Raw genomic sequence first — 60,882 nt, forward strand, 5'->3', positions numbered from 1 at the left:
GTTTAGAGGCGCTTTAGTTTATTTTCAATCTTTGCTTTCTTTAATGTTCAATGTAAGCGCATGTCTTTATTATAATAATTTTGGCTCATTGGTGTTTACCCCAATGGAAGCCATTTATTTCTAGGATATTCAATAAAGTTTAGGTTCAAAAATAAGTGTGGCGGTGATACTTCGGACTCCTAACGTGCAAAATCTGAAAATAATGCATATCTCTAAACTTCTGACAATCACTGAACTTCCCTGAAAATTACAGAGAGAATGGGCGTCAGAGGGGTTTGGCCGAACCCCTGGTTCGGCTGAACCCATCGTGGCTCCAATCTCTCTTAATTTTGTCAGGTGTACAGGTAAGCACGTCCACTTCCTCATACTCTCCTTTTTTGTTCAGTACATGAGCAGTGATTAAATGAAAATTCAACTCAAGGCCAAATTGAAAAGGATAAACTCTCAACTAATGAAATTTTCCTGTGATTCAACTATAGTTGTCACTTGTGAACAACTACCATTTTAGGGAACCTAATTGCTCTAAGTAATTGTTACATGAGAGATGGTTAAGATGAAGGAAAGTTTTATGATCTTTGTCATGACACTTGGGATTTTTGTTTTCAAAACTAAAATTTTGGATTCTTACTCCTCAAATGACTTCATCACTATGTACCAAGGTCATACACAACTATATCAATGTTAAAACATATACATGCGTTGCCAAATTATTGTGACTCATGTTAGATGTCTCTCATACTTTCATGATCAAGGGTACTCATCCACCATTGATGCACAAATAAGCTAAGCTTCTACACTGGAAGTTGGTATCATCTATTTCCACACATTTCCATCCAAATAAATACTCCAATTCCAATTATGCCTTCTTCTCCTAAAAATCATTTGTAAAAGAAAAAGAGAAAAGCAGGGAAAGGCTTAGCAATAAAAAAAACATCCTCTTCCAAAATATGGAGCATGATAAAAAAAACAGAGAGAAAAAGAAATAGTCATGCCCTCTCCATATTTATGCAAGGAAAAGAAATTGGGGGAGAAGGTAAAGAAGCAGTAGCATTCTCTTTATTTCCATTTTTCCAGAAAAATGACATTGTTAACGAAAAATCCGCGCTCGGCCGATGGTGCCAAAACTTTACAAGCGCGGACTAAGTCAATGAACACAACGGCCTGGGAGATCTACTTAGCTCCAGTGCAGGTCCAAAGGTTGATGAGATACGGGCGTGCCAGTCAGTTTGATCTGACAAATGACAAGCGATATAAATAGCAGATCAAAGAGCCGATCGGCTGACAAACCGATGGAGTAATTCAAGCCGATGCCGATGCTAGCCGATAGTGATAGGGTTTTGAGCAATATATCCAATATATATTCTGACACTTGAGTAAATTACAATAAAGGCAATCAGCTAATGATAATGTAAAAAACAACAATATAATCCAATAGAAATTAGTCGGCTAACAATGATATAATAGAATAAGCGATCCGATGGTTAAAGCATACATCAGCTGGAAGTGAAACCTTTGTTGCAATAGGCTAAACCCAACCTGTATGTAATCCTTATAAGCCGATGCAACATCTAGATAACTCATCGGCTGAAACCCCGATGAATCCCTTATTGGCAATCAAAAGCAGCCTAGAGATCATGGTTCTAAACACGACTTAGTAGGTCGAATGTACTGATGCAGCACTAAGTATGAAAAGAAGCACAATATCTAGACAATGAAGCCCTTGACTTATTTTCAGGGGTGGTAGATACCTTAGCTAATCTAATCTAGTAAAGCGATTTAGCCGATACCGGCATAAATCCTAAAGCAAGAATTAGTTGATATGACCAAATCGATATACTGAAACTAGATTAACTAAGATATATGATAAATAGGTAGGCAAATATATCAACCAAAACAGAGCGATCGAAGGGTCGAAGCGATGCATCCTTCAACAACACCAATGTAGCCAATACAATTGCCAAGTCCGGCGGAACATAGGACTTACCTGTCACACCCAGAAATTCCCGAATAGAATTCCAAGTAGAATGTGCAATAAAACCCCTGTCCAGGACCGGCCAGGGTATACAAATGACAAAGTTGACATACAGATCCGCGTCTTACAAACATTATAAAAGTCTTACACAAATGCAACGGAAATTAAAGGATAACTAGAGCTAAGCCTTGACTTGGATAGTAGCGGAGAACACCACTCCACAGGCATCCTCGATGGCACGGACGAAGCCTACTCCTCGGAGAAACCACCATCGGACGCATACTCAAACTCTGAGGGATTGGGAGATAGAGCAAGACTGAGTACTATCCACTGTACTCAGCAAGTCATACCGGAACGGAGGGTATGATGCAGGATATAACCAAAGAAGGCTAAAAGGGGTTTCATTTACATAAAGCTAGCATTTATAAATAGTAGTTGAAAGCAGTAAAACAGTTGTAGTAATTAACCAATATTAAAACAATCACTGCTCAACACTACACCACGTTGAGACAGGCCCAACCCACCACCTGAACTAATCAGTTCCATCGAGCTAAACTAGGGTGAGACTAATCACAGTGAATCTGGTTGACCACCCATAACCGTGGGCATGGCTATTCGAATAGTTTTACTCTGATAAAAGGTATACAACTGTACCACAAGACACAACCCCACGACACGTTCCCGTGCGCCGGCATGCCACCACGACATACCGGAAAGAGGCCGTGAAAGGACCCTTCACATAAGCCCCTCTAACCAAGCACACCACACCTCAGGTTTCACCCCCACTCCTCGCAAGGCAGCGGGCAATCCCCTCTCGTGCCTAGGTGAATCCGGAAGCGACAAAGGCCGTCGCAGGGCCCATCCCGCTCCATCACGCCCACCCTTGCCTGGATGCGTCAGCTAGAGAAAAGCCACACTACAAGCCCAGCCGTTGCCTACGCTGGCTTGTGGTAAGTACGATAAATTCTTCCAGGGAATCCCGCGAACCGGTCCTTAATTGCCATGGGCGCGACCATCAAAACCATGCACCCATAGCCCACCATTTAATATATTTTAATTAGCCAACACCAAAGCAGTGGCACTAATCCAACATCAATACTAGAATCTGAAGTCTATGCATTAATGTAGTTCCTCCATTGTGTACTAGTTGAACTAAGCATGGCTAAGCAATCCCTAATCCAACATCTAGTCATGTTACGACCCAAGCTAGCAAGGAACAGGATAACAAATAGTATGGCTGAGACAGTAGGTAATCATCCGATAGTAACATTATAAAACAATGCAATATTTAAAGGAAAATAGTAGAGCATTTGCAATATGAGATCAATATGTTCAAGAGAAAAGCATTACTAGCCTTGCTCTGTGGCTGGAGGAACTTCGGCGACTATTTCGAAGTACACCGGAGCGTCGGGAGACACGAAATCTATGCGACATACAAGGAAAACAATGCAAACAGGCTATAAGACTACTGAAACAGAGAACAAAACAATTTTTAATGGATTCTTTACATTTTTCTCGATTTACTGAGACTTGAATGGGCTTAAACGGGGCACGGATGAATTTTCTATGAATTTTAGAAGATTCACTGTGTTTTTACTATAAAAAGAAAAGTCTTAATTGATTTATTGTGCAATTATTAACCCTGGTGACGTCAGCAAAGGGGGGGGCGCGGCGCCAACATACGAGCCCCACATGTCATCGGCTCAATGCCGCCGGTCCATGGTGGGCCGAGTCCACGGGACCGGGGAAGAGAGCGCCATGTGGCGCACACGTGGCGCTGACGTGGCGGCCACGTGGGCTGCCACACGGGTGGCGATGAACAGCCCCGGACGGCAGAGGCGGCGCGCGGCCGGGCGCGTGCGGGCGGCTGAAGCCGACCCGGCGGCCCTGGCGCGTGGCGGCGCGGTGCTACGCAGCGACGGCGCAAGGCGTCGACCGGCAGTGAGCGGCCGACGGCTAAGTGGCCCGAGAGAGAGAGGAAGGGGAGGAGGAGGCCTCACTGACGACGATTGACGATGGCGACAAGCGGAAAGCAATGGCGACGGCGGGACGGACTGCGGGGCAACCTAAAGAAGCAAATGAGAGGGACTTGAGGGGGAGAGGGGGAGCAAAACGAGCGGAGACGCCGGCCGAAGGTGGTGGCAATGGCAAGCTCACCGGTGCGCGGTGGGAGGCAAGTTCCGGCGGCAGATTCGGCCAACGGAGGGGTGGACGGTGTGGCGCTTGAGGCGGCGAACGCGACGGCGAGGCTCGGCGGCGACTCTAACGGCGGCGAGCAGCAGCCGGAGGTGGCTAAAGCGGCAGTGGCGGGTGGTGCGCGGCGCTAGGACGATGGAGGGCACGGGAGAGCTCGGCGAGAACGGGAAAAAGGTGGAGGAGGGGGCGGGTGTGCTTTATATAGGGCCGGGGAGGCTAGATGTGGCCGGGGGAGGCGGGGAGTGGCCGGTGAAGTGGGGGAGGTGGGGGAGGAGAGAGAGGCGGGATTCGATTTTTGAATCCCGGCCATCTCGGGCGCGGCGCGGGGGGCGGGGGAAAGTGGGGCGGCGGTTGCGGCACGTGCGGGAGAGGGCGTAGGAGCAGGCAACATGCACGTGCGGGAGAGGCAGGCGGCAACGGTTGCAGGCGCGGCGCGGGCGCCGGCCGGAGGTTGGGGACGGGCCCGACAGGTGGGCCCCACTTGTCGGTGTCCTGGAGCGAGGAGGGGGCGCGGGGCGGCTGGGCCGGCCCAATGGAGGGGGCGCGCGGGAGGGGAGGAGGGAAATGGGCCAGTGGCCCAAGAAGGAAAAGGAGGGGGCCAAAAGGAAAGGAAAAAGGAAAAAGAATTTCTAGGGATTTAATAATTGCTTGTGCTAAGTTTTAATTGGTTAAAATTATTTCTAGAGCTCTGAAAATTCCATTAAAAATCCTGTTAGCATATTTTGACATGTAGAACCCAAGAAAAATTCCATATGCCAATTTCGATTTTTATTTGCATTTATTAAATTAGGGTTTCTCTCTTGCCATTACACAGACAATTTCTTGAGATCATTTATTAATTTAATTTCGGCTTGGGAGAAGAACTTCAGGGTGTGACATTACCCCTTCGCTGAAAATCGAAAGCCAATGCAGCCCCGCGTCAGGTGCCAAGTTCCACCGGATGATAAGTAAAAACCTCAGTAGAGATGGTGGCAATGCGACGAGGGTAGTTGTATTGATTTGAGAGATAGTTTACAATGGCCCCGGGTATACATATTTACACCCATTTGTAGATACTAGTCCTGGTTGGACAAGAAAGAAACTTTCTAAAGATAAAAGGAAAACATAAAGTCCGAATCAGACACTAAACACAAACTGAATATAGCAAGAATCCGACTATTGGCGACTTGATAATTCCCGTCGGCCAATTCCAGGACTCTGAAGCCAATACTGACTCTAGGCCGATGATGACTTCGGGGCTTACCAAATTTCACCGTTAACACATGCCCCCCAATTTTGGAGTATGAGAACTCATGCTTCAAAATTCTGGTCTTGATAACTCCAGAACTGATCTTGATAATTCCCGTCGGCTAATTCCAGGACTCTGAAGCTCTGATGTTGACTTCGGGGCTTACCAAACTTCACTGTTAACACATGCCCCCCAATTTTGGAGTATGAGAACTCATGCTTCAAAATTATTTCTGTCTGATCTTGATAACTCCAAAACTAGAGCCGATGCTGTTTGCATTAGATGAGCCAGACTGTCAAACTCGTGGCAAAAAAATCTCTCTGATAGGTGCTGACAATCCTTGTAATGCAAGATCTACTAACTGCTCATCACTTAGGCTCAAATCATAACATTGGCTGCGAATATTACGAAATCTCTGAATATATTCCATAGCCGATTCTCCTTCTTGCTGCTCAACCGATATTAAGTCTAAAAGTTTTAACTCATTGATTCCAGCAAAGAAGTAATCATGAAATTGCTTCTTAAGATCGGCCCATCCTCGGATAGAATTTGATGGTAATGATGAAAACCATGTGAAAGCCAATCCAGTCAAAGATGATGGAAAAAAAATCTAACTTTCAGAGCCTCCTCAACCGATGCTTCACCACATTGAGCTAAGAATCGGCTGATGTGTTCCATTGTAGATATATCATCTTGCCCTAAAAACTTGGAGAAGTCTGGAACCTTGTATCGGTGTGGCAATAGGACCCCACTAAAACAAAACACCCCCAAAGAAGACATTTTTATAAAGAATAGAGACGTTTTGTTTCATCTCTAGTAGATAGTTGAGGCATTTTTATAAAGCGTTATAGGAACACCTCCCCCAGGACCGTCTCAAAAATATAGAGACATTTTACAAAACACCTCTACAAAATCTGAGACGTTCACTGGACACGCTTGAAGCACGTCTCCATAAACACATATAGTCGTTTTAGCTGTTTCTCTATAAATAAATAATCATTTTTAGAACAAACATTTGCGCCATAACTGAATTAACGTGGAGACGCTCTTAGAGGCGCTTTATAACATCTCAATATTATGTTTGCATGTATTTGGATGCCCCAGTCTAATACATATTTTTATTTTTGTTAATATGTTGTACTAAAGACACATATATGTCTTCGGATAAATACTTGTACATATTTAATTTTGTTAACTGTATATGCAACAATTTTATGGGAACATGCACTTTTTTGGAGTTCTCAAGTATACTATAAAGAGAGAATCAGTGATTGTTGTTGACGGTCGTTATCGATCAGTTTCGACCGTCAATATTAACAAAATAAAAGAGAACTAGTAAGGCTTGCAATGCATATATATGTTAGAATAATAATATTCCACTAGTATTAGGTATACTAACCTTTTTGCAGAGAATGACCATAAAGTGGAGAAGAATCGATATCAACACAAACAATAAATCAATCGGGCGATGTCGAGAATCAGTCTTATGTATGAATGGGCCAAAAACTCAGAAATGACACGATTAATTGGGCCAAAATTCACAAGTCTATGGAGAGGAGAAGTCCAGGAGGCCACCAGCCAACTTGTGGGCTAGTTGGGCCAGCCCAGGGTTCGGCCGAACCAATGCCAGCGCCAATGGATGCAGGGTTTTGAGGGAACGGTGGAGATTCACCCCCTATGGCGGTTGGAGGGTATTACCGACCATTCCAACCGCCATAACCGTCATTACCTGCCTATTTAAGGAGCTCTTCTCCTTACTTCACACACACACCTCAAGCAAAGCTCTCTCATATTCTCTCAAGTTTATTTTAGTAGTATCAAGCTAGTGGAATAGGAACAGAATAGAAATCAGGAGTCCGAAAGCCTTTGGAAGAGTTCGGGCATGACTCTACTAGCTCTTCTCTTCTCTTCTATAAGCCTTCGGGTATGGCTTTGTAATATTATTAGAATACTCTTCTATATACATTTATGGTATTGAAATACTTTCCGAGTATATGAATGCCTACTTTACATTATGTTCTTGTTATACTGAATATACTACTAGCTTATCTGGGAGATGCTTTAGTGCGGGTATAATGTTTGCTTATGCAATTACTCTATGTCATGACGATGATATTAGAGTAGTATCTGGTAGTTTATACATGGTGTCTAGGTTACGGGATATCATTATTTGGGGTTATATGCTGCGGATGAGAGGTGGGCCGCTGATGGTGACAGCTCAGTACGGGTATTCCTCCACATGTGTATATAATCCTAAGTTAATTCCCTGGGAGGGTATTCCTCCGTATTTAGCCCTGGTTGTATGGTCATGACGGGCTGTCGTAAGGAACTCGGCAGTCAGGGGTGGCTTCTCGAAGTACCAGGAGGGCATCGGATAGAGGGTATTAGCTAGTATATCAAATAACTAGAATGTATGTATACTATGTATACTAGAAGTATAGGAATATATTTCCTTTACTAATTTCTTTCCACTTAGCTTAGATAATATATTATATGAGTAGCTACTGCTTGTGTGTCACTCTACCCTTGGATTATCTTAACTCCTGCTTAGGCTATGATTATCACAAGTAACATATAAATTATTAATCAAGTTCTCTCTACATGATCTTCCCACAGGATAAAATTAATACGATACCCTTGGAATACTCTCGGGTGAAATGTTACAATGGTATATCCGTGCGCTTGCGGATGAACTCTGTAACCATAATATACCAGAAGTATTTCTGTGGCATTGCTGAGAATTATATTTCTGTAATGTCGTTAAGAAATACCAACAATTGTAAAATAGCAACGCTCTGTATACAATAAAAAAATGTAGTTAAAATTAAACCATCCAGCACGGTGAAAAAAAAAAAACAGAATTGCTAAACTTCAGTCGACAGAAAACCTACCTCCAAACCTTGCAAATTTTGGTTCACTGGATGTGCTTCGCAATTCGTGCTCCAACTGCTTCTTCTCCAACTCCGACGAACTCCTCTTCTTTCTCCGGCGCCAGCGACAACCCAAACTCTAGCGAAGGGCCGACGAATTAGGGTCCTGGGGGTGGGTGGGGTGGGAAGGGTGGGAGGGGGAGGGGAAAGAAGGGGGAGTTCGCCGGGCTTAGAGGGATGCCCGGCAGTGGGTGGCGGATCGGGTGGGTGGCGAGGCGCTGACGGTGGCACTAGAGCCGTTGGGCTGGAGGACACCAGTGGGCCAGCGTTGGTGGCAGGGGCATCACGCTGCCGACGGCTCGAGGAGGAAGGAGGGGGAAGGGGGAGGAGGCTGGCCGGGGGGCATCGCCAGCGCCGTTGACGCCCTCCATCCAGCCGGCGAGGCAGGCGGCGGCGCGGTGGGGCGGTGGTGACGGGGGATCGTGCAAGGGACGGTAGGAGCAGTGGCGGTGCGATCTGGATGGGGGAGGAGGAGAGGAGTTAGAGTTAAGGGGTCTGAACGAATCTTGAAGCAGATCCAATTGTCCAAAATTAATTTGAAAGATAGGAGGTAGGATTTTCTGTCAACAGATACGTAGACAGCCAAAAAAAAAAGATCCACAAAACAGCCGAGTTCACAATTGAATGGAAAACTAAAGTTCAACGAAAATTCCTGAACATAAGACTAAGGCATGTCTTCTAAATTGATGGAAATCAATCTAAATAAGTTCTTCAGCTAGAAAGTGTATCACATCTTTCATCTTCCTTCTATTTTTTTTAAGGGGGCATCATTTCTTCAATTATTTTCAAATTTTTGGGCGTGACAGGTAAGCATACTAACCCACTGCTACCATAGTTGCCGTTATATACCTTGTGATAAAATGTCAATCTTGACTTGTAGCCCATAAAGCCAAAAACCTAGGCACAATTTGATGTCTTCGCTAAAAGGGTAGAAAGGGCTGAGCCTGTGCGGGATGAAATAGCTAGTGCACCGACCCCAGTCCTTAATGCCATATTTCAAAATAGCTTGGGCTCCAACTCGGAAGATGGCATAGAAATCTTTGACAAGTTAAGAAGTTCTCCAAGCAAATATTTCAAGAGTATCAAAGAGGATGCCACCAGGGGAGCTAGCCAGGCCTTGGCGATGACAAAATCTTTGTATCCCCGAGTGGATATAACTGCCGCTAGGATGGCTTCGCCGATGGGACGTCAGAAGAGCACGCACTTGAGCTAATTGATGAAGCCTAGGAGTTTGCTCGGGAAATAGCTGTAGATGTACTTGAGAACTTCCGGGGATGAGAACTTTAATATAAACATACGTATGCATTAACTTGTTTATGCTAGTGTTGAAAATGAACCCTCCGTTTAACGTTTAAATCCTGAAAAAATTTCTCCCAACGTATACTAAGCCTAAAACTTAGTTTAGTGATCGAAAAAAAATTCCAATCTTTAGCAACAGTAAACAATTCAACACAAAATCAATGACAAGTTAAACGTAAAGAAAAATATATTGAAGATATAACAACTTATTTAATAAAAAATATTTACAAATAGGTTCTCAGCACAAGAGTAGTTGGTGCTGACAACCTATTTATAAGAAAAAAATATTTACATTTTAGTTTTTTTAAAAACTATTTTTCATAAACAAGTGATTGGTGTCACTGACAACAACCCTTTCTCAACCGTAATTTAGGTTATGTGGAAGGCAAGGGGGACGATGCAATATCAATGGCAGCGTCGACCATGGCCATAATGATGTTTGTGCCATGAAAATAGTTTAGTTATTGAATAGGTATTTTTAATAATTTATTTGTAAAATAAGTTTTTAAAAAGGGAGAAACTATAATCCATCCATACAAGGATAACGTTTCTCTGGCTAACGCGACGGTCGTGGGTTTGTGGGCACAGGCACGCAGCCCCGGCAAGAAGCCACTGTTCAGCCACACCAGGAAGCGGTAGCGGAAACTTGTGTCCGGTGCTCTCCGCAATCCGGTCGACGCCGGTCGTTTCTGGCGCTCGCGGCTCGCCAATGGCCAAACCAACGTCGTCGTCCCAATAGTCCCCTTGGCGTTGTTGCCACCGCCTCCTCCCGCACCGCGATGCCACTCCTCGACACCCCCTACCTCGCCCTCCGCGTTCGCCTCCCCCGCTTCCCGACCCCCCACAATCCCAGACCCGCCGTTGCCATCGAAGCCCAGCACTCCTTTCCCCACGGCCTGCTCGCCCGTGCCGCGTGCCAGCCGCTCCGTCACGTCGCGGCTCCAGCGGAGGGGGAGGGGGAAGAGGTAGAGGACCTCGGCACGCCGTCGGCTGCGGCCGTGGCGGAGGCCATCCGGCGTGCTTCGAGCGCGTCGCCGGTGCGTTTCAGGAGGGTGCACCGGGAGGAGAATGAGAAGCTGCGAGGAGAGGGAGGCTTCACGGAGCCCAGCACCGACTTCCGGCGACTGTGCGGGGAGCAGCTCGAGATGTTCCGGGTGGTCATCTCCCGCGACGCCGTCCTCTCTGTAAGCTATATTTTTCCCTATGTATTGATAGCACTATATAGGTTTGCTTGCTACTCCTACAGTCTTGTTCTGCTCAAAATAAGTCACCTATGAGCAATATAGTTATTAGATGAGAATAGGTACTACCATCTTATGTTATTTTAAGGAACAAAAAGTACATCGAAACATTGGAGAACATATAATAAGGTAAGGATGACAACAAAATGATATCAGGAGTCCAGGATGGTAATATCCAGGTCCAATTGTGCTTATGTGCACAACATTTGTTCATGAACAGTTGATGATTAAATTTAACTGAATAATAATTATAGTAAAATTCAGAAAACCACAAGTTTTATAGTTTAAGTTGCAGAAAACCACATGTATATTCTGACTTGTGGCATATAACCACAGGTTTTATGGTCCTTATGTTTCATAAAACCCACCTTTAGACAGATCTCGATTAATTTCAATATATCTGAAACGATATTTTGCAAATTAGTGAAGAGTTAAACTATCAACCTTAGTCAAGAACGCAATAATTATAAAAAATTATATGCACTCTATATTTTAAAATTTTAAGTAATTAAATCCATAGTCAACATGCATCGAGGTTTTGTGAAACTTTAGAACCATGATGGCTGGGGTTATGTGCCACCAGTCAAAATACCAAGGATTTTATGTAAGTTTCACCGTAAAATATGTGGTTTCGTGAAATTTACTCTAATAATTAATAAGGAGTGTAGAAGTTTGTTTTCTTCTAGACTACGTAGAAAAGGTTTTGAAGTGCATCCCCTTCTTCTTTCAAAAGGAAATGTAACTGCTATATTTTCATTTGTGGAAATTTTCTATTAGCCCCTGCAAATGACACTAGGATTCCTCAGCCCACAAAAATGGAGTAGCAAAGTGTTTGTGAGTGCCAACAGTTTTCATGTTTTTTGTAGCAAATTCTGAATTTCATCCTTTGGAGGTGTAAAGTATGAGAGCAAATAACTAGTTCCGCGATTAATCTGAAACAATCATGTCACCATTTGTTTCGTTTTTAGCTTATCTGCCATTTAGATGAATAAATTCTTTTCTTGTTAGGAATTTATTAGGTGCTTATTTCAACCTATGTGGTCATAAATTAATAAAGAAAATGTTTTTATCTATTTATTTTGAAGGTGTATGTAAGACCTGCTGGCAGTTATATTATGGATCAGCTTGAATTACGTCGAGTTGCTTTATATCCTGAAACTAATGTTTCTAAAGGAGATACAGTGATTCTAGTTGGTAATTTCACCATATCTGCTGGACTAAGAGCAGCGGAAGCTTTTCTTGTAAAACACCAGGTAAATTATTCATTGCCTTTTAATCCACATGGTACTTTTCATAGTTGTAATACTGCCAATGAAGCACCTTATTTCGTTTAAGAATTGTATTGATTGGACAAAAGGTTAACGAACACCTGACCTCATTCTTGTCACCACATGTGCGGATGTGCCTATGAACCAATGCAGAGTTCACTTGTGCATACAGCGGGAACAACATTATTTACCATTTATGTGGGTTAAAACTTAGTGTATAAACTTGTTTTAGTAAATTATTTATTTTTTAATCAACTGAACATGCAACTGGCAAATAGTAGGGCAATGTTAGCGTTAAAGAGATTGTCAGGCCACACCTGCTCATCCAGTTTTAGTTACAGCAGCTATTGAGCTTTCAAGTTTAATCATGTCAGTTCTTCCTATTTGTTTTAATTTCATTGATTACTATATCTCATATGCTGCAGATGGAAATCATAACTGAATTTGGAGCTGTAGTCCTTCCAATGGTGAAACACCCATTTGTTGTTGGTTTCCTTGTTGCGGAGCTCCCAGAACTAGTTGGATGTACAAAGAACTCCGAGACTTCTGATATTCAGATACCATCACACTCATTCTTAGACAAGTCATCAGATATAACTCCATATACTAAAGGGGAAACTTGGGATTTTCAAACTTCTGGAGACCAAGCTAATAGTTATGCTCAGTTAGTTACTGAATGGAAAAATAGTGCACTTATGATTTCTCGAACTTTAGCAATGGCTTATGTCATGGACCAGGTAGTTTGTTCATGACCATTAGATAATTTTTATTCAAAATAAAATCATTCATTAACTGTTTTTGACTGGAATCATTAACTGTTGCCAGCCAATGCCTATAACCTTTCTTGTAGACACATATTATTTTGGAATTTGGGAAAACATGCAATTAGGAATGCAGTTTTGAGGCATCCCCTTTGATATACAGCAGGCATATGTGAAATATTTCCTGATGTTTTATTCATAAAACATGGGCATGTGTAACAGATATGCTCTTGATAAACTGAAGAAAATATTCCATAACTGAATTCCTCGCCTGCTCTAGTTTACATTGCTAGTTATATATTTTGGTTATTCACATAAGTGCATTCCTCGCAGAAAGCATATTTGCTTCAGCAAGCTTCCTGGCAAAACAATATTAGAATGAGTGGCTTAGTAGAACAGGCAAGTTTTTAACTTCAAAGTACCAACTGAAAAACATCATAGTATTCATCTTACAAGAATCCCTTTGGCAGATTCGAGGACCCCTCGCTAATATAAGAGCTCTTGCAAAGATGTTATCAGTTCATACAAAGAGAAATGAGGTATGTGGATCAATTCTCATTAAGCTGTTCATTGTTTTTCACTTTGTTTAAATGAATCTTGAAGTTGTCTTGGACGCTTTCCTGGTTGGGTATCCTAATTTGATTTTTTGCAGATCTCTTATGATATTGTTGAAGACGTTATGATCCAAGGTGATCATTTGAAAGATGCTTTGCAACAGATTCAAGATGCAGTTTATCTGACTAAGGTAACATTGTAATGACATTTCATAAATCACTGACAAAACTGTGTGCTCTACTTAAATACACCTCTTTCTTATTAGCTTGGAAAATAAAAAAAATAAGAAAGTACTGCTACTAAGCGTTAGGCTGGAAATGGATACCAAGGGTAATGGGGTACATATAGGGATGCAATGGGAAAAGTGCCTACAAATGGGAACAAAATTAAGTGAAAAGTGAACCATCAGTTCAGTGGTGTAGGCCAATGAGCAGACCTATGTACATCCCAAATGATAAAACTTAATTAAGACAATGTTTTAGCATACAAGGATAATTCCATTATCTCTTATGATTTTTCCTCACGTATCCCTAAGTGAATTTTTGTCATGTTATCTGAACAGGTGAACATAGTTAGGTACAATGAGGAAACCTTAAAGAAAATTCAGGGGTCACCTTCTTCAAGAACTCTACCACACTATCAATCAGATCCTAAGAATAGTTCACAGAAAGTTGATTCGTTGTCATCACATGATTCTGACAATGGAGACATGGTGATACCCATGCCACCTCTCTGGCTGGCCCCTCTTCAACCCCAAGACGCTAGGTAACAGTTTGCTTCAATTTGCCATTCCAAGATGTTGAACTCTCAGTTACATAGTAGACTAATTTCATGCGTTGAATGCTTTGTTTACCAAGAAATTGTTGTAGCTGTGATTTACTTGTAGTTCAGTTTTAGTTATTTCAAAATAAGTGTAGTCTATCACAGACCAATAACTATTGATTACCAGTACCCAATGCATAGTGTCACTCCTGTTTTCAGTAAAACTTATTTTTGTCATAGTTTTCATGTGCTTCTAAAGTACTCCCTCTGTCCCAAAATATAACAACTTTTAGCCTTTAGAATTTGCCCCAAATTATAACAACTTCTCCACCAACATTCCCTTCTCAACCAATCACAACCCACCATGCAATTTTCCCACCTACCTCCACTTCTCAACCAATCACAATCTTCCACCATTTAATTCTAAGTAATTCTTAATAACCGTGTCCAACTCTAAAACTCCTTGTATTCAGGGATGGAGGTAGTAGTTGTTTGCACAGATTATTTTATGCTGGACCATTTCTTGTGTAATAACTATTTTATTGTTTACTGAAATAAAAATGCACATAACATTTCAATGGTTTCAAATAAATCTAGCTGTTGGGTTCATGAAACATCATATCCTAGTTATTCTACACTATTCCTAACCATGCTTATATTTCAATATTTGAGAAAACCATAATACTCTAAATTTCATGGTCTGTTTTTCTGTACTAGCAAAAGTTCTATTGTGGTACCATGAATATCAAGTAAATATTACTGTACATTTCAAGTTTATGTTATCTTAATTGCCAGAGTTTCAGACTGACAAAGTTTTGCATTTGAGATCCATTACAAAGGTAGAAGGATATTATGCAAAACATATGTGAAATCTAAATCCATTGTACTATGCAAATATGCAACTAAAAAGGGAACAGGAAAGCATGTAGCATTGAAATTAAGTGGAGAATAAAACCATCATTTTCTTAAAAAAAGATCTACTGATCCAAAGAAAAAACATATTTACATTGACCAAATTTCTGAAAATTTTCATTACATATATCTTGATCAATGCCTATGTATTAAACACTACTATTCGCAATGCTTGTTTTCCGTGCACACGGTTTGTGAACTGCTAAAATCATATTGAGAAGTTGCTTTAAAAATCATATTAATCCATTTTCAAGTTTTTTTAGCTAATACAGTACTGAATTAATCATGCGATAATCCGTCGCTCCATTTTGTGTGCTGGAGGAAGTGGTCCCAGCACTTGCAAAGAACGCGGCCTAAACTGTTCTTTTACCTCAAGCACCAACTCCATGTTTTTGTCCAGAAAAGTTTATTTCTTTTCCCTTACCCAGTTGAATCGATTTAATTTTGGTCTCTCAACTACAAAACCAAACAAAACTCATCTCCTAACTCTTAAAACTAGAAACCAGATAAAAAATGTCCCTCCTACCAACTAGAAGTGGTTTTCACATATGTTGGTGGACAGAAGAAGAAAAACAAAGTCAGAAAAAAGTGGACCATCATCAGTAAAGATTTAAATTTTAAATTCAATTGATGCTAGAAAAGATTTATGTTTTTCTGACATTCTTTGTTCTTTTGTGAACTAATTTTTGTTTCATCTGTCTTCTTGTTTCACAGTGTTGATCAAGACAAAACAATCGTCCATCTTGTCCCTTCCCATAAATCTTTCTTTTTGCATTTGATTTATTGGGGTGTTTGTATGAATAGTGTATATATTGAAAAAAATCACTTTTATCGATTTGGATAGTGTTGGGGTATTTGCTCTTTTGAGGACCTCATGTCGCCCATGTCCCGTGTACTTGTATGTCAGTACTTTATTTGTTTACATCTCAAGTTACCATATTTTTAATTGCTTGAGTAAAAAATAACTTAGATGTTAGTCCCCAACAATTCAATTGTGCATTATTTGTCACTTTATTTGTTGTCAGGCAGACCATGTGATCTCTCTGTTGTACTGGAAGATTTGGTTGGAGCAGCTCAACCGCTTGCTTTTAGGCAGCAACGCACTCTAGATGTAACAGGAATTTCACACCCGCTTCAAGTTGCTGTTGAGGAATCTGCTTTAAGACAAGCGCTGAGTAATCTCATAGAGGGTGCTCTTCTACGCACTCAGCTTGGTGGCCGAGTTCAGATATATGCTGGTGAAGCACCTGCAGGAGGCATTCTCGTTGTCATTGATGATGATGGTCCTGACATGCAATACATGGTAAGTACATTTGTTCTTTCATTTGTAAGGCTCTTTAGTGTTTCATAATGTTTTTTTAGATAATGGAAACTTTATTGGCCTCTGCATAACTAAGATGCACACAGCCAAAACACACACCCACTCTAGTTTTGAAACAAAAGAAAACATAAAACATAGGGAGAATTATGGGACATCAATCCAATGTAATTATGACTTTTCATCAGTGTGCCAAAGAATTCCTTTGGGACAACAATACAAGAGCATCTCATTCAAACTATTGTGCAATGTACTAATAATGAAATATAGTGTCGGTTTTCAATTTTCTAGTGAAACCTAAAGTTAACTGATGGTCACCAGATTGAGATATTTTATTTTAGATGCGATATTTTGGAGGCCTAAATTTGTTTGAACTTTGGTTCACTTGCTTGTATTGCTTCAAGCACTGTAAGAATATTTTCATGTCCAGCAAAGTTTTTATTTATCATTGACAATTGGTTCAAATTTCTGATTTCTATCATTTTACAGACACAGATGCATTGCCTTGCTCCATTCGGGTCAGACCTTGCGGATGGTATGCATGAAGATAATATGACATGGAATTTCATTGCAGGATTAACAGTTGCCCGTGAGATACTTGAGAACTATGGCTGTGTTTTGCGTGTGATATCGCCTCGGAGACCTGATGCAATTATAGGGACTGGAGGTAGTCGTATTGAGATATGGTTGCCAACTTCACAGACAGAACTATCTGAGATCACTGAAGGAGCTTAGCTGAATTTTAGTAATCAACGCATGTTTAGAAGATAAAGGTAATTATGCATTCAAGCTATTATGGTCATTTACTGAAGCTTTATTTGTTGTCATAATCTTACTTTGTCAGATCCATCATGCTATTTAGCAGGTCATGTTTAATTGGCATGATGGAGATCATACCACCTTTTCTGTTTTGGAAATGTTCGAACGACGGCTGCAAAGTGAGCTTATACTTCTGATTAGATCAGTCATCAGTGAAGCACCATATGAACATCTTTACACGCATTCCAGTAAAGCATGTTACCTGTGGAAAAAGCACCATATGAACACCTTTGGACGTTTTTGTAGCATAAGGAACTGTAGCACGGTATACAGTTTGTATGGTAGAGCTAGATACCGCACTTATGAAAAGAAGTACTTTTTTGTTGTTTCGCAGAGCTATGGCCTATGGGAACTTCATGAGTATCATCGATCGCCAGAGGAAAGTTTTGGGGGTTTTAACGATCACTTGATCATTTCAAACCGGCCAATCAGTCCTCTCGAACTGGCCGGATTGAGCAGCAGCGTATCTGAATATGATCGGATCATTAATCAGGTCTCAGCGGGAAAAAAAAAATCTATGGGACAGGGCCTTGAAGCCAACCTCCCGAGGCCCCATCTTGATTCTTGCCAATATTTGCCACGCATTTTAAAGCATGGTCCACTCTAATTTATTCTGGTACTGTCCAAGAGCAAACTTTTTATAGCAGAGGCGACTATTATCTCTATTTTCATACATATTATATATCAACAAATTAAGAGGTAACATATACAATAGATTCATCATCTCTCTACTTATCTCCATCTCATCATCTAATCACCTATGTGGTATTGTTGACAGTTCTTAAGTACCGATTTCGAACATCGACTACTGTAATAAATAAAAGGAGAACTAACATTTCTTACACGTATATCTCAGTTATAAAAAATGTAGTTTCACTTGTATTGGAGAATCTTTACTATTTTAAAAAAGCGTAGTGTTGGTGGTGAGTCCTAAACAATCGAAGGCTAAGATTGCTGGAAGGATCGTCCTGCAGAATCAACGGTCCACGCTCCTCCGCATTTGTTCCTGACTTCCTCTTTCTCTGCATGACCGCATCTATTCCTCCGCAACGCCCCGCGCTCCTCTCGCTCGCCCGCTCTCTCCCGTCGCAGCCCCGTCCGCGCCGCCACCCCGCTGCCGCCGCCCTCGACGCCTCCATCCATCTCCGCCCCGACCTCCGGATTCGTCACCCCCTGGTCCCCGTCGCACGGCGGGCGCTCACGCCACCTCCAGCCTCCGCTGCGACCTAGACGCGGCCTCTGGCGACCCGGGCGCCCTCTCTGCCCCCTCCATCGTGCTCCTGGAGCCTTTTCTACTGCAGCCCCATCGGCCCCCTTTTTTATGATGATTTGGCTTTTTTTGCACACTGTTGGTATTGTCAAAGCGGCCGTTCATCTCTTTCTTTGTCACTGTGAATTACAAGGGGAAGTCAAAGTATGTGTAACCAATCTGATTGAGCAGTCAACAGGTTCCTTAATTTGCTCTTGCTCACTGTTGTTGTAAATGCACCTGTTTATTTCTTTGTTTGCACCTTGAATTATGAGGGGAAATCAAGGTATCTAACCAACCTGAATTGGACATTAGCAGTTTCCCTGAATTTCTTTTACTTATTCTATATAAATGCGTAGAAAGATCCAAGTAGGTAACAGCCTCATGGTACTGAAGAAAGAAGAAAATGCCTGGAAGTGTGGGTTTTTTTTTTTGTGCAACATGCTGCCTGTGAATGCTTTTATGAAACATAATTAATTTTATTATATAACTTCATTCAACAAAAATGCTATGGTTCCTGCTATTCGAATAATTGCCCAAATTTAGGCTAGATTTCCCATGCTTCCATATACTACTGTTAGGCTGATGCTTGATTGTTTCCGGATTTACCAAGTTTCAATTTAAATCTCCATCAAATATTAGAGAGTCACAATCAAGCATAAAAGGTCATTCGCTTGGTGAGTTTTTGATTTTATTATCTCTCTGATTCCTTGACCTGAATTAACATTATTTTTTTTACAAGAAAAGATCATTCTCTAGGTAACATATAAATATTCTCTATGAGTATCTCACATGATCTGAAGTTACAGCTGAAACTAACATTGTCACTGAAACAAAATTGCAGAGTTTTTAAATTGTCATGGATGCTCATGTCTGAGTTTAAGTCGTGTGGTAACAGGTAACCACCTTTATCCCGTGGAATAGCATTTGGCATGGCCATGCTGGTGGGTGGTATAAAAATCACAAATGTCTAAAATTTGAAATAGCCTTTGAGGCTGAATGATTTGTCAAAAGGTTATGCTCAGGTGACAAAATTCTTTCGCATGTCCGATTGGGAATCGGCTTATGAAACGAAGCCCATATGGGTAAGGCAACACCTGATTTGTTTGTTACCTAGAATTGGTGTCTGCATTGCAATTATCACATGAAGCATGCCTTTGATTTTCTCAATCTTCAATAGCCGCATGAAAAAGATTTGTATTCTATTTTTAATCAATTTTTGTTACACAGGTATGCGTTCCTTTACTATTACTCCATGCACAGGTAATTTGCTTTCCAGTTAGCAGCACTAACTTTGGTTGTCCTAATGTCCTCTTTAATAACAATATTCTTCTGTACAAATTGGTTCTTCATTTAGAAGGTTGTTAAACGGGTAAAATCCATGTAAATTCGTGAGAGTAATAATGTTACTCATGTTGGCAGCTGAGCACTCTGCTATATATATTAAATTTGGTACTGCTCAATCTAATCCCATGGTAAGTAGTGAGCACCTGTTTATGAAATTTTTAAGATCCCATGCTCATTTTATTCCAAATTATAAAGCCTGTATATATAATGTGCAAGACAATATCCTGGCCAAGATGATGTTGTTGCAAGAATGGGAGAAGGATGATCGGTTTATATATGTCTGGCTTCTTAGTTTTTTTAACTAAGAGATTCAACAACAGTCTCATCTTATTTTTGGATCACAGTAAGTCATATATCTAACTTCTATCACAATCATTTTGAATATGTATTATGGTACTATAATAACAATGCTTGCATTGTTACAGGTTAGCTGAAACTCTGGTAATGAACATAAAGGTTAAGAGAAAAAAAAAGTATTTTAAGGCAGGTAGAGCCATAGAGCATTCTTTTCAGTAAAAAGAATTATAACAAAAATTCAGCATATTTGGTACAGAACAAGCATGGCTCCTTTGGATCGGATTCACTACAGGTTCCTTTAGCACAGGTGTAGATTTAGCAAGACAATATTTGAAATTTTTGTATAGATGATGGACACCAATTGATCTGACAAGTTTGGTTCTAGGTGATGATTAATCTCTTCTACAGTTTAATTTGCTGCGTTGATTATTTAGTTGATATTTTGTTACTTTGTCATATCCTTGTATGGACAACTGGAAGGGGGCTAGGAGCTGCAGACAATGGCATCTATGGCAGCACATGCATTACTCTAACCATAATAACAGGAAAATGGTTCGAATGGTCATAATGCTTGTGGCTAGCGGCAGCTCAATTGTGACCAGCAACAGTCAGGTATTATTGGAAGGGTCTAGCCACCATGATTACTTAACAATATCACATTTTCTTTTTCACCGTTGCATCGCATGGGCACTCAACTAGTAAAGGGAAAAATACCAATAATAAATAATGTAGTTGTATTAGGATTAGAGAATTAACTTGGATGCAGGAGTTATACATCAAAGTGAAGAAGAAATGAAGCCGACATACAATGAAACATACATCCGACGAATCACGTGCGAGCACACGGATTGAAAAGCCCACAAGTTAGTTCAAACCGGCTCAAAGTAGGGCCAACCACTTGGGAACCGACTGAGAGGCGCACCTTGCAGCCTCTCACCAAAGGCGGTGGAGAGAGACAGTTTGCCTGGTTCGGCCAAACCAGAGGTTCGGTAGAACCCTAGCTGGCACTGACTTCAGGAAAATTAGATGGGTACCTCGTGTGTTACCGTGGGATATTTGTATCCTACCAAAGTGGTATTCTTGCTTTGAGGAAATAATATGGAAAAGAGACATGAATGATTAGTCCAAATGGACTACATGAAACCTTGATAGAAAAAAAAAAAGAGGCACATTCAGAATTGTACATACAGTTGATCTCAAAGAAAAGTGAACAAAATCACCTTTAAGTTAGTGAGATGTCCCGTGGTGTAGCCAATTGTAATTCTGAATTGGAACTTACACAGCATGAAAAAAAGAGATATATGAGGCTAATTTAAAAGGTATTAAGATCAGACATAATTTGAAATAAAGTAGAACGGATTTGTCCTGAGTATAAACTTGGTCGTAGAGCCTCCTATCCGTAAATTTACTGTAATAAAAGACTTTAATCTACACAATCTGGTATTGGTGCAAACTAAGCAAGTTAAAAATACATAATCCAAACAAATTTTCAGCACGAAGCTTGGATGAACAGAAAACTGCGAGGATGAAATACATATATGTTAATTTATTTTGCCTCATAGTCCATCTCCTGGTATGCACCCAAAAGATTGATATCTTGAACTCATAATTATTATCAATAATCCATGCATGAACCCAAAAAAAAAAAGCAGTGAACAGGAGAACCATAGAAATTCAAGAGAAGGGGAAGGGGGAGATCATGTAAATAATTGCATCGGGGACAGGGGATCCGAAAAGGTTGAGGGCAAGACAATGGACTGTGGCAACGGCTGGGCTTCCATGGGCTGAACCATTTCTTCATCTGAGCCTGATCTGAGATAGTTCACATCTAAGATAGCAATTAGCAGTCCAAATAAAATCTGACGGTTAGGATTATTTGGATGACGTGGCTCTTTCTAGATGCAGCTTTATAGTCATAATTGCACTTAGTGGGTACCAACTACTCCCTCCATTCCAAATTAATCTACATATTTCATAGCTACACCAAGACCAAGAAAAGCTAATAACTCTCTCATACTATGTTTACTTTAGCAACAAACTCAATGTATGCACCATCCCCAATATTTTCTAGCCAATAACAAATCAAGATATTGCATATGGGTTATAAATACTTGTGTGCATGGATACATGCATCAATGTCCATTTATTCTAATGCACAAATAACGAATAGACTCTAGTAAATGAACACAAATATGTAGATCATTTAGGAATAACCTCAAAAAAACTATATGTAGATCAATTTGGAATGGAGGGAGTATATAGGAAGAATAAATACATCCGAGGAAAATTGAGCCCAACAAAATTCATAACTGAAGCTAAGTATTAAAAGGATCTCCTGATATTAACTAGCAAATTAAATGATGCATGGCACAAGCTCAATTAAATTAAGAATGGCTAGCATTATGCATGTCTCAAATTACATTTTATGCTTAGTACTAATTGAGTACTCCCTCCATTACAAATTGATCTACATATTTCATAGGTACACCAAGACCAAGAAAGCTAATAACTCTTTCATACTATATTTATTCTAGCAACAAACTCAATGCATGCACCATCTCCAATATTTCCTAGCCAACAGCAAATCAAGATATTGCATGTGGGTTATAAATACTTGTGTGCATAGATACATGCATCAATGTCCATTTACTCCAATACACAAATAACGAATAGACTCAATAAATGAGCACAAATATGTAGATCATTTAGGAATAATCTCAAAAAAACTATATCTAGATCAATTTGGAATGGAGGGAGTATTCTATAAATCTTTAGTAGGGACCTGAGTAGATTTAGCATTAAGAGCCAAAAGGTTGGAATTGCTGAAAATTGAAGGGGTACAATTCCGATTGGCAACAATTAGTAAAATGCAATCGTTTCAATTGCAGTAACCTAAGGAAAACAAATCAATGCCCACAATAAATTATACAAAAAGTTAATACTGCTCGAGTGCTACCAGGTATCCTAAAGAAATGAGCAATCAGTCGTAAAATGCTTTAAAAAAAAACCATGATCGGCACCCCACTGTCACCTCAGGAGACCATTAACCTTTGACTAGTGAGGTGCTCGTTCTCGTTCGTTACACTAGATTGGAGAACACGGGCCAACAGTCGCACCTTGAATGAGGTTAGGACATGAATCCACCGGTTTGTTTTGCACACACCAGGAGTATGTTTTAGCGAGGTAGGCATTGGTACTGCGTGCGATGACACGTCGGCAGATTGGAGGTAAAGTCCCAAAATGACTTGTCAAAAGAATATCCAAAAGAACAGTAGTTTCTGCAGTACACCAGGAAAGCAACTTCTAGTTTCTAGAACTTAAATTTCCAGAACATAGACGAGTGAGAATCATCCACAGCATAGCGCAAGGTATCACATTCATGACCTAAATGGCAATATCTCCCAAGCTCTGCTGTCAACAAAGTCAGCATATCCTTGTAACGTGATTGTTTCTGCTGAAGCACACGAATGTATGCAGTTAAACCAAGCCAAATGGTTTCTTTTCGCCTAAGCTTCAGAACTGGACGCACATTATAGTGCAGCTCCACATCTTGCATCCGTCTGACAATTAGGCTATGCATGTATCTGCTTAACAGCAAAGTATAATTATTAAGAAAGACACATGATTTCCAATATATCGCATGATTTCAAAGCATGTTCTTCTACGCCATACATCTTAAAAGAATAAACCTGATAATTACTTCATAGGTTTTAGTAGGATTAAAAAAAGGGTATAATTCAGGTACCTGAAGGTTCTCTTAATTACTTGCAGCAGTTCTAATTTGCTTACGTTGGCATCGGAAACGCTTCGAATATAACAGTGGAACTTCATTGCACATAACAGGAAGGCTTGATAAATATTTACTCTTATGGTACCAGGTGAATTGATATTGGAGTCATAGAAAATGGGATGGCATTTTGGACGCATATAATGGCATAGCTTGCTGTGGATATACTTTGTTGAAGAATGCATCTTAACAGTGATGGTGGAGATAATGGTGATATCTAAATACCTGTTTAAGAAAAGCACCCATTCGTTACTATTTCTCCACACTTGGTTAGGAAAGTTATTTCTCGCACTCCTCAAACATTAATGCCTAAAACAAGAAAAATGTAACTACGGTTTCTTGCTCACTAAGAAAGCAAGATTCAGAAAGTGGATAGAAACCAGGTTGGTATTAGGCTGCACATATCTAAGGTTAACATTTCAACAACCTTTGAGTCTCCCAAAAAGAAATAAAGACTAAAAGGAAACACATCGTCCAAGTCAATTTTTCACAAATATTTAGCCAATATAATTTTCTGGCGTTTCATTGAATAGTAAAGGAAAAAAACAGTTTGCAGATGTCTTAAGGTCAATTTATGCCTCAGGATTACAAAAGATAACTAGTAATTGATACTATGCCCTTTGATATTTATATTTAACAAATATAGAATGACCAATGAGCTAAAAACAAATTTCAACAGTCATACCTCGTATAATCAGCTTGAATTTCCAAAGTTTCACAATTTATTAGCAAACCACTCCATGGCATGAATGAGACTCCATCATCACCCCTGTAGAGTCTATTAGAGGAAGGCTCACTATTTCCAGCACAGAAATTAAAGCCATATTTGCTGTCGTTCATGTAGCAATTGTAGAACACAAAACCTCTTCTCATCCTATTGAGGAATTTTTGAGCATGCTCCAGTGAGAAAGAGATAAATATGAAATCATCAATGAACCTCATTAACAAATATTCAGGTTCCGAAAAAGCCTCTCCTGCATTAAGCTTGCTATCATGCAGAAATTTTGATAGCACTGAATTTTCCAGGTGGCCATAGTACAGGGAACACAGGTTGGGAGATAACTTGCTTCCTTGAGCAATCCCTACTTGTTGTAAGTAATACTTTTGCCCAATCTTCAAAATATTGCATTTTATTTGCTCATACAGAAGATGATGAAACTGTTCCTTTAGTATTCTACAAATAGTACCCTGATTTGTAAAAACAAAAAGTGTTATCCAGCCTGATTGATGATTGTTTGTAGCAAAATAATAAAAGAGCTGATTGAATTACACGAAATATACAGCTACAGCACAAAAAAGAAATTTCAATTCCTGGTCTCAACTGTACAGCCTAGGATATTTCTGTAGTTCAGTATCCAGGAAAATTCTAAACATACAAAATAACCTTCAAGTTCCTTAACAGAAGTGAACCTTCAAGTTCCTTACTCTCAACTTGTACAATAAAATGAAATTGTGAAAATCAATCATCCACCAACGGAAGAGATGGTTCAGCATGTTCTTCAATGTCCAGCCAGTTTATTAGTTGTAACACCAATTGATGCTTGCTCCATTATTTTTTTTTCTCATCAATAGTATGCAAAGTAAACATTTTAAAACTTTGAAATTTAATAAAAACTTCTCTGGTATGACTATTTTTTTAATAAATTTCCAATACGCTATTAGAATAACAATTAAAATTGTGTTCAATGTCACAATGAGAAGGATAGAAGATCAAATTTTCAATCACATTCGTTAATTAGTCAACCAGGTAAAGAAAGGACATTTGTTAGGATACACTACCTGATCAACAAAAATGCCACCACCTGATGATAGCTGAATTGATAAATCATAGATACTGTTACCATTGCCAATAGAAGCATTTGAATCAAACCGGTACAAGGAATTCTTAGACCTGTTACAAATTACCTTTGAGCATTTCCTCACTGTGTACTCATCACACTTGAAAGCATCGTCTATCATTTTTAGAACCATGTCATGACTGACACAATCAAATGCCTTCGATACATCAGCAACAACAATATATACCTTTAACTTCTTCATCAACTGGCTTCTTTTTGAAGAAATAAATTGGGAAAGATTTTGGTGAACATTATTGTAATCAAAAACCGATGAACCAAACATCTCTGGTTTCTCATCTCTTAGCTTTTTCATAATTAAATGACATTTATTGAGATTGGCATCCTTCGATTTAGCTCTGAGGTCTACTAATGGTCTCATATCTTTTGCTTTTGGAAGAAACCTCACTCTTGACGAACAGTTCAAATGCCTAACTGCTTTCCTAGGTTCACCGCGCAAAATCCTGAAGTTTTTCTTATTTAAGGAAGCAATGGCATTGCTAGTTAAGTCCCTCCATACTGACTTTGGGTAATAAAAAACATCATATCGTTTTGATTCTCTTTCTGTAACATAAAAGTATGTACGGACCACAGGAATCACAATATCAGAAAATAACCAGCTAATCCAGCAATGCAAAATATTTTTCTGTTTCTGCTCTTCTGCACTAGTTGATGACCCAGTTTGTTTCCCAATTATTGCAGAACAAAAGCAGTTAGAGAATTCAATATTTGATAACCAAGAATAATGTGATACCTTCAGATCGCCAATACAATCACTTAATTGAAATGTTTCAAACCTACGTAACTTTATGAACTTCCATATATTTGTCCTCAAAGATCTCTTGCCAAAAGAGTTTCCAAGCAATGGCTTTGGTACTATTCGTTTCAGCACTGCCCAAACAAAAGAAGCTACTTGTTGATGGGTGCTATACGCTTCCAATCGAGAAAATGATCGATCATAATATGCTGCTTTTCCTCCAGGTGGATAATGTGCCTTGCCATCATTCTTGGTCACATCAGGTGCCACCTGTTTTACAGCAAAAATAAGTGATGTCATTCTTCTCTTATAACATTATATACAACATTTTTGCTATTTTGACAGGCTGTCCATAAAAACTCATGTCAGATAATATTGCAACCAATATAAGTACTCCAGGCAGCAAGCTATACAGGTTCAAATTTTATTTGGCATGTCTGATCAACATTTTAGTCAATAGACTAGAATATATCTAGTATAAAAAATTCTTGCTCGCATTACATATTGCATGGTGGCTTGGCATGTTTTTTGTAAGTAGCAAAATTAACAGATAAATTGATAACTCCACTGCATTTTTGCAGCATGAAGAATAATAACAAAGTATGACTTTAAAACAAACACGAACAAAGTATGACTAGTTCAAACCATTTAGATGCAGGGTTGATTAAAAAAATTTATAGCATGAAGCGTTTAAAAATCTCAGAAGCAGCAATTTGTTTTTTGTTTGTTGAAATTTGAGTATAGTTATATTTGTAAATACAAAATGGCTATTTAGTTGAGCCTATCATGGAACAAAAGTTATCTTTTTAATGATTTTAATATCAGATAGTTACAAAATAATTAATATTTAGCAATAAATCCTTCCTTTACTTAAGGTCCATTAACGAATTTCTATACTACCTCTGTTCCTAAGTCACTTTTTTCTTCAACTCTGACCAAGTCTATAGAAAAACTCACCAACATCTACAATAATAAATGAATGCACTACTATCAAGACATATTTCATGGTGGATTTCATGAAACCAATTTGATGTCGCAAATGGTGCATTTTTCTATAAATTTAATGGACTTACAATATTAATCACAGATTAGCTACATGATTTGTTTATCCTTGCTAGGTCTATTGAATTTGAATTAGCGCAACGTATGAAACATCTAGAAATTATTTCAATAGAGAATCTACTCTATGCCACTGAGTTTGTTCCAGTTCAACGATTTGCCACTAACATTGTCTCTTTCCATAATATACCAGTGATTTTATCAATTATTCTACAATACACCATTGGGCTAAGCCTTTTTTTCAAAAATACCCTTAGAAAAATAAAAGGTTAACACTTGATTCATCTCATTAGAAGTTTAAAAAAAATGATTTTTTTTATGTGGCCTCCTTACATTACAAAGAAGTTTGTTATAAGTTTCAAGATTTTTTTGGTATTTTTATTTTGTAAAAAAATATTTTTATGTGGTATAGGAGAGAATTTGCTTACACAAAAGATAATAGCACGAAAATATCTTATGTAGCACATGAAAGATGATTTACATTAAAAGAAACAACAAAAAATATTTTATACAGCATAACAGATAAATTATACTACCTCTGTCCCATAAAAATTGAAATTCTAGCTAATTTAGGACATATTAGGAGGATAGACAAATGACCACAATAACCTTATTTAATGAACCCCATACATGCATACATTCCATATATAAAATTGATTAAAAGGAATTTTGAGACAATTAACCCACATAATTAGCATTCTTAAATTACTTGTTGGGTCCCATGAGATTAGAAATACATTTTTTGTGGGACTAAGCCTTAGAACTAGAATTTCAATTTTTATGGGACGGAGGTAATATCTTACAAAAAGTAGAAATGCAAAATGCTTGAAACTTATACGAAAACGTCTATATTATGTAAGGAGGCCACATAAAAAAATCATTTTTTAAAAAATTTCTAGTGAGATAAATTAATTGTTAACCTTTTTACGTCTCTAATGGTATTTTGAGTATTTTTGAAGGAAAGGCCCAACCCAATGGCGTATTGTAGAACAATTGATAAAGTCGCTGGTATATTATAGAAAGAGACAATGTCAATGATAAATTGTTCAACTGGGATAAACTCAGTGGCATAGGATAGATTATAAATAGACAACGTACTATCATTCCACTTGCTTGTGGAGGGTTGAGGCATTTAAATACAATTGAACGAAATGAGGCATTTTATATGGTTGAATAAAATGTCCTTGACAAAAGGTGTGATAATCAGTTAGATTGCCACAAAAAATGTGGCTTGCTATACTTGACAAAATGTATAATGTGGGAAGCAACAGATAAGCACTGAAGTTTAACATTAACAACTTGTTGCAAAGATCAGTAGGATAATTTACCAAAAGGACATGACCCAGAATAGTCATGACTCATGAGCTGATACATTGGATTATCTTTATGATATTACTCAGTAAATGAGGTCGAACTATCTCAAACATACCTTACACTTGACAGAACAATGCTTCAGAAATAATTTCTTATATTGGCAACGTTTAGAATTCCTTATGAGATTTTTAATTGATTTGGGCAGCCAACAGCACCTGGTAGTGAAAGCCGTAAATAGTAAAAATGTCAAAACTTCACATTTGCAGGGTGTAACTCGAAAAGAATAATATAAAGACAAGCCTATGATCCTGCACGAGTGTGAAAAACATGGAAGCTAATTCCTAAGCAAAGACCACATGATTTCAAGACATGCATAGAAGCATTTGCATTCACTTGCCTAGAAACGATTAATTAGGACAGTCTAGAAATTGACCAAAATATGCCAAAAAAAAATTGTGTACTGACGCACCACCCTAACTAATGGTAATAATGGTAGTAAAGTCAGGTTGGAATTATTTTCACAAAAAATAAACTGTTTACCATCCCTCAATTCTTCTCAGTTTGATTTGTCCCTCTTTCTCGAAAACACAGGACTGCACTTCATTTCATTAAGAAGAAAAGGAAATTACACAGAAGGGACCAAAAGGACCCCCAAAACCACGAACCAGCCGTACAAAAAAGATGCATAAGTGCATAACCAAACCCAGCTAAAACTCATCCCTCTGCTCCCTTTCAACAGTTTTTACCAACATATAGGTGGTGGGCACACATGCTACGGAGGGATAGAGAATTAACATTGGGCCCATATGGCAAACACTGGACAGAAGAATGGTGAACCATCAAATCCTCAATGAAAAGTGGGTCCTCCATATGTAAGTCAAAACCACGACTACCTCCATCCCAAAATGTAGTTATTTTTAGCACAGTATCTTGTCCCAAAATAAAGTTATTTCTCCACCTACCATTCTCCTCTCAACCAATCACAATCATTCTCTTTCATCTACTTTCTCTTCTCAACCAATCACACTTCCTCCAATCATTCTCACCTCTTTCTTAATACTCGTGCCAACCTCAAAAATGCTTACATTTTGACATGGAGGAAGTATTAGATAGGGCAGAGGCATTAATTTTGCCAGATTTTGAGGGTTGAGGGTTGGTTTTGTCCGGTTTTGCATTTGGGAGAGGAAAAATTAAACCAAGTAAAAAATTGAAGGACAAGCAACATAATTTCTCCTTCATAAATTTGAATCAGTGAGCTCTTTACAAAAAAAAATGATTCAATACTTTTTTCTTAAAAAACAATTTGGATCAATACTCAAAAGTACATTGTTTTGGCACAGAGCTGCACAGGGTTGATGAATTATCTTCCAAATACGGCATCCCTAATGCTAGGAAATCGACTGTAATATATCATTAGTATTAAACAACACCTTATGTGTTGCTACAGCACATTGATGTGTGCATTGCAGTTACAATATGTGGACAGAATCGTAAATATTAGTGAGAAGTGTGTCATCCAACAGCAAGAGTAACTAATGATATGAAACGCTGAAGAACCATATCTAATGACTCACAAGCAATTAGACTTTCTGATTGTAGATTCGTGGCAGTTGTATTTCAATAAGCTTGCACAGCAACTATTGATTCCAAATATGTGCTTTACAAGAGATAGAGCATCTGGCCTTTTCCTTTTGCTTAATATGTCTAACAGCAGTAAGGATTAAGGAACACTCAGACAACATACTGTAATCATAGGCAATGCTAGATTTCAACACATCATGGGATCTGATATGTGACTATAACATGCCATGTAAAGATCGCTCCATACATAGGAGATGTTAATCCAACAGTGGTAATGGACCAATTGCATAATCCTCTATTTTTTTTCCCATTGAACTTTGTTCAAAAACTGAATTGATAGAACTACTTGTAATAAAATCAAATGTCCTAGCCTACATAAAAATAGTAAAATTTTAGAACAGTACAATGACACGGAATGTTAAAGAAAAGAAAAGAACTCTTTGCATTAATTAAAGCTAATTGAATGGGACTACAAAATTATCTAAAGATGATGGCCAAATGTGTCCTTTGCTACCAAAATTACAGGAAATCAGTATTGCAATCTACATCTAGCAACAAGCTACTGAGTAACACAACAGAAGATTCCATATTCGAATTGCAATGTAGGAGATCTAGTACTATTTAAATCCCTATTAAAAAGCGCATTAGCTAGTGTAACAGAAACAAGCAAGAAAACATTATAGATTTGGTTTCCTCCCTTTCCTAGACAAAAACTGTTTCTGGTTTCCTCCCTTTCCTAGACAAAAACTGTTTCTGGTTTCCTCCAGAACTCCATACACCTCATCACCTCATCGTACAATCCTCCCTTTCCTAGACAAACTGCTTCTGGTTTCCTCCAGAACTCCAAACACCTCATCACCTATTCACCTTAGGCCCCAACAGGAAAGACAAAATAAGCACTCATGCACAGGTTTCACTCAATTTTTCCCCATCATTATGACAAGTAACACTTCTTTGCATTCGCAAATCTTGTTACAGATTTTGAGGGTACATGAAGCAGCAAAAGGATACGTTTGCAATGGAAGACACTATAGGTTGTCCTTCTGTTATAGAAAATACCATTTCTTGATATCAAGGAATCTAATGATAAATGTTTGGATGCATTTGATATTATACAATTGAAGCAGATGGAACAACTCTGCAAGAAAAAATATAAAGATGAAACGACTAGAACATTTAAAAAGTTCCATGATAGTGTGCAGTAAAATATTCAACAGAAATGTGCTTTTGAATTTCAAGAATACTCTGGAGGAAGAATAGATTGAAAAACATATTATGAGAAACATTATATGTGCAAGAAAAAGTGAATGAATGATTTGTGGATATACACTAAAGGAGTGAAAATTTCTACCCACATGCCAGGGCCAGCAAAGGGTCCAGTTTTAAGTTCATACCCAATAAACAACAGTATCCTAAAAGAGAATAGTGCATCAGATCAATGCCAAGGAATTTTTTTTCTAAAAACAATACAAACCAAAGAAACTATAATTACTAGAGAACATCAGCATGGCTTTATTACAGTAAGTTCATCAAGGAACAAGTAATGCAAGCATATTGTTCAAGACGTTGACTTGATTAGAGTCCTAAAATGGTATCCTCAAGACAGAATATGACATTTCCAGTTGTATGGTTTACAGGACTACTGTTGGAGTATATTTTAAAAAATATATGTACACCAACCCATACATTGACTATTTATACATCCAAACTATTGATTCTGGCACATTTTCAGTAAATAACAGTTTTTCTAAACGGTAAAAGATGTTTTCTCAAAATAACTAAACGGAATTGTGTTCTCAAAGAAATTAAATTGATAAAAAAATAAACTAACTACAGAAGTACAAAAATATTAAATAAATGGATATTTGTCCATTATGAATGAAATGCAAGCTTAAAAGCAAGAGGTAAAAAAAAGAATAGAAGGCTGGGAAGCTGACATTCAGATGTAAGTAACTGGAGGGCCCAACTTGGGGACATGTAGATTGGTACTGGACTTCTGACAGGCTGTAATGACAAGATAAACCCTGGGAACCCCTTATGTCGAACACTGAACAAGGTGATTTTTCTGATGACAAGATAGTAGCATTAATTACTTTGATTTCTGAAGAACTGTCATCATTGCTCCTTGCCAAAGAAGTATTATCTACTGTGAGCTCGACAGATTGTGCTTGATCATTCATTTTTCCAGCCAGGTTCTCCGATGGACCATTAGACATATTGAAATTACTGCCATTTAATTTACTCCATTCTGCTGAAGACTCATCCACAGAACAGACCTGTTTCTTTTTGCTGCGGCGCTGCCAACTGTATAACCTTTTTCTTTTCCTGGTGTTGTGGGTATAGCAGTTGCAACACTCTCCTGATCTACCATCAGAAGGAAATTTTGGACAATTACATCCTTCACTTGGATCTTTGGATTCTGCTCTTCTTATGGAACCACATGTTTCACAGCTTTGTTGAGTAACAATTTTGCAAGTGCTGCTAAACGAAGAATTAACTCCAGAATTTGAACTGTCATGACAAATAGATAAGTTTTCCGCCATGTTTGCACTTTTCCACAGGTAGCACTGATGACACAAAGACATGTAGTGACTTGTCAGCTTATTTAATACTCCCTCCGTTCCCAAAATATAAGCACTTCTAGAAAAAAAATTCACTGAGATTAAGAAGACAGGTGAAACACGAGATTGTTGTGATTGGTTGAGATGGAGAAGGTAGGTGGAGAAATTGAATGAGGAGGTTGTAATTGGTTGCGACGACAAGATTTGAGCACTAGAAGTAGCTATATATTGTGATGGAGTAATTCATCTGAACACTCTACATGTGCTTGTATTATTAAAGAATATAATTATCATGTGGCTCATCAAATAATATAACTGATGACATTTTATAGGACTAGAATCAGATACAAATCAACAGCCAAAATTAATGAAGCTTGCAAAATCTATAAAAAATATCTCCAGTACTCAAAAGTTAAAACAGTCAGGTTATCAAATCACAGTTCACCACCGTTCATAGGTTTGAACCAGCAGTTTGTTACATATTAATATTTTATTACTTTGGCATATCTTTTCTCATATTGTGGAGAGAAATAGCAAAAGGATTAATATAAAAAATTAGGAACTTACTTTATTCAATTGTTGTACAAAAAACAAAGAAAGAAAAGAACCAATACATGTGTTGGGATGTTCACTACCTAGCACTTGCTTCTGATATAGCAATGAAAGACATGCATTGTGGTTACATAACACTGATGGTCTTATGAGAGTAGGTTCCAGCTGCTAGTAGTTAAGGGGACACAGTTACATTTAAAGGAATATGGGCACGTGGAAAGAGAGAATTTGAAAATTGAGGCAGGGGATTGCTGAGGCACCCATTCTAGGAACAATTATGTGGGTCAATCAAGTCGGTCAGCTAATGTAATATAATCCTTCTGACATCACTTTGTTCGTCAGTTTCACAAAAACTGCCTGGTTTGACTTTCCTCATTCTGAAGTGAAGGCAACCAGATCAAGCAGATAAAGTCACTTTGTTTTTGATGAGGACATCAACACCCTCGGTACATCCACATCTCCACAAGTCCAACTTCATAGTCCTATTACCCGTGCTCGTGCACGTCAAGTCAACTATCAGGTGAGTTCATTCTTGAGTCCATGTTCATCATCTTTATACCCCAGAGACACGTGCACTCTTGTTTTACTCAGGAACAATGGAGAGGATCCAGAGGGGAGAGGATTCGCGCAGGCTGGATTCGGACTGCAGGACAGCACCAACTTCTGACGATCGCCACGACTTCATACGAACTCCGATTTGGCGTGCAAGTACTTCATCGAAAACTTATCAAGTCTATTTCAAATGGATCCGGCCTCATGTCAAATCTGTTCTGGAGAGGCTGCAATCGCCGTTTTACTAGACCTTTTTCTGCCAACGGTGTTGCGTCAACTTATTTGGGCCCAATGGGTTGTGTATCAAGTTGAGTCCGTTAGGGGCAGGTCTTAGGGTTAGAGGACGACCCCATAGATCAATTTGGGTTTTGTTTAGATCAAAGTAGCGAACCGTGTAATCCCATGATCGGTTAGATCGCCGGTTTGCTCGGTACGGAACCCCACCTATGATACTTCTGTTGATTCAATCCTACATCTTTAGTTCGCAAATTGAGTTGCTTGTTCATCTTGTTCTTGCTAGTTCTCGAGTGCTTGCAGGAACAAATACCCTTGTGGTTAGGCTGACTATGCAATTCACGACTGCCTTTGGAGTTGGTGTAACGATTGCTAAGGAGCAACATCCCTGGATAGTTGTAGTCAGATCGCCAACGTCACTCAATCCAATCGACTTATCCTCTCATCGAAAGATCGGGACACCCTCGTGCACATCAGCTTTTCAATTTAATATGTAACAGTCTAGTTTCTTATAGCACGAGTTATGGAGACGATGCAATTTGAAGATTTCTCTGACAAAATTGACAAAAGTATAAAAATACTTTATAAACAAAAATGTCTCCATGTGGATATTTGGTATTACCGGGAAATTTAAATTTATGTGCCAATTCTTTGGACTAGTTTTGTATTCCTGGAACTTCATGAAAACCAGAAATTGCGATATACTCATTTCATCGTAATTCTGCTGTGTTTTGCCTATTTAATTAAAAATCTTGCAGAAAAGTTGTGGCCTTGTTGGAACTCAACATTTATGAAGTAATGAAATCAACACGAAGTCAGATAAGTCATGTTTCCGCTGCAATCCCAGACACTGTTCTCCGTCTAGCTTTTATTCCAAAATCACATATAACTAATCAGGCTAATCAAGATAGTTTTGTTTTTTCTACCAAAGAAGACACCTTTCCCCACCTCTGAAAGGCTTTTATGTATAACTTATTGTTATTGTTATTGTTATTGTTTTCACACACAACAAAACTATTGTTCTTTAGAAAAATATGCTTACTCAAGAATATCATAAAACATCGCAGGATATCACATTATTGGATGAGGTAAACATTTCCTTCTGTATTTGAGAACTATTTTCACCTATAGTTATACATGAAAAAATAAATTTATGAATGTTGAGACTTGTTTAAATGGTAGACCTAGTCATACTGAGATAAATTGTTGACTTGTGTCTTCAGAGCATTAAGTTGGGAATCAAATATTTGTACGGGGTTCACTGGACAAAGACTTGTACTCAATAGTCGAAAAACTATAAAATCTGGAAATAAATGCTTACTGTATGACATTTTGCTTTTGTAGTTTGGGGTTGATGTTTTCTCGCAACAGTACTTGCAAATATAGGATTTCGCAGAACCACATTGAGTGGAACACCAGAGACCTGAAAATAATCATTCTTTTTAACAGGCAGAAAGATTGATGTGCACCTCAGCAAATAGCACATGAGAAGATCCCCGATCTGAAACACAAACAAGTATCTTATCAAATAAAAAAAGATTGCAAGCCATAATCATCAGAGAAAAGGATTTTTGTTAAACTTACTCTGTGCAAAAGAATACTCCAAGATGAAGAAGAAACAAGATCACTGATACATATAGACTGGCCACCCTAATAACAATAACAACCTAATATTATTAATGGGAAGTATAAAATAATATCTGTGTATATCAAAGTAGCCAACATGTCACTCGACCAATCATATAAGAAGTTATCAGGTCGTAATGATTCGAAGTAGTAAAATCAATAGTATGTGCGAAGAAGCAAACTAAAGAGATATAATTGCATCACAGCTTCCTTGACACATCCAAGGCCAGTTTGTACAAGTTTACATAAGTCCGTATGGCTAACCTAATATTGTTCAGAGCTATATGATGAGTGGTTATCAACGATTATAAGCCTGTAATTCACTTTTTGGTCCTTTTTGAAAACTTACTTTACAAATAGACCCCAGAAAAATTTATTCCGGGAATGGACCTTTCTTGTGGGGCTAACGTCATTGGTGTTATGGTCCAACATGAGGGCGCCAATGACATTGGCACCGTACCCCTAGCCTCCCCGTGGAAGCTAAGCCACTTATGTGAAGGGGGATAGGCGCCAATGTCATTGGCACCGAAGACCAAGTATTCACAAAACCCTACGTCCTTACCTTTATTCAATATTAGCTAACTTTAGCACATCTTAAACGACATTGTTAATAGCCCCAACAGAATCCAAACATCCTATTTTTCCAAATAGTTGTCGTTGAGCCAAATAAATGGTAGTTTATCAGTATTTCAATGGAATAATTGGTTTATTTCAATGCTTACTGGCTAGTTACTAACTACCACATCTAATGATCTGATTCTATAAATGGCTGGTTCAGGTAATAAAATTGGTAGTTTAAGTGTGAACTTTGTTTATTATCTCATCATTTTTCACTCATTGCCAGAAATGACCCCTTTTGACCAACAAGATTGAACATGCTCGTAGAGATGCCTCACACCACCAACACCAAGGAGACAAGGATATCCAACAAATTAAGTTAGGATAATTTTACAGTGTTTTAACTGAAAATTATTCTTTCACTAGTAACAACCATACCATGTATACTGGCATGGCAGCACTTCAACGGGATCTCAGTCTGCGGGAATCCCAGTAACCCATTTTGTATGAAAAGGGCCACCACCACAGGTAGAATGACGGATAATGGATGCAATAAGAAGTGTCAACTCATGGTATACACTTTTTAACTTTACCTCGTGCAAACCATTGCAGAGGACGTTCTTGGTTCCATGAGACTGATCCGCAACGATCGACTTCATCATCTCCCGAACGAGCTGTGAGTCAAACACCATGCAGGCAAAAAAAAAGGGCAGCCTCAGATAACCAATAGAAGACGAGAAATGTACACACCCTAAGCAGCACATAAGTAAGGCAAGATCGAGAGTAGGAGAGCAGCAGGACAAACCCTGGCCTGCGAATGCCCGGAGTTGCCCGGAGTGTACCGGGGCGGCGGGGGCGCGGACAGATCGTCGGCCGCAATGGCGCAGACGGCTCGTGTGATGAGGCGGCGATAAGCGACGGGGTCCCCGTCACGGAGGAGGTGCTCCCAGCGGCGGCACGCGAGGCACCCCGAGGCCACTCTTCCCCGGCACGCAGGACAGGGGGACTCACAATGTCGAGGCGAGGGCAGGAGGGAGAAAACCGCGCGGCCGAGCGTGAGCGCGCGGGCGCCATAAGCCAGGCGTAGCTCTGGGGGAACTTGGCCGCCGGGTGCCGCACGCCGCCGCCGCCGCCGCCGTGGCATCGCGACAGGAAAGTGAGGGGGGTGGAGGATGAGGCGGCAGCGGAGAGGCCCGGTAGGGGAAAGGGGGATCAGGGGCTTTTGACCGTTTGAGGCGGGATTTTGAAGCGGCGCCTGAAACTTTTATTTTCTCGTTTTCTTCTCCCTTTTGGCCTTTCCCTTCCACCAGCTATCGTGCACCTGTAATGTGTGTTTCCCAAATTATATGTCACAGCAATAATATAAACAAACTCAAATATTAGTATTAAGTTTTCCACAATGTGAGCACATTATATCCAATATGATATAATCTTATTTTTACTAGAAGGGAGAGCGCGGCGTGCGCAGCCACGAAAACAAACATAATTTACGTAGAAAATTTCATTGAACACAAATTAGCTAACATTGATTAAATGTTCTTCATTTCATTTAACCTAAAAATACAATATCAAAACGTGGTATGTATATAATTACAGTGTGTAAAGTATATGCTTCCTTCATTTTCTCAAAATGACGTCCTTATACAATAAGAAACGTGTTTTAATATTTGACGTCCAAATACAACTTAAAAACCCTTTGACGTCCGAATTCGTGAGGCTATATAAGGCGCAGCGATATGATATCGAACGAAGTCCGGTTGTCAGTATCCTGATTCGTATTCTAGTATCTTATGATACTACGATCCTACCAAGCCGAAACGATACCGATCCCACCTAGTATCCTAATTTTCATAGTATCTCGATCCTACTATTCATTACTACACGATCCTACGAAATCTTAAGTGGTATCCCGATTCTACGATCCCTACGTTACTACAAAATATTATTTAAAATAAGATGGTTTGGAAATAATGTAAATGAATATGCTCAAGTATATATAGAAATCAGTTAAATATATCAAAACCAACGTGGTTTCTCATGATAAATGTCTATATTTGCATAATATATATGTAATTAATATGAATATTAATTAAACTTAAAAAAAGAAAATCTCATAGTATTCCAATATTACGATACGATAATACTTGGAGCAAAACATTACTACCTAATATCCCGATCCAGACAACCTTGCGAAGGACACAGTGCTGCAGACGCACGCAGAGCTGTTCCTCTGTCAGCGCCGGCGGCATAAGCAACCAGGCAACGGCAGCGAGCAGCAACGATTGGTGACAGGCACAAGCACTTGTACAGTGCGTATAAACCATACGAGCACAGGTAGAAATGAGTTTCTCTGAAAATACCTCAAAGTGAATCAGCAGTAGCAGCACACGTCGTCGTCGGGGTGACCTGGATGGACGGTCGATGGCGAGGTGGTGGTGCCCTGGACGGGCGGCCGGCGGCGCTGCCCCTGGACGGACGGCTGGCAGGCCGGCGGTCCCCCGGATAGGCGGCCGGCGGAGCCCTGGACGGACGGCCGGCAGAGCCCTGGACGGACGGGCGCTCGGGACAGAGCTGGCGCTAGGAGCCCCAAAACCCTAGCCTGGCGGCGTGGCGGCGTGGGCGCTGTTGTTTCTCGCGAAAAAGAAAACGGCGAGAGGAGAAAGGCGCGAGAAGGGAAAGGAAGCGGGCGGAAAAAAAATTTCTCGAAAAAAAACGGCGCGACGAGGAAAAGGAAGCGGACGGAAAAAAAACTTTTGGCGCCGACAGTAAAACAATTGGCGTGATTCCTGCGATTAGGACGGCGTTCTGCTTCCCAAATTTCCCAAATTCTGATGAGATTGGTATCGATTTTATAGGAGGGGATAAAATTTAGAACCGTGATTAACAGACCTAGTTTTAACCAAAATCCCAAAAATTAATTTTTAGGAACCTGTTTAGCCCTTTCTTCGAAATGCTCTTACATCATCAGTGCTGCCACTTGCGCCGCTCTCCACGTTAGGGTCACCAGCTCGCCGCACCGTTCATCCATGGCTTTCTGCCTCCTCCACCTCCATTGCACCTCCTAACTCCCTGCACCCTGCCGCCGTCGCGGAGACAATGGTGGCCGACCACGCGGCTGGTGATGGGTGACAGCGGCGGCGGCTGAGACAGCTACGGATGTGGCCTGAGACAGCCGCGGCAGCGCCCGTGGTGGCAGCGGCGGTGGCTAATGTAACGCTCCGATTTTCGTTCGGGATTAAAAATCAATTAATAAATCATTTTCTACAAATTAAATAAAAGTTAAAGCAATTTAATCAAGTGAATTATTGAGGAAATTAAAAGTTTCCTTTAAAAATCATTGGCCAGAAATATTTTATAATATTCTCTATGCCCTAATATACTCTCTTGATTTTTCTGTGAATTTTTGGAGCTCAACATCTAATTTTAACATCACAAAGTTCATTTAATCAATTAAATTAATTGAAAAACCAATTTAAGATCTCCTCCTTCCTTTGAGCCTCCTTTCGACCCTCCCCCTCCCCCTCTCATGCCAGCCTCCCCCTCCCTCCCCTCCTTTCCCGGCCCAGCTCACCGCTCGGCCCTCTCCCCCCTCCCCTAAAGTCTATTTGGCCTCTCTCCCGACCTCCTTTGTCCCTCCCTCGCCAACAGGAGGGCTCAGCGACTCCACCTGTCAACTCCTCCTCCTTCCTCCAGTCGCCCAGCTTCAGTCGCCATGGCCGCCCACATCACCGAAATTCCAAGCATCATCCCGCTCCCCGCCCGCATCTAACCGCGCGCACGTGGTCCTCCTCCACCTTGCGCCCACTTCCCCCACCCCTTCCCGCGAAATCCGGCCGCCATTTCCTCCACGTCGGCGCCCCACCTCCTACCGGTTGCCACCCCGAATCCGCCTCTCTCGGCCACAATCCCGGCCGCCGAGCGCTATAAAACGCATCCCGGCCATCCTCTCTTGTTTCCCCTCCTCGCCGTTCCCCACGCTCTCCCGTTCTTCCCACGCCGGCCTGAGCTCCGCCGCCCACCGGCGTCCTCCAACCACGAGCCACCGCGGCTCCTGTCGTTGCCGTGCTACGCCACCGCCACCACCGGCTTCCAGTGGCGGGACCAAAGAGTAGTCTAGGTAGGCCCAGGACTACCCTATAATTTGGCCCAGATAAGAACAGGTATTTATTTTTCTTGGCCCATAAGAAAGCCTGGCCCAACAAAAGAAAACTCTAACTCTCTTATCTCCCCTCTCCACTTACTCTCCTGGCCTCCCACTCCCGACAGGCCACGGCGCTCCCGCGAGCCCGTGAATCCGGTGGCCGGCGCTCCCGCGAGGCCGCGACTCACAGCGCCGCTCCTCCTACTGCCTTTTCGTGCCGCGTCGGAGCCCGTGCGGCCGCGCCCTCTCCGCCCCTCGCCGGCGCGCCCCGCCTGGCCACACTCTCTCTGTCCCGCGTCGGCGCGACCAGCCGGCGGCCTCCTGGCTCCCGCGGTCCTGCCCGACGTGCGTCGGTGGCAGCACGCGCCCAGCCGGCAGCCGCCCAAGAGCCCAGCGCTAGTGCTCTACCGGCCACTCCTTCTTCGGCTCTCCACCAGTCCGCCTCTCCAGTGAGCAATTCCTCACTTCCTCAGTCCCTCAGTCCCTCTCCCCCTTCTAGAATCTAGAGTTCTAGTAGTAGTAGACCACTACTAGCATACTACCCCCTTCATATGACATTTTTGCATGGTTGGGAAGGTTTCTTAGGAAAGGTTACATCATTTTGCATCAAATATTCCATTGATATTCCCGCAATGGATGCTAAATATATGCCTCATGGAAGATCCCACCGTTTTTACCTGGAACAAACAATTGATGACCACTATAGGAGAGAAGTGTACATTGGTGTCATCGATAGAATTCGTCAAGAGCTTGAGAATCGGTTTGATGAAGTTAGTATGGAGTTGCTTCTTTATATGTCAGCATTTAATCCGTCCGATTCATTTGCCTCATTTGATAAAAAAAATAGTTAGACTTACAAGCTTTTATCCTAAAAGTTAAACTTATTTGTTATTTTCTAATTGTATCGAACCATTTAGAGTTATATACGTATCGTTTACCATATTTTATATCGAATCATATTGTATTGTATTTGGATTTTCTTTGGCTAGGCCTACCCTGGGTTCAAATCCTGGGTCCTCCACTGCCGGCTTCGCCGCTGCGAGATCAAGCCCGGCCACCGCTCCGTTTTTCCCCACCACCACCGAAACATCGCTCCCACCGCGCAACCAACTTCCGCCTCTTTCCGGCGAGCTCCAGCCACTCACCACCGTTGCCCTAGCCACCTCTGCTCTAGGCCGCCACCGCCATCGCCGTGCCGAACTCCACCCCGTCCACCGCTCCATTTTCCCCAAAAGCCACCGAAACGCCGCTCCCACCGCGAGGCTAAGCCATCACTGTTTCTACTGCCTCCAGCCGCTCCCCGCCGGCGAGCATCGCCTCGCTCGGCCACGCTACTGCCTCCACAGCGTTCGCAGCGCCCCACCACACCCCGGCCTCCGTTCATCGCCGCCGGAACTCCACCAAAATACCACTTCTAGCGTGCACCCGAGCCCTCACCGCCATTTCCCTGTCACTAGCCGCCAATTCCCGCTACTTCCGCGGGCCTTCGTCGCGACGCGCCACCACCCTATCGGCTCCGCCGCCCCTCTCTGAACCTCAGCCGCTCCACCGCCTTCGTTGGTCATCGCTGAGGCGCCGCCGCGTCATCTTCCTGAGAAGGCCTCACCGCTGCCCGTTGCCCCCTTGCCGCCATGGCGCTCGGTGAGCACTCCCCCTCTCTTTTTCCTCCTTCCCCCTTCGTTGCCCACCTCCCGTGCCATGCACCGCCGCTACTTGCGTCGCCGGCCATCGCCGTTGGTTGCCGCGCCGCCACGCGCCGTGGCTCGGCCGGGCCGGCTTTGTGCCGTGCCCGTGTCCTGTCGCGCCGCCCGTGCCCGTTGGATCGGCTTCAGGCCAATCTAGGCCGTCGGTCCTATGGTCCAGGTCCACGGTGCCGCCCCCGCCGCGGTGAACCGAGTCCACCGTGTGCCTCCCCTTATGCCACTGACATGCGGGGCCCGCCTGTTGGCGCGCCTCTCCCCTTAATGATGTCAGCGACAGCCCTTTTCTTATGAGAAATTAATTAATAATTGTGCAATAAATCGTATTTAATTCTAGAAATTGATTTAAATGGCTCAAAACTTCTAAAATTCATATCTAATTCATACGAACTCCATATTGGTCCATTCAACTTGTAAAATTCATCTAAAATTGAGCTCTACATGTTTGTTTACTTTTTATGTACTATTTACTTGGTTTTTATTAGAGTTTTTCCTCATTTTGCGTGCCAGCGTGTAGACTCCGTCGTTCCGGAAGTTCGCGGTCGCGAGGGAAAGAGTTCAGAAGATCCAAGTGAAGAAGCAAGGAATGTCACACATTCCCCTTAAGCATATTGAGCCTAATTTATAAATATTTTACTGTTTGCAAATAAATATGCATGTTTTGCTAATTACATGGGATCAGGTATAACCTATTTGCTCGCTTTTGCCATGTTTACTTGTTACCCGTCCTTTGTCAACCTTAGGTGATAAATTATCTAGCTCGTGATACTTATGTTGATCTAGCTAAAATCATATATGCTTAGCCATGCTTAATTACCACTAGCTCACATAATGGGATAATTACATTATTAGACCTATAGTACCTTGACGAGTTGCGTGCTCGAGACATCCGAACATGTTTCATTGGTCGTAATTATCCAACTAAAATGCGACCAAATGGTGGGCTGTGGGTGCATGGTTTTGCTAGTTGCACCCATGGCAATTAAGGACCGGTTCACAAGAAACCCTGGAAGACTTACTGTGCTTACCACAAGCTGGAATGAGTAACTACTTGATCTATATTATAGCTCGACAATTTCCTAGGCACCGGTGGCGAGGCTGGGCGTAATGGAGTTGGGTCGGCCGGGTGTTCGTTTGTCCAGCTGCTGAATTCACCACGGCGCACGAGGGGACTGCCCACCTCCGGGGTAGGGGGTGGGGGTGAAACTTTAGCGTGGTGTGGATGGTTAGGGGAGAGTTATGCGAAGGGTCTTATCACAATCACTCGATATGGTGACATGCTCATCATGGGCACATGATGACGCGGTGACATGCCGATGGATTGTGTCTTGTGTGTACAGTTGTGCACCTCTGGCCAGAGTAAAACTATTCGAATAGCCGTGCCCGCGGTTTTGGGCGATTGACCAAATTCACCGTGATTAGTCCCATCCTTAATAATTGGTTAATGAACCGGTGTAGTTCAGGTGGTTTGGTTGGGCCTGTTCAATGTGGTGTAGCATTGATCAGTGGAGATTTAATATTACCTTAATTAATCAACTATTTTACTATTTTGCTCAATAAAATGATTTACAACCGCCTTTATGCAAACAACCGCAAACCTCCCTTTGTCTCCTTTTGCACGTCTGCATCATTGGTGTGGCTTGCTGAGTACGATGGTTGTACTCAGCTTGCTATTTCCCCATTTTTCAGAACTATAGTGCTTCTGAGCTGAAGACGAAGTTAGAGGACCAAGGCTCAGACCCCAGTTGAGTTCTGCCTATGGAGTGGAGCTGAAGCCCTGCTAGGATCGCCTTTTTCCATTGCTGCTGCTTTTGTTTCGATGTGAGGACTAAGTGCCTCTTCTATAAGTATTTTACGCTTTATTTACGCTTGGATCTATATATTAATTTGTCGTTTATGTACCCTTGTTGGTCCTGGATAGGGATTTAATACATAAAATAGTCTGGAAATTTGGGCTAAATTTTTTGTCGTGACAGCTGACGGCACGGAGGCAACGGCGCGAAGACAGCAACTGGACGGCGGCGGCAGCAGTGGCTGGCCGACGTGCAGCGACTGTTGGCTGCTGTGGCAACGGGGGCACTAGCGGCGGGAGAGGTCGTCGTGGTGGTGATAGCAGGCGCAGAGCTCGTGGTGACGGTGGCGTTAGCGGCTGGCCGGCGACAGCAGGTGGTTGGAATACGGCAGCAGCGGCTGCTGTGGCGACTGTGGCTGCAGTGGGAGGAGGCATGGTGGTCTCTGTCATGCCCAGGGATTCGACAACCCGAATCACCGGCTATCTGTGCATTTAACCTCTGTCCAGGCATCAACCAGAGTACATAGATGACAATTTGATACAGTTCCACGTCTTACAAAAATAACAAGATAAAACTCATATGCGGCGGAAAAACTAGAGAACTAAACTTAATCTTCTCAGCAAAGCGAAGCTTCCTCCAAAACTCCACAGGCAAACTCTTGACGGCTGGCACAAGCCTAATCTTCATAGAACTCACCATTTGAACCAACTTCTACTTCTGGGGGATTGGAAAAAATAAAGCAAGACTGAGTACAACCACTGTACTCAACAAGTCATACCAAGGGGAAGGTATGATGCAAGGATAATTAAAGGATTGGCTCATAGGATATTTTTGCAGTAAAAGCAACATTTGTAAATCATAAGTTGAAAGCAGTAAAACAGTAGATAATTAAGTAGTATTAACATCATCACTGTCCAACGCTAAACCACGTTGCGACAGGCCCAGCAAAAATCACGGTGAGCTGGTTGACCGCCCAATAACTGCGGGCACGGCTATTCGAATAGTTTTACTCTGATCAGAGGTGTACAACTTTAACCACAAGACACGATTCTACACATGAAACCATACCCGAAGTACCACCATGATACTGCAAAGGGGGAAATCATGACAAAACCCTCCATATAACCACCCTAACTAGCACACCCACCTTCGGTTTCACCCCCACCCCAAAATCCAGGGGCGGGCAACCCCGCTCATGCCTAGGTAAATTCGGAAGCAGCATAGACCAAAATCCAGGTCCATCCAAACTCCATCACGCCTACCCTTGTGTTGATGCGAAAAACACACACTGGCCTGAGAGATCTGCTTAGCTTTAGTACAGGTCCAAAGGTTGATGAGATGCGGGCATGCCAGTCAGTTTGACCCTGCAACTGACAAGATATGTAAACAACGGATCAAATAGCCGATCAGCTAACAAGCCGATAGATTAATTCCGGCCGATGCCGATACTAGCCGATTGGGATAGGGTTTTGAGCTATCGGCTATAATTCTGATGTAGATTCTAACGCTTGATATAAATAACAATATAAAGGCAATCGACTGTTGATAATATAATATAACAATAATATAGTCCAGTAGAAACCAATCGGCTAACAATGATATGATAGAACATGTAAAGATCCGAAGGTTAAAGCATACATCGGCTGAAGGTCCGATGTCGTAAAATCCAAACGATTAGATAAACAGTGAAAGTTTTGCTGCAATTGGATAAGCCAACTTGTATGTAATCCTTGTAAGCCGATGCAACGTCCAGATAATTTATCGGCTAGCACCCCGATAAAACATTAGCATGAATCTGTCAGCTTAACAAGGTTTATATTATCAACAACAATCTAGTAGGTCGAAACTAACCGATGCAGCACGAGATTGGATATGATAATCTAATCCTCGATAAGCTGATAGATCTGTCTAATGTGATGGATATAACAAATCTATTGATGAGGGGATGTCAGGTCCCGATCTTCCGAAAGGTTCTGATAAACAATGATTTGGGCGGAGTTGCGACACAACTCGATCCAGCTTCTGAACAAACACGCTACTGAGCCCTGCAATCACAGCACCACGTCTCCTCTAGTTATCAACCATGCCGAAACCCGGTTGACCTCGCCGAGAAGGCTAATCCTTGCATGCGAATCGAAGAACACAATCAATAACAAGATAGATTGCAACACAATTGCATATGAATGATTAAGCGCTCGAATTTGGGGTTCCACAAACCGATCTAGCGGCAAAACTGTTCTTGACTGAATAATCTAAGCAAAACCTGACTCTAAACGATGACGGCTACTGAATAAATGTGATTAGGGACGTCCTAGGGTTGGCCTAGGGCGCACACCCGCTTGGGCTAAGCCCACGACATAATTACAAGGCCCAAAACCCAAATCAGATTCGGACTGGATGAGATACGTGGCTTGTTTTGCAAATTCTCGACAGCTCGGTAGGAATTTTGACGTGGGACCAAATCCATATGAAAGTAGACTCCATAAGCTTTCCAACAAGTACTCATGGGCCCCGAAATTCCTTCTAGATTAGCGGCTAGATCCGTTTGAAGTTGATGCTGTCAGGAGGCCCGAATCCGAATTCAAAACATGTAGAACTTTATCTCTTGTCTTCTATGGACCAAAAGTGACATGTTAAGATGGAAGTGGACTTGAAGAAGGTCTTGGTTTGGTCCCAATCAACTTCTTTGATCATCCATGAATTCGTTACGCTCAGTCTCTTTTCCTTCGCCCAAGCGAGTACCTCTGCAAACAAAAACACATGAAACTCATTGTGTAGCAACGTTTGTTCAAATATATAACAAGTAAATCTAATATAAAACATATGCACCTTTAGTTGATTAATACATAAGGTAGTCATGGTTATATCCGAGCTAGTTGTGTCTTTATATCGGCTAAGACAAAAGATCATACCTTACCGAGACAGTCCTAACTAAACCGATGTGTCTCTAAACACAATGCAATTAGGGATAGAATTGAGATATCAGGTAAGAAAATATATCAACCAAACTAGAGCGATCCAAGAGATCGAAAGCAATGCAGCCTTGAACAACACCAATTTAGCCAATAGATTCACTAGGGCGGCGGAACGTAGGACTTACCCCTTCGCTGGAGATCGAACTGACCCGATGCAGCCCCGCGTCAGGTGCCAAATTCCGCCGGTTGATAAGTAAAAACCTCAGGAGAGAGGATGGCGATGCGCCGAGAGTAGTATTGATCGAGAGATAAATTACCATGACCCCGGGTGTACATATTTATACCCATGGGGAGATACTAGTCCTTGTAGGACAAGAAAGAAACTTTCCTAAAGATAAAAGGAAAACATAAAGTCCTTATAGGACACTAAACACACTTTCCTAAAGATAAAAGGAAACTAACAAACTATTTCTAATTAATAGATAACTTGCCATGCCGCATCCTCCTTGAACTCGGTCATTTCTGGATATGCATCCTTTTATTCGATTAATTTCCTTAACCGAATATAGCAAGAATTTGACTATTGGTAATGTGATAATTCTCTTAGGGGCTTACCAAATTTCATTGTTAACACCTTGCCAACGGTGTGTCAGCTAGAAAAGATTATACTTAAGATTCAGCCTAGAGCCCATCTGGCTTGTGGTTAGTATGAGTATATCTTCCAGAGATTCTCGAGAACTGGTCCTTAATTGTCATGGGCACGACCACCAAATGAAATCATGCATGTACCCACAACCCACCAAGTAAATCATATTTCAATTAATTAACCATATGCCAAGATGACATAGCATCATCATGAAATTAAGGACTTTAAATATAGTGAATCCATCATACAAAAAACATGTATTTAGTTATGATTTAGCAGTACTATTTAAAATACATAGTAGCTTAGAACTCCAAGAAGCATAAATTCAAATGGATATGAAAATGCTATTACTTCATTTCTTTGTATGCACATCTCTTGCTTTTTCCTAAAAAAAGAAAGAGGTATGTCCATATCATAACTTGAACAAATAATACCATACAAATAAGGACTATAGCATGCAACTCCAACTAATTCTTGTTTACACCTAAATTTGGTACCTAGGATTGAAATAGGGAAATTGCCAAAGTTCGGAAGTTTTGCCCGTTTTCCTCTGAGAAGGCCGGTCAGACCGCCGTGTGTTGGCCGGTCAGACCGACGGTGTGTGGCCGGTCTGACCGGCAAAGTTCTAGCCCGAGTCTGTTTTGTCGGGTCTCGAGATTTCCTTGCTTGGGAAGGCATGTTTCGGGTTTCCTTTGGTTTTTATCCCGAGTTGGACGTGGAGGAGGGCCTGTAGAGGGCAAGACCAACCCCTATATAAGGGACAAGGCCGGTTCAATTGTAAAGACAATCATACAATCAATCAATAGAATCGTTTTTTCATATTGCTTCTAGTTCTAGTTTAGTTTGTCCATCTTTGTCGATTTGTGCTGTAAATTGTCCGCCACTGCTACGAGAGTGCGACACCTCTTTGTAGGTTTGTCCTGAAAACCTTCCGTTTTGCCCACGAGACGGGTAATTATCTACCGTTCCATCTAGATCGGCTCCACAAGCCGGTTTAGTTTATCAAAACTCATCTTGATTTAGCGCTTGGTAGATTAGGGTGGTTGGCAAATTTAGGATCACCGTAAAGCTTTAGGTGCTGCAATCGTGCTTGCCAACTTGTCACAAAAAGTTGCCAACAATCCTTTCCTGATTTATGTCATTGCGTGGTACATCATTAGTTTCTTTGAAACATCCTACCGACGACTTTACTACTTCAGAAATACATCAGCTCAATAGTAAGCAGTTAGCCATCATATCTCCATCTGAGTAAGTATATTTCTACATTCCTTCATAAAGGGAAGAAGTTAGATGCCACTGTGACTAATCATACATATTTTATGGAACGAAAAGGAATAATCGAGAAGAAGAGCACATTAACCTTATTCTAGCTACATGCAACTGATATTGTGTTGTTTTGCAATGTGCTACAAACAAAAGATTAAGGGATTAAGGGATCATTTATATATCATTGAGCAACATTTTAGAAAATAAAAATCTACCTTGTAGTAACAATATATTCTCTTCCCTGGCCCAAAAGGTGACTTCACTGATAACTTTGTTACCATCAGGATCAGACTAGAAGTATTCCTTAGTGATTCTATTATATAGAAGGCTCCATGCTGCATGCATATTGATAGTATAGAAATTTATGGTAACTTAGCAGAGCTATTTTAAAATAGCACACACGAATATGGTGCACTGTATTATTTTCGATATTAAAATGGAAATAGTCTAATTAAGACATTGAGAACATTTCGACAGAAAGGTCCAAATAGCCATGAAAGTGCTAGAAGAAAAAAAAAGAGAAAAAGGTAATTCACGAATCCACCTCCCCATTCTTTTAATCATGTCATAAGAGCATGATTACAGCTGATTTGGTTCAATTCCAAACGACCGCTACTTCAAAATAACATCCATTACTAAATGCCGCAAAGATCACACAACAAAAAATTTCATTCTCCAATAGCAATAATAGTAGTGTGATTGGAAATAGTAGTAGTGTGATTGGAGTAGTGTTGGTATTTCTTAACGACATTACTAGAAATATAATTTCCAGCAATGGCGTAGAAACACTCATGGTATATTATGGGGCTAAATACGGAGGAGTACCTTCCCCAGGAAAGTAACCTAGGACTATATACACGCGCGATGGAATACCCGTACTGAGCTGTCAGCATCAGCAGCCCACCTCGACGTATTCGCAGCATATAACCCAAAATAATGATATCCAGTAATCTAAACACTACGCTTAAATTACCAAATACTACTCTAATATCATCGTCATGACATAGAGCAATCGTATACACGATCATTATACCCACACCATTGCATTTCCCAGATAAGCTAGCATCATAATCAATATAACTTGAATATATAATAAAGTTGGTATACATATACTCGAAAAGTAATACAATACCAGAGTAGTATAAAGAAGAATATTCTAAATAAAGTATAAGTCTTACAAAAGAGAGCAGAGCTACTAGAACCATACCCGAATCCTTCTGAAGACTTCTCGAATTAAGACTCCTATTCTATTCCTATTCTAGTACTAAACTAGAGAGAGAGCTTGATTCTTCCCGCTTGAGGTGTGTGGAAGAAGTGAGGATGAGAGCCCCTTTTATAGCCTCCCAATGACGGTTGTGACGGTTGGAATGGTCAGAAATACCCTCCAACCGTCATTGGGGTCTAATCTACAACGTCCAGGCAAAGCCCTGGATCAAACGGCTACGAGAGGGGTTTGGCCAAACCCGAGGTTTGGCCGAACCAGGGGTCGGCCCAACCAGCCCAGGTTTTGGCTGGTGGTCTCCTCGTGTGTTTCTCCCCGTAGACTTGTGAGTATGTTATTTCTGAGTTCTTGGCCCATCTTCCTCTAAGTCTGATTCACGACAGCGTCGGATTGATTGATCGTCTATTTTGCTATCGATTCTCCTCCATTTATTCTCATTCTATACAAAAGGTTAGAAAACCTAGTGCTAGTGGAATATTTCTTATTCTAACATGAATATGCATTGTAAGCATAACTAGTTCTCCTTTATTTTAGTAATATTGACGGGTGAAACTGATCGCTAACTGTCACGCCCAGAAATTTAGCCCAAATTTCCAGACTATTTTGTGTATTAAATCCCTGTCTAGGACCAGCCAGGGTACACAAAACGACAAGTAATAAACAGTTCCAAACGTAAATAAAGCGTAAAATACTTACAGAAGAGGCACTTAGTCCTCACACCGAAACAAAAGCAGCAGCAGCGGAAAAAGGCGATCCTAGCGGGGCTTCAGCTCCATTCCACAGGCAAAACTCAACTGGGGTCTGAGCCTTGGTCTTCTAACTTCGTCTTCAGCTCAGAAGCACTACACTTCTGAAAAGGGGGAATAATAGCAAGACTGAGTACAACCACCGTACTCAGTAAGCCACACCAACGATGCAGACGTGCAAGGGGATACAAGGAGGGGTTTGTGGCTATTTGCATAAAGGCAGTTGTAAAACATTTTATTGAGCAAAACAGTAAAACTGTTGAGTAATTAAAGTAATATTGAATCTCCACTGATCAACACTACACCACGTTGAACAGGCCCAACCAACCCACCTGAACTACAGTGTATTGAGTCGATTTGTGTATTGAGTCGATTTGTTAAGATGGGACTAATCACGGTGAATCTGGTCGACTGCCCATAACCGCGGGCACGGCTATTCGAATAGTTTTACTCTGATCAGAGGTGTACAACTGTACCCACAAGACACAGCCCCACGACACGTTTCCGTGCGACGACATGCCACCACGACATACCGGAAAGAGGCCGTGACAGGACCCTTCGCATAACCCCCTCTAACCAAGCACACCACACCTCAGGTTTCACCCCCACTCCTCGCAAGGCAGCGGGCAGTCCCCTCTCGTGCCTAGGTGAATCCGGAAGCCGCATAGGCCATCGCAGGGCCCATCGAAACTCCATCACGCCCACCCTTGCCTGGATGCGTCGGCTAGAGGAAAGCTACACTACAAGCCCAGCCGTTGCCCACGCTGGCTTGTGATAAGTACGATAAGTTCTTCCAGGGCATCCCGCGAACCGGTCCTTAATTGCCATGGGTGCGACTAGCAAAACCATGCACCCACAGCCCACCATTCAGTCGCATTTTAGTTGGATAATTACGACCATGAAGCATGGCCAGATGTCTCGAGCACGCAGCTCATTCTGATACTAAAAGGTCTAAAACTGTAATTACCCCATCAACTGAGCTAGTGGTAATTAAGCATGGCTAAGCATATAGTTCTAGCTATGTCATCAAAGTAACACAAGCTAGGCGATTTATTACCCAAGGTTGACAAAGAACAGATATCAAGTAAACATGGCACAAGCGAGCAGATAGGTAAAACCCTGACCCCATGTAATTAGCAAAACATGCATATTTATTTGCAAACAGTAAAACATTTGTAAATTGGGATCAACATGCTCAAGGGGAATGTGTGACTTGCCTTGCTTCTTCACTTTGATCTTCCGAACTCTTTTCCTCGCGACCGCGGACTTCCGAAACGACGGATTCTACATGCTGGCACACAAAACGAGGAACAACTCTAATAAAAACCAAGGAAACAGTACATAAAAACTAAACAAACATGTAGAGCTCAATTTTAGATGAATTTTGCAAGTTGAACGGTTCAATTCGGAGTTCGAATGAATTAGATATGAATTTTAGAAGTTTTGAGCCATTTAAATGAATTTCTAGAATTATTAACGAATTATGACGCAATTATTATTTATTTTTCCAAAGGAAAAGAGGGTTGCTGACGTCATCAAAGGGGAGGGGCGGCGCCGGCAAGCGGGCCCCACCGGTCAGTGGCACAAGGGAGCCGGTCCACCGTGGACCGGGACCACCGAGGCGGTCCACCGCCGGTCCACGGGAACCGACGGCCTGGATTGGCCTAAGCCGATCGGACGGCCACGGGGCGCGCGGCTGGGGCACGGTCACGGCTCAAAGCCGGCCAGCCGAGTGATGGCGCACGGCAGCGCGGCCACCGGTGATGACGGCCGACGACGACGCGGGGAGCGGCAGCGCATGCGGGCGGTGGCGGCGCACGCTAGGGAGCGGCGGCGCGGCGCGGTAAGGTGAGGCGGCAGCCGACTGCCCGGCACAGCCGGCAGCGGCGCGGAGCGCGGCGGCGGCGACCCGGTCGGACGGCCACCGGCGACGGCGGCGCGTTGTGAGCAGGCACAGGAGGTGGCCGACGAAGGGGAGGAAGGGGAGAGGGAGGGGAGTGCTCACCGAGCGGCACGACGGCAAACGGGCGGCCGACGGCAAGGAACGGTGGCAGCGGGGCTCCTCGGGAAGACGGCGCGACGGAGCTCCGGCGACGGGCGTCGCTCAGGAAGGGGCGGACGGGCTCGGCCTCGGTCTGAGGAAAATCAAGGAGGGGCTAGGGAGGTGAGAACTGGTGCGAGGTAAATGGAAACGACTGCCGACCACGACAATACGAGGAGGAGCTCACCGGCGACGAGGGAGGTGGAGCTCGGGCGGATTTCCGGCGAAGAGGGCCAGTGGCCAAGGATCTCCCCGTCCCTGCGGAGCCGAGGAAGGCGACGACGCGGGTCGGCAAGGACCGAAGCGGCGTTGCGACGCGGCTGGAGGTGGCCATGGTGAGGGAGAGAGGTGGTGCGTGTGGCGGCGGCGTTCCGGAGGCGAAATGGGAAAATGGAGTAGGGACCGGGGTGGAGCTCGGCGGGGCGATGCCGGCGGTGGCGGTGGCACGGCGCAGTGGTGGCTGGAGCGGCGAGGAGCGGCGGCTGGAGCTCGTCGGTGAGTGGTGGAGAGAGGGAGCGCGGTGGGGAGGGGGTTCCGACGATGGAATGGGGAAAACGGAGCGGGGCCGAGGTGCGGCAAGGCACGGCGAAGCCGCAGGTGGCGGCGGAACAGCACGGCGACGGCTGTAGCAGCGGTGGCGAGCGGATGGAGAGTCGCCGGTGAGCGGCGGCGATGGGAGCAGCGAGGGGAGAGCAGTACAGGGCGCGAGAAGCTCGGGAAAATTGGGGGAAATGGAAAGGGGAGGCCGGGGATGCTTTTTATGGGCTTGGAGCGACGGGATCGTGCTCGAGAGAGGTGGCAACCGGCTGGCGAGATGGGCGGGGCATCGTGGGGGTGGTGGAGAGGTTAACCGGCGGCGATTTTCGTGGGGAGAGTGGGGAAAAGGGTAGAGGACGTGGGGCGACGGGGTCCCACGACCGGCGGGCTCGCGCGCGGGGTGGAGGAGGTCGGAAACGGCGGCGTCGTGGGGTGGCTCGGGCGGCCCTGGCGGTTGCAGCCGGCCAGCCAGAGGTAGGAGGAGGAGCTGACAGGTGGGGCCTCGGGTCCCACCTGTCGGGGAGAGAGAGAGGGGAAAACGGGCGAGGGAGGTAAAGCAGACTTGAGGGAGAGAGAGAGCCGAGCGGGCCGAGGGAGAAGGCCGGCCCGAGAGGGAGAGAAGGGGGGGGGAAATTGGGCCGAAAGGGGCCCAAAGAGAGGAGGGAGGATTTTATTTGTTTTCTTTTTATTTTAATTGGTTAAATGATCTTCGTGACTTTAAAACTATTTCTCGAGCTCCGAAAATTCACGGAAAGTTCCGGAGAGTACATTAGGGCACCAAGAATATTACAAAATATTCCCGGCCAATGATTTTTAAAGGAAATTTTAATTTCCTCTATAATTTCACTTGATTAAATTGATTTAACTTTTATTTAATTTCTAGAAGATGTATTATTAATTGATTTTTATTCCCGAACGAAAATCGGGGCGTTATACTAACGACCGTCAATAAGTAGTAATGGTCAAACCTTTGTCAAGGTTTACCATGTTAGAAAGAAGCTCCGCGTGATATGGCCTGTCGACGCCAGTGACTTGCAGGAAATTAGCGTAGAGCGGCTCGTCGAGCACCTCCATGTCATCCCTTTATCCTCAATTCAAGAATCCCCCAAAATAAAACAGCATCAGAAAACGAAACGGGGGAAGCGAGCCGGACGTGCTGTCGGATCTCAAAACTAATGATTCGGAAACCGACATGTTTAACTGTATCAAACCCTGGATCAGTAGACTGATACAGCTTCAACAATCTGGATCTTCATTGCGTACATTTGAACAAGGCTCCAAAGGAGATGTTATTACATAAATTAATAGGGGAATTTACAAGATTGTGGCTAACTATTACAGCAGAAGCTATAGAGTGTCTCAACTCTAATATTTTGCTATAGACTTAAACCATCTAACTAATTTAGATTTGTGAACTAGGTTGAAATAAGACTAACTTATATGATTGAACTCCTGGCTTCGGCAAGAACTTCAATTTAACTCTGGAAAAAGGGGTTTGAAGCAAGGGTGAGTACAACGTACTTAGCAAGCTATTATATTCAATAATGAATGTATGAAAAGGTAATATTTGAGTAGGATTACGATTACTTGCAGAAGGCAGAGAATATAGAAATAGAAAGCCTGATGTTTTAAATGCAGCAGCATTTAGTAAAATCTTGAATTAGGTTTCTAACCAAAGTACCATATGAGTCCCGATACTCAATTCCGTGAGCACGGCTATTCAAATAGATTCATGTTTATTTTACTGCAGTAAATGTACGCTTTACCCGCAATCTATGACATACCAATATTCATTAGCTTAGTCATGGCAAAGCTTTTCGGTTACTGACATCAGTGGCACCTGTTCCATGAACTTTCATCCTCATGCACTCTGAACGTAACGTTATCAGCAGCGAGAGAAGTTCTGGCGTTCCCGAGGTTTTTAGAGAGAGAACTGGTTGAGAGACCCCCGTCATCTCAACCAGGTTTTCACAATACACACACTTGAGCTCAACAAATCATCTACCTGTGCCTCGGTAAATGTTATATTTGCCCTTCGCGGCATAAGTTTGCCTCCTGCGCGAGGACTTAAATAAGAACCACTGTACAGAGGTACCACCTTTGCTAGACAACCTACTTTGCAAGGTCTGTCCCCATTCTAGAATTGCGGTCGTACTCGTTCGTTTGACATAAGTACTTGGTAATAACTATATCGACTGAGACAGTACTAGCCACCCGAAAATCAACCAATTCCTACGTACTGTCCCAATCTAAGTTCATTATATTTTTATGCAGACTTACTAGGCAGGGCTAAGCAAAGCTAGCATATCTGGTTTGCTATGTTCAGGTTATGCATTCAAAATCATGAATGACTAATGCATAGAATAGAAATATAAGAATATAGGGTAATTATGCTCAAGGGAAGGAATAATAACTTACCTTGCTCCAACGCGAATAATCCAAGGTAGGCAACCTGATTATCCGATCCTTAAAATACCACAGGTTGCCATCCAAAATAAAATAAACTCTACTGAAGAAGAGGAAGAGCCAAATTCAATAAAAGCCATAAAATAACAAAAGATCGATAAGCGGCTAAAGAGAGCTAGGGTTTAGGGTATAATCTATCTCCTTTAGGGTATAGGGATTATTGGGTTAATATTTTATGTGGAGGTTCTAGAGGGTTGGAGGTTGAGGTGGAGAGGGGATCAAGCAACTCATGTCGTTTATATTTTATGTGTGGGTTTTGGTTGCTTGGAGAGTAAGGGATATATAACTGGTTAAGTGAGTATGTGGCTAGTATTGGCTGGTGGTAGGTTTGGGTAGTATAATACCTAGGGTTTGGTTATATTTAAGCCGATTGTGGAGTAGGGCAACATATCGGCTAGGTTCTATATTTTATGTATAGGTTCTAGAAGAGTAGGTAGTTAATAGTATGGTGGATAGGTGGGTATGGAATTTGGATGGTAGTTGGAATTTAATTAGGAAGGCATCGGCTAGGGTTTGGTTGTTTGCTAGTCGTTGCTACAGTTGGACAGTATAACGACTAGAATTGGTATCTTCTCTAGCCGGTGTCAATAGACAGCATAACGACTAGAGGGATAGGAGGTTTGTGTGGGTTTAGTGGGGCGGAAGTGTTACTCTGACAACCGTGAGTAGCGGCGGAGCGGCTAGGATCACACAGAGCTCAAGAGCTAACTGTGCGGCGTTCTGTGGAGGTCGAGGAAATAGTGAAACTCCGAGCACTATACGCATCGAGGCGTGGGGTGCCAGGAGCAGCACTTCAACCTTAGGTTTGGTTTTGCCGGGCTTTACAACCAACAGTCTGACGTCGAGGATAGTAAACCGCGAACGTCCCCATGGAAGGCGTAAAGTTCCAACCGGCGGCTTTTTAGTGGCTAAAGAGTATTCTGGGTTAAAAAGAAATATTTGAAAAGGCAAATATAAATTCAAACAATATTTGAATAAATTCAAATAAAATATTAAAATAGCAAATTTGGTGTCAAAAGATAGGGTTTGAATTTAGATGAATTTAGGTCCAAGTTTCATTGGAATCGGATCTACGGTTTAGGAGATATGGGCTTCTAAAAAATAGGATTTGAATTAAATCTAGAAAATATGAAGTGTACTGTGTAGGGGCCCACCTGTCAGTCTTTCTTTTTCTTTTTCTTTTCCTCCTTCCTCCCGTCATCTTCTTCCTTCTCTTCTTCTTCCCGTGTAACAACAGAGAGAGAGAGAGAGAAAGAGAGAGAGAGAAGGGGCGCCGGTGCTCCGATGGTGGAACGGCTTCGACGGCGGCGGCCAAGCGTGTTCCCGAGCGACGCGCACCCGGGTAAGTCGGTGGCTGGCCGAGAGAGAGGAGGAGTTGGCCGGAACGGCGAGTAGAAGAGCTTCTCTTCGGCTGCAAGGGAGGTGGTTGTGGTGGCTTGATGGAGTGGATAGGGAAGAGGGGAAACTAGAAAAATGGATTCCCCTCGTCGAGGCAAGCCCGATGGCGCGAGGGTTTGGGTTGTGGAGCTACGGTGAAGGAGATCGGCCGACGGTGGCGGCAGCCGGTCATGAGGAAGAAAGAGAGAGAAAGAGAGGGAGAGAGAGACCTCGGATATGTGGGAGAAAAAGGGACGGCTTGCCGGTATTTATAGGCTTTGGAGGTCGGTTCGCAAAGGAGGTCGTCGTCTTGGTCACGGCGGCAATGTCGTGAAGAAGAGAACGACGGCACCGGTCCTTCCATCCGATTGGCCGATCATGTCGGTTTGGTGCAGTGGCTGGCGTCAGCGGTGTGAGGTGGCGCTGACGTCGGGCGGCGGTTGCTTAGCGGCGAAGGAAAGACGGCGGCAAAGCTGCAGGCGACGGCAGCGGCTGCGTGTGCACCCGTGCGCCACGCGCGCCCATGGCACACGGCGGCGGCGCCCACGGGACAGGGAGGAGGATCGGCTGTGTGGCTGGGAGGGGTAGCTGGGCCGACTTGGGCCGCCTGAGTGGGAAGAAGAATTCGGCCCAAAATTACAAGGAAGAAAGTCTAATTTTTCTAGAGATTCAAATAATTGATTTAGAGGAATTTGGATGGCTAGATTTAAAAAGGATTTGAATTCGGAGATATTGATACATGGTGAGGGATTTTAAAATAAGGATGTTCTAATTTATTTGAGTGCAATCTTTTGAGAGATAGAATATAACGGAATTTATTTGATGCACTCGATTGAGAGGGAAGGGAAATAAATAGGATGTTAGCCTCAAATTATTTAGCAAGGATTTGGAGAAGTATTCGAGGCTAATGGGGAACTTGGATATTTGGCGATAAATAAGAATAGGTTTGAAATCAAAGGATGGGTCGACAATTAATTCTAATAAAATTGGAATTGCTTCGGTTTAGGTTCAAAGGTATTGTTGGAGGATTTCTTGGACCATGATTCATAAAAGTAAAAAGGATTTTCAAACTAAAATTAAATAAAGAAAATTTTGGTCGAAAGAACGTTTAAGATGCAAAATCAAATCAAAGAGAATACCTCAATTTAACAAGACCAATTTTTAGAATAAAACCACGAAAGATTTTAAATACCAAAGAGGGGTTTTATGCATGTTAGTTTTAGGAGGTCCCTCTAATTATAATTTCTTAAGTTTAGGAAGTTATTAAAAACATAAGAATCGGCGTGATGCATATGTAGAAAATAGCAAATTTTCGGTATGTTACACGTGCAGGCAATGCAGCTGGTTGCGGTGGTGCCCCCGTTTGCCGACTCGCCGCCCCGGGGATCCCCGTGTGCAGCGGGCTGGGCGAGGCAAGGGACTAGGAGGGGAGGCACGGACCTGGGTGAATGAGTACATGATGCTGGTGCTGAGGGAGGCGACGCCGAACACGCGTGAATCACCACCGGCTTCGTCTTCGGCTCCAGCAACGGCGGCATCGGTCTCCTCTGATCTGCGTGAGGTGGGGAGGGGCAGCGAGCCTGTGGTCGGATCCAGCGCCGCTGCCAAGATCCTCGCCGTGGTAGTTGGCCCTCCACGCGTGGCTTCCTGGTTGGCTCCCAATGGCTATTGTGAGTGTTTAACCACCATACAACCATCATAAGTCACCTATAAATGTGCACTAGTGATGCTTGCGTACGACTTTTGTGACGCTCGGGTAGAATCATTGAGAGTTTCCATGGTACCTGGTGCAAGTTCGGTGCACCGAATTACCGTACTCTCTTGGTCATTTTCTTAGTCAATCATAGTCGAAAATACCCATTCTTGCTGATAGTTCTTGCTCTGCAAGAGGTAGGGTGTGCACCATAACCTTCTAAATGCTAACGCGCCTAGTCGTCTAGCATACTCATTCATGAGAGTAGCTTAGAAGCACTGGTGAGATATTGAAATGCTGGATCAAACTTATCGAGTCAATGCACATAGCGCGATTGGATTAACGGTACCGTAGAACTTCCTGCTCTATCGTAATTTCGACATTGAATAAATATGTCGGAGATATTCTAGATTTAGCAAATTTTCTAATTCGTGATGCCAGCCATTTTCCTATATTCAAAACATGCGCAAAACTACATTCAGGTAAGAATGCACAATTGTTGCAAATAATGATACACAAAAGTTCCCGCAAATAATTTCAATGTATTCTATGCAATTCTATACATTTTACTGCAAAGATATTAACTAAAGGCAATAAAGCATTACAAATAATCAATAATCATAAATGCGATAAATAAATTTCATAATCATATATATCAGCAATAAAGGTACCTGAAATGCAAAGTCGAGGTAAAAATTCAATGTCTCGTGGCCCCTTTCATGCGAGAATATGATTTTCGGTGATATTTGCAAATTTCGTACGCCATTCAAACAAATATCCCAATAAAGAGGGTTAATTGTGTAAATTATGGAAAAATCAGGGTTTAAAAGGCAAAATTTCCTATGCAAAGGAACATGCACTTAATTTCTAAAAACTACACGGGTCCTTTTGCAAAATCACATGAGCATCTTTCCTTTCTCTTTTTCTTTTGAAAGTTCAAGTGCCATTAATTTGGTTTTGGTGATTAATGACAAATCCAATTACATGAGACCAACATTGTTATAAGCATTTCTTTGTCTACTAGTCTCATATGGATATGAAAGTGGAATATGTGAGAGGTGATATCCGGACTTCATATGAGTGGAGAAAGAAACGTTCATTGATGATGTACCTAAATCACAAGGATGAAATGCATGGAGATCAAGCTATATATGTCACTCTTTCTCTCCGTGCACATATTGCTATATTCATATATATATATATTCATGTGATTACATAAGCATGTGAGACTAATGCTTTGTTTGAGCCATATCTTGTTTGGTCTCTTTACATTGAGAACATGAAGATGATAAATGTATGTTTTTATTTTAATGCCTATATTTGATAAATGCCTTCGATTCTTGTATAGGATAAGCTCCTAATGTTTCATTCTTTTATGCATACTCTTGCTTCACACAAACATTTTGTATGCATGCATTTAGGGGGAAAAATCCTATAGTTTAGTTATGCTTGTAATCGATCTAAGTTATTCACTTTCATTTAATTGGGATCTTTACATTTGAGCATATATTTGAGTATATGACACTTGTGGTGTTGATAAATACTCATCATTTATTCATATCATTTTATACATGCGATTGGTTGGTCAACATGTGGAGGTTGACAACCGGATCATTGGGACTAATAATTTTATTGAGTTGAATGAAAGAAATAGGTCCCAAGGATTGCAAAGGTGTTGATGCTCAAGTGATATAATTACACGTAACGATACCAAGAATGACAAAGTGAAGATATTGAAGATGTGGGATACAAAGTGGCTACTATGGCAA

General features: G+C 41.9%; 2 protein-coding genes and 1 long non-coding RNA gene across 10 annotated transcripts; 1 reads left to right on the forward strand and 2 right to left on the reverse strand.

Moving 5' to 3' along the window:
* The first annotated feature begins 10,259 nt into the window (after positions 1 to 10,259).
* LOC9272053 (chloroplast sensor kinase, chloroplastic) lies at positions 10,260 to 20,567 on the forward strand. Of its 6 annotated transcripts, XR_010738249.1 has the most exons (15): positions 10,260 to 10,809; positions 11,952 to 12,119; positions 12,560 to 12,871; positions 13,229 to 13,294; positions 13,366 to 13,434; positions 13,548 to 13,640; positions 14,013 to 14,215; positions 16,154 to 16,427; positions 16,932 to 17,215; positions 17,308 to 17,380; positions 17,596 to 19,595; positions 19,741 to 19,773; positions 19,933 to 19,985; positions 20,074 to 20,200; positions 20,283 to 20,567. XR_010738249.1 is itself a non-coding variant. In XM_015764943.3 (10 exons), the coding sequence occupies exons 1-9, from the start codon at positions 10,405 to 10,407 to the stop codon at positions 17,175 to 17,177; spliced, it is 1,836 nt and encodes a 611-aa protein (XP_015620429.1). In that variant the 5' UTR covers positions 10,260 to 10,404; the 3' UTR covers positions 17,178 to 17,215; positions 17,305 to 17,594. The 6 variants fall into 6 exon arrangements, 2 of the variants coding, with proteins under 2 accessions (XP_015620429.1, XP_066162298.1); XR_010738250.1 differs by lacking the exons at positions 19,741 to 19,773; positions 19,933 to 19,985; positions 20,074 to 20,200; positions 20,283 to 20,567 and having other exon boundaries at positions 17,305 to 17,380; positions 17,596 to 17,624; XR_010738252.1 differs by lacking the exons at positions 17,596 to 19,595; positions 19,741 to 19,773; positions 19,933 to 19,985; positions 20,074 to 20,200; positions 20,283 to 20,567 and having other exon boundaries at positions 17,017 to 17,215; positions 17,305 to 17,594.
* Positions 20,568 to 22,924: 2,357 nt separating this feature from the next.
* Positions 22,925 to 39,250, reverse strand: LOC4352024 (telomerase reverse transcriptase-like). 3 transcript variants are annotated; one of them, NM_001423462.1, is made up of 13 exons: positions 38,931 to 39,250; positions 37,376 to 37,891; positions 37,164 to 37,244; positions 35,971 to 36,036; positions 35,708 to 35,887; positions 32,425 to 33,054; positions 31,499 to 31,625; positions 30,481 to 30,610; positions 29,022 to 29,121; positions 25,721 to 26,803; positions 24,627 to 25,129; positions 23,900 to 24,166; positions 22,925 to 23,738 (listed from the first exon to the last, which is right to left on the reverse strand). In NM_001423462.1, exons 2-13 carry the CDS (start codon positions 37,712 to 37,714, stop codon positions 23,465 to 23,467), a joined length of 3,780 nt encoding a protein of 1,259 aa, NP_001410391.1. In that variant the 5' UTR covers positions 37,715 to 37,891; positions 38,931 to 39,250; the 3' UTR covers positions 22,925 to 23,464. The 3 variants fall into 3 exon arrangements, with proteins under 3 accessions (NP_001410391.1, XP_015620288.1, XP_066162081.1); XM_015764802.3 differs by lacking the exon at positions 23,900 to 24,166 and having other exon boundaries at positions 22,946 to 23,738; positions 38,931 to 39,221; XM_066305984.1 differs by lacking the exons at positions 29,022 to 29,121; positions 30,481 to 30,610; positions 31,499 to 31,625 and having other exon boundaries at positions 22,946 to 23,738; positions 38,931 to 39,221.
* Positions 39,251 to 54,841: 15,591 nt separating this feature from the next.
* Positions 54,842 to 57,436, reverse strand: LOC9266880 (uncharacterized). The gene is made up of 3 exons (XR_001541975.3): positions 57,198 to 57,436; positions 55,996 to 56,086; positions 54,842 to 55,058 (listed from the first exon to the last, which is right to left on the reverse strand). It is a non-coding gene; the product is annotated as an uncharacterized lncRNA (long non-coding RNA).
* Between the last annotated feature and the right edge of the window lie 3,446 nt (positions 57,437 to 60,882).

The sequence above is a fragment of the Oryza sativa genome, chromosome 12 (assembly GCF_034140825.1).
Source record: "Oryza sativa Japonica Group chromosome 12, ASM3414082v1".
Classification (NCBI taxonomy): Eukaryota; Viridiplantae; Streptophyta; class Magnoliopsida; order Poales; family Poaceae; genus Oryza; species Oryza sativa.

Coding starts and splice junctions, on each gene's coding strand:
- LOC9272053 (XM_015764943.3), top strand. CDS start 10,405: ATGCCACTCCTCGACACCCCCTACCTCGCCCTCCGCGTTCGCCTCCCC. Junction 12,120..12,559: donor CTTTTCTTGTAAAACACCAG/GTAAATTATTCA, acceptor CATATGCTGCAG/ATGGAAATCATAACTGAATT. Junction 13,295..13,365: donor TGAGTGGCTTAGTAGAACAG/GCAAGTTTTTAA, acceptor TCCCTTTGGCAG/ATTCGAGGACCCCTCGCTAA.
- LOC4352024 (NM_001423462.1), bottom strand. CDS start 37,714: ATGCCACGGCGGCGGCGGCGGCGGCGTGCGGCACCCGGCGGCCAAGTT. Junction 37,245..37,375: donor CCGGGCATTCGCAGGCCAGG/GTTTGTCCTGCT, acceptor TTTGACTCACAG/CTCGTTCGGGAGATGATGAA. Junction 35,888..35,970: donor GGAGTATTCTTTTGCACAGA/GTAAGTTTAACA, acceptor TTTGTGTTTCAG/ATCGGGGATCTTCTCATGTG.